The sequence below is a fragment of the Leptodactylus fuscus genome, chromosome 1 (assembly GCF_031893055.1).
Source record: "Leptodactylus fuscus isolate aLepFus1 chromosome 1, aLepFus1.hap2, whole genome shotgun sequence".
NCBI classification, from domain to species: Eukaryota; Metazoa; Chordata; class Amphibia; order Anura; family Leptodactylidae; genus Leptodactylus; species Leptodactylus fuscus.
Window position 1 is genome coordinate 151703408 of NC_134265.1, and position 69241 is coordinate 151772648.

The 69241-nt window shown below is 41.8% G+C and overlaps 1 protein-coding gene across 1 annotated transcript; it reads left to right on the forward strand.

Annotated features, from left to right (window-relative positions):
* Window positions 1–13847: 13847 nt before the first annotated feature.
* On the forward strand, window positions 13848–50714 carry LOC142209310 (aldehyde dehydrogenase 1A1-like). Its single transcript, XM_075278270.1, has 13 exons — window positions 13848–14084; window positions 20751–20855; window positions 22313–22453; window positions 22547–22676; window positions 22761–22822; window positions 25412–25540; window positions 26953–27066; window positions 28414–28516; window positions 29721–29905; window positions 36542–36706; window positions 37279–37436; window positions 48766–48840; window positions 50276–50714. Exons 1-13 carry the CDS (start codon window positions 13848–13850, stop codon window positions 50346–50348), a joined length of 1677 nt encoding a protein of 558 aa, XP_075134371.1. The 3' UTR covers window positions 50349–50714.
* Window positions 50715–69241: the final 18527 nt, after the last annotated feature.

Genomic DNA, 69241 nt, shown 5'->3' on the forward strand with positions numbered 1-69241 from the left:
CTCCCTCCTGCTACTCTAATAGTAATTATCTTAATGATTTATAGCTTCACAAGATATTTTTAATCCATAACCATCTGTTTATAAAATACAATATTTATTTAAATATTGAGGATTGGATTAGTGAGAGTATACAGTCTTATCAGTATCCCCTTGTAAAATGTAGGCCTCATTCACATGACCGTACTTTTGATCTGCAATTATAGATCCACAATTGTGGATCAAAGTATAGACAAGTGCACATCTTTGTGCCCATACACTATTGTTCTCAACTGTCGTAGACGGACACCAGGCAGAAGGTGCTCCCTCTATAATGATGAATAAGGGCAATGGACAGGAATAGCGGTTGTGTGAACATACCCTTGTACATATAACAAATAGAGATGAGCGAACAGTGTTCTATCGAACACATGTTCGATCGGATATCAGGGTGTTCGCCATGTTCGAATCGAATCGAACACCGCGTGGTAAAGTGCGCCAAAATTCGATTCCCCTCCCACCTTCCCTGGCGCCTTTTTTGCACCAATAACAGCGCAGGGGAGGTGGGACAGGAACTACGACACTGGGGGCATTGAAAAAAAATTGGAAAAAGTCATTGGCTGCCGAAATCAGGTGACCTCCATTTTAGACGAATAGTGGATTTCAAATCCGGGTCATATGAGAATGTGAACTTTGTGACTATGAGACAGGGATAGCTGTACAGGCAGGGATAGCTAGGGATAACCTTTATTTAGGGGGGAATGTTATTAAAAATAACTTTTTGGGGCTCTATCGGGTGTGTAATTGTGATTTTTGTGAGATAAACTTTTTCCCATAGGGATGCATTGGCCAGCGCTGATTGGCCGAATTCCGTACTCTGGCCAATCAGTGCTGGCCAATGCATTCTATTAGCTTGATGAAGCAGAGTGTGCACAAGGGTTCAAGCGCACCCTCGGCTCTGATGTAGGAGAGCCGAGGGTGCACTTGAACCCTTGTGCACCCTCGGCTCTGCTACATCAGAGCCGAGGGTGCGCTTGAACCCTTGTGCACACTCTGCTTCATCAAGCTAATAGAATGCATTGGCCAGCGCTGATTGGCCAATGCATTCTATTAGCCCGATGAAGTAGAGCTGAATGTGTGTGCTAAGCACACACATTCAGCTCTACTTCATCGGGCTAATAGAATGCATTGGCCAGCGCTGATTGGCCAGAGTACGGAATTCGGCCAATCAGCGCTGGCTCTGCTGGAGGAGGCGGAGTCTAAGATCGCGCCACACCAGTCTCCATTCAGGTCCGACCTTAGACTCCGCCTCCTCCAGCAGAGCCAGCGCTGATTGGCCGAATTCCGTACTCTGGCCAATCAGCACTGGCTAATGCATTGTATTGGCGTGATGAAGCAGTGCTAAATGTGTGTGCTTAGCACACACATTCAGCTCTACTTCATCGGGCTAATAGAATGCATTGGCCAGCGCTGATTGGCCAGAGTACGGAATTCGGCCAATCAGCGCTGGCTCTGCTGGAGGAGGCGGAGTCTAAGATCGCTCCACACCAGTCTCCATTCAGGTCCGACCTTAGACTCCGCCTCCTCCAGAAGAGCCAGCGCTGATTGGCCGAATTCCGTACTCTGGCCAATCAGCACTGGCTAATGCATTGTATTGGCGTGATGAAGCAGTGCTGAATGTGTGTGCTTAGCACACACATTCAGCTCTACTTCATCGGGCTAATAGAATGCATTGGCCAGCGCTGATTGGCCAGAGTACGGAATTCGGCCAATCAGCGCTGGCTCTGCTGGAGGAGGCGGAGTCTAAGATCGCTCCACACCAGTCTCCATTCAGGTCCGACCTTAGACTCCGCCTCCTCCAGCAGAGCCAGCGCTGATTGGCCGAATTCCGTACTCTGGCCAATCAGCACTGGCTAATGCATTGTATTGGCGTGATGAAGCAGTGCTGAATGTGTGTGCTTAGCACACACATTCAGCTCTACTTCATCGGGCTAATAGAATGCATTGGCCAGCGCTGATTGGCCAGAGTACGGAATTCGGCCAATCAGCGCTGGCTCTGCTGGAGGAGGCGGAGTCTAAGATCGCTCCACACCAGTCTCCATTCAGGTCCGACCTTAGACTCCGCCTCCTCCAGCAGAGCCAGCGCTGATTGGCCGAATTCCGTACTCTGGCCAATCAGCACTGGCTAATGCATTGTATTGGCGTGATGAAGCAGTGCTGAATGTGTGTGCTTAGCACACACATTCAGCTCTACTTCATCGGGCTAATAGAATGCATTGGCCAGCGCTGATTGGCCAGAGTACGGAATTCGGCCAATCAGCGCTGGCTCTGCTGGAGGAGGCGGAGTCTAAGATCGCTCCACACCAGTCTCCATTCAGGTCCGACCTTAGACTCCGCCTCCTCCAGCAGAGCCAGCGCTGATTGGCCGAATTCCGTACTCTGGCCAATCAGCACTGGCTAATGCATTGTATTGGCGTGATGAAGCAGTGCTGAATGTGTGTGCTTAACACACACATTCAGCTCTACTTCATCGGGCTAATAGAATGCATTGGCCAATCAGCGCTGGCCAATGCATTCTATTAGCGTGAACTGAGTTTGCACAGGGGTTCTAGTGCACCCTCGGCTCTGCTACATCAGATTGCTACATCTGATGTAGCAGTGCCGAGTGTGCATCAGATGTGTAGTTGAGCAAAACTGACTCAGCACTGCTAAGTCTCTGCATTTGCATAGGAATGCATTGGCCAGCCTTCGGCCAATCAGCGCTGGCTCTGCCGGAGGAGGCGGAGTCTAAGGTCGGACCTGAATGGAGACTGGTGTGGAGCGATCTTAGACTCCGCCTCCTCCAGCAGAGCCAGCGCTGATTGGTCGAGTTCCATACTCTGGCCAATCAGCACTGGCCAATGCATTTCTATGGGGAAAAGTTAGCTTGCGAAAATCGCAAACTGACAGGGATTTCCATGAAATAAAGTGACTTTTATGCCCCCAGACATGCTTCCCCTGCTGTCCCAGTGTCATTCCAGGGTGTTGGTATCATTTCCTGGGGTGTCATAGTGGACTTGGTGACCCTCCAGACACGAATTTGGGTTTCCCCCTTAACGAGTTTATGTTCCCCATAGACTATAATGGGGTTCGAAACCCATTCGAACACTCGAACAGTGAGCGGCTGTTCGAATCGAATTTCGAACCTCGAACATTTTAGTGTTCGCTCATCTCTAATAACAAATAGTCACCATATAACCAGAAACTAGAAAAATAGTAAAATGCCACATCTGTAAACGATATGTATACCATACATTATTGGATGAGGTTGGAAGATTACACATATCACCAAAGGCTTCCTTAATGACAATGTCCATCCTATTTTTATTCCAGCAATATTTCAGGTAAGAAGCTGTGAGGGAATTATTTTTAAATGCTTGCCTTTAACCCCTGCCTTGTAACATTGCTCCAGCTGATATTGTAGTGACCTTAACTAAAGACAGTCAGCTCTGAGCACACTCACTTGTTCTCTTATCACCACTGTGATCAGCCCAATGTATTGATGATCACAGTGAAGCAAAAGGTTATTTTAAAATAATTAAAATGCTATTTTTTGTCCCTAACACATAGGGACCTCCCCGCTCCACAGTACAGCACGATTGGCGCCGCGAGGCAGAAGGACGTCTCTGGCTAATGGTCAGAAACGCCCTTCTGACCATAGAAGAGCTACAGTATCGGACCGTAAGCTCTTCACACCGGGCACAGATCGGGAAAGCCGACAGTGAGCTGAACTCAGGGCACTGTCAGCTTTCCGGCAGTATATAACACTGCATGTGCCCAGATATGGTGAAAGGTCCTCTTTAATGCACTGCATGTGAATAAAGCCTGAACTTGTGTGCAATCCAGTGTCTGTGTCCCTGTTTCCTGCACTGCTACAAGTATCTACCTGAGCGATTCCCCACAAAGGCTATTCTTCTCCTACCTTTAGATGTCTTCTCTGCACCGCCATTCAATAGAAATTCCGGATTTCTTCTGCATGTAAGTGAGTTCTCTCGCAGCACTGAGGGGCGGTCCTCAGCACTCAAATATCACTGGGGGCGTCCTCAATGCTGCGAAAGAAATCTCCAGCGATGCCTTTATCTTCGCCTGGAACATCCTCTCCCTGCGTCTTCTTCCGACGCTGGCTTCAAACTTCTAACCATTCTGGAAGTCCTATAGAAATAAATGGAGTAGTAGCTGGGTAGAAGCACTACCACTCTATTAACATGGGGCAGTTGTGAACACACGTTCTTGTGATCACTGGAGGTCTGGCCATTAGATGTCATGGTCAGCCACCATGTAGATAGAGGCTAAATGTCAGGATTAGGAAATTCTTTCTAAATAGACCATTTCCCCTCGGGTGTTATCAAAACTTGACCACCCTTTCTCCACTGCTGCCTTTCTATGCTGTGTCTATAGACATCACCATCCTTTCTGTGCTTGAATTGGTAATTGGATGTTTCCATTTTCCTTCTCAAAGGGTTGTGCCCTTACACACTCATGTCAGAGAATGGTAAAACTCATTTGTCAATTAGGCATGAACTAAATGAGCCCTTATTTTGCTTAGGCGCAGTTCACATCTGCATTCGGTAATTTGTTTGGGGAGTCCACATGGATGCCCCCCGAACTGACTACTGAAAACATGACTAGGCTCTCTTACAGAATATAAAACTGTTTAGGATAGCTAGTAGCAATTGAGTATATCACACCTCTGATGAATTACTCTATTAGGGAGTGAAGGAACGCGTCAGGTGCATTATAGGTGTATCACTAGCAAAGCCTGGGCAGCTAATACTTACCTTGGAAATATTCAGGTCTGTAATGATTGGCGCCCAGTATAGTGAATGCCGTGAGTTAGCTGGGAACGAGAGCTGCTCAGGCATGTTTTCTACTGTCTGTATAATATAACCATTCGGGTCTTAGATCCATTCAGGGAGCTTTTGGAAAAATTAGCCCCTGCAATATCTCCCGACCGACAGTCTTTTGAGGGGCTGATTAGTGTTCCATTGGATAGGAGAAACTGGGGAGTGGGAGAACCCTGTTGGTTTCCTCTATGGACATGTAAATTATCATAAACTGATTAACTCATTAGGAACTACTATGTTGGGGCCCGATTTAAATTGTGGATGTCCTTCTACTTTTTATTATGACATTTTTTGGGAATGTCTGATGCTTTGTTTTCAGTTTATTTACAGTTTTTTTGGAAAGCCAAATGGCATAAATACAGTGGTTTGGCTATTTTGATATTTTCCCCCCACTACTGCATTCAACGTATGGGAAAAATACTATTATACATTTTTTCAGTTGAGCATTTTTGGATGTACAGATACCTAGTTTTTTATGTTTGGTTTTGTTTATTCTTATTTGAGATCTAGGCAATTGAGATCTAGGTGGTGAGTTAAAAAAAATGTTTAACCCCCACTAGGAGGCGTGAACCTGTGATCATTAGATTAATTGTCCCATAGACTGAATTACAACAACTAATTATCTAGCTATAGGCAAACCTCAATAGCTGCAATCTCATGACAGGCCTGGAGTCTTCATAAGGCTAACATCTGCCCTAGGAACAGGATGGCTCCTGCAAGTCTGGCATGTGGGAGGTGTACTGCAACAGAATTAGTGGGTGGGGAGGTTCCAGGGGGGATCAAGGGGGCATAACAGAAAATGTGCTGTTATCATGAGCATTAGTCCCGGGGCACCGCTATATTAAACAAGTTATTACAGCTATTGGAATAAAACCACATTGATTTTTGTTCACTGTGTAACTGGAGTGCTGCGTTTTGTAGCTACTGCGGTGTTAAACAGCTATGGCACTGACTCTGCTTTAAAGCGAGCGCCATATTTAAAGACCTGACATCCACCATAATATTACGGCAGAGGAAAGAAGGGGATAACAATACACAATAGCACAAGAGGAAAAGAAGAAAAGAAGAAAAAAACAGCACTTACACTTTAAGACAAGAATAGACATGCCAACTGTCAGCTACAATTTACACCATATGCCGCAACTACCACTCCTCCCATGTTCTTATTTCACAACTTCATAAAATAAAGACTTATTACCTTGCTACCTTGCCTTCCATGCTATTTCTATACTGCTCCTACTATTAATCTAATATCTGATGAAGGTCTATACAGACCAAAATATCTTTATATCTGGATTAAATAAAGTTTGTAGTGTATTCCATGTTAAATCTACTTTATATTGTTTATGGAGTGAATTGTTCTCCGAGCACCTCAATGCACATTACTGAATGCCGTATCCTGACTACTTATCAGTCGTGTTCATCCATTAGGTGCATTCTTGTTAGCATTTACCTTTAGTTGGACCTATCAGTAACGGTGTCTTATTTGCTGATATTCACAAGGGAAGCCAGAGGAATGTCTCTAAAATGACTTTAAAAATTGACAAGTAACGCTAGGTTCACAGTAGGGATCCCACAAACGTAAACCTAATCTACTTAAAACAGCAGTTACCGTGGAACCCATAAACAATAATGGGGTTCACCGGGTTTCCGCCCGAAAAAGGCAGAAAAAAGCGGAGTGAAAAGTCTTCACTATGGCATAGACACACAGTGCAAAAATTTTTATAGGCCCATAAAAATGCTTATATCCATATTTTGATATGCATTTGTGGATCTGGAATTGTGGATCAAAATGAAGGAAGGCCTTAAGATCAATTTTATTGCCAACTTCATTCCCAGCTTTTTTACTCAACATCAGTGTCTGACCTGATAAAATATCTTTTGCCTGAATGGGTAGAAATATCCATACATACAATCCAAAATCTTATGGAAAGTCTTCTCCATGGTTTTGTAATTGTAAGCTTATATGGTTGTGATATACAAGTACTCAGATACATCTGGCCATACAGTACAATAGATACAAATATCTGTCTATCTATAAAGCTTATATTTATCTATGCCATAACAAGAATGCAAGTGTCAGACTAAACATAAAAACTGTCAAATTGTACTTGTTATCCTTGATATGTATTTGTACAAAAATATTATAAACATTTTACAAAATCATATAAATCTTTATAAAAAAAAATACTATTTCTACTATAAAAAAAAACAAACAAAAAATTGATTAATTAGTTTAAAAGTTGTAGCTGTAAAGCAGCATGTCCTGCACGGTATTATACATTGCGGAACGGTATCTAGTCATTCAGACCTATAGATCTTGTTGCATTGGCAGTCTCCAGAAGTTGTTTGTGATACTCACAAGGTATGAAAAGGTATTGGAATATGTATGCAGTCTGCCCACAGCATGGACTCAGCATCCTGTAATTGTAGTGTGGGCTGCAGATTGTGTTTTTGTAAATGACTACAACCTGTACACTCATAATTCTGCCTCATCTTCTACATTGTTTTCCAGAATAGACATAGTTTGTGCAAGAAAAAAAATAATACTTTCTATTGACTTGCTTTGTGGAAATGTTGTGTAATTCTGAGATTTAGATGTTAGTCATAGGTTGAGAGATACGGCTATTTAGTGCAATTATATTAATTACTATCTATAATGCGTGTTTCTGCAGAGTATGGCCTATTGAGCCATTTATGTGTTGGTGTTTTCATAAACATATTTTATAGTTTAATTATGTGGCGGGATTACAAAGCTTGTTCTGCTGTCAGATCTTAACAGGGGCAGCTTCTTACGGATTGTTTTTCTTCCATAAGCTCCCTACTATGAAGGTGCTGTGATATGCATTTAAGAAAACAACCACATTAGGTTTCAACTATGGCCAGTGCCACATGATAAGCAATCGCATAGCTGCCGTAGACTCACTAGAGGCTAACCCACTACCATCTACAGTATCTCACAAAAGTGAGTCCACCCCTCACATTTTATGTAATTATTTCATTATATATTTTCATGGGACGACATTGAAGCCATGACACTTTGCTAAATTTTGAAGTAGTCAGTGTAGAAATAGATTGAAGAAACAGTGTAAATTTGTTGTGCCTTGAAAAACTCACGAAAATTAACGTTTAAACCCCTGGCAACAAAAATGAGTACACCCCTAAATGAAAATGGACAAATTGTGCCCCAAGTGTCAATATTTTGTGTAGCCACCATTATTTTCCAGCACTGCCTTAACCCTCTTGGGCATGGAGTTCACTAGAGCATCACAGGTTGACACTGAAATCCACTTCCACTTCACTAAGAGCTGGTGGATGTAAAAGGCCTTGACTCCTCCATCTTCTATTTGAGAATACCTCACAGATGCTCAATAGTGTTTAAATCTGGAGACTTGCTTGGCCAGTCCAGTACCTTTACCCTCAGTTTCTTTAGCAAGGCAGTGATCGTCTTGGAGGTATGTTTGGGGTCATTAAAATGTTGGAATAAAGCCCTGCGGCTCAGTCTCTGAAGGGGGGGGGCATACTCTGCTTTAGTATGTCCCAGTACATGTTGGCATTCAAAGTTCCCTCAATGAACTGTAGCTCCCCACAGCCAGCAACACCCCTCACTCATGCAGCTCCAAACCTTGACACTCCCACCACCATGCTTGAGGCAGGAAACAGTTGTCTTTGCACTCCTCACCTGGTTGTCACCATACACAATTGATGTCATCTGAACCAAATAACTTTATCACATGGTTCCAGTAATCCGTGTCCATAGTCCACTTGTTTTCACCAAACTGTTTGGAGGTTTTCTTTGACATCATTTTTAGAAGAGGCTTCCTTCTGCGACGAAAGCCATGCAGACTAATTTAATGTGGTCCTTGTATATGGTCTGAGCACTGGCAGACTGACCCTCCACCCCTATAACCTCTGCAGCAATTTTGGCAGCAGTTATACGTCTATTTTGCAAAGACAATCTCTCGATATGATGCTGAGCATGGGCACTCAACTTCTTTGGTCAACCATGACTAGGCCTGTTCAGAGTGGAACCTGTGTTGTTAAACCGCTGTAAGGTCTTGGCCACGTTGCTGCAGCTCAGTTTTCGGGGGTTGGTAATCTTCTTATAACCTAACTATCTTTAAGTAGAGCAACAGTTCTTTTTTTCAGATCCTAAGAGTTCTTTGCCATGAGGTGAAATGTTAAACTTCTAGTGGCCAGTATGAGAGAGAGCATGAAAGGAATAACACCAAATTTAAGATATCTGCTCCCCATTCATACCTGAGACCTCTTAACCCTAATAAGTCACATGACACCAAAGAGGGAAAATGGCTAATTGGGCACACTTGTCCATTTTCACTTAGGGGTGTAATTACTTTTGTTGCCAGATGTTTAGACATTAATGGTTATGTGTTCAGTGATTTTAATGACAAATTTACACTGTTATATAAGCTGTAAAAAGTGTTATATGCTCAGTGTTGTCCTATGAAAATATATAATGAAAGAATTACAAAAATGTGATGGTCTACTCACTTTTATAAGACACTTTATAATAGGAGTATAGTGGACTAAGGGTTGAAGAAGGGGATGTTGGTGAGGGGTTGTGTAGCACCCCCCCCCCCCCCCTCTCCAGTTCTGCGCTCTGTGGGTTGCCTTTTCAACCTGGCAAAGTATTTGGGAGTGGGATGGACGACCTCATGGAGGGTCTGGTGGAGGAAAAAGGAGGATCCTTGCCTCAAGCCTCCAGGAATAGAAGACCTCCCCCAATTAGTCGAGGGGCCTCTCCCAGAGCCCAACCTCATAAACGAGCCAGATTCCGCTCTAGAGCTGCAGGCCGGGTGCACACTAGGGAGGAGCCGAAAAAGAAGCCAACCTTTTGAAGGTGCGCCGCTCTCTGTGGCCGAACACCCTGTGGGAGGCTGTCTTACCCACTTTGCCACCGTGTGGCGTCAACATAGAAGACCCTTGGGTCTTGCGGGTGGTGAATCAGGGCTATGCCCTGGAGTTCAATCATTACCCCCGCGACCGGTTTATTTCAACCCGCATCTTACCTCCTGCCCAGCAGAACAATTTAGAGGCAGTCATCCTGGAGTATATGTCAAAAGGGGCCCTGGAAAGGGTACCCTCTCAAGAAAGAAGCCACTGTGTCTATTCCCCAGTCTTCCTCGTCCCCAAATCATCCGGGGACTGGAGGATGATAATAGACTTAAGGTTTCTCAACCGGTTCCTAAAAAGAAGACCCTTTCGAATGGAAACCATAGACTCCGTGACAGCCTTCCTTCAACAGGACGAGGTAATGGTAACCCTGAATCTCAAGGATGCTTACCTACACGTACCTATATTTCCTCCACGCAAAAGATATCTAAGAATAGCCATCCAGATATCTGGCCACAGAAAGCACTTTCAGTTCACCGCCCTCCCTTTCGACATCTCATCAGCCCCATACGTTTTTACCAAAACGGTCGCCCCTGTCGCCGCCCTCTGATACTAGAAGGCCTGTTTGTGGTTCCTTATTTGGACAACTGGCTCATAAAAGCGCAGGCTACTTCAGTGCTTCAACATCATCTTCAGATCGCCGTATCATTCCTGCAGAAATTAGGATGGGTGGTCAACTGGGAGAAGTCCGAAGTAGTGCCAGTCACTCAAAGAAAATTCCTCGTGTTTATTCTGGATTCCCAGAACATGCAGATCTTTCTTTCCAGCCCAAGGAAACTGAAGATAGAGGCGGCCGCCCGGTTCCTCCTCAAAAGTCAGCGTATTACATCCGGACCACCATGACGGTTCTAGACCTGAGGGGCGGTCCCTTGGGCTTTATGGCATTTGCCTCCCCTCCAGAGGGAAGTGGTGAGCGCCTGGAACAGGTCTCCATGGGGACTGCAGAAGAAGATCTGCCTCTCTCCCAGTACCCATCTTTAACTCAGATGGTGGATACACCTGAAAGACAGAAAGACCACGGTTCCACCAGAGTGGATCCTGCTGACCACAGATGCATCCCACTGGGGATGGGGAGCCCACCTTAACGACAAGACTATACATGGATACTGGACACATCCGGAAGAGGGATCTTCCAACCTGAAGGAACTTCAGGCAGTGTACCTTGCCTTGTGTCAATTCGCACCCCTCCTCAAGGGGAAGGCGGTCAAAGTCCGGTCGGACAACATGACGACAGTGATATACATAAACAAGCAACCAGATCTCCGGCCCTTCTAAGAACCATGAATCTAATCTTCGCATGGGCAGAGAAGAACCTGTCCCATCTATCCGCTGTTCACATCAAGGGCTCCCTGAACATAGTGGATCAGTTGAGTCGGGGAATTACTGTATCCAGAGAAGGGTCACTTCTTCCAGGAGTGTTCCAGCAGATCGTCCAAAGATGGGGTCTCCCAGAGGTCGATCTCATGGCGACCCGACTCAACGCCAAGGTGGAAACCTTCTGTTCCCTCTATCAGAAGGACAATCCCATGGCAGTGGATGCCCAGTCCATCCCTTGGAGGTTCAGACTGATTTACATCTTCCCTCCAATTCCCATAATACCCAAGGTATTGATGAAGATAAGACAGGACTAAGTCTCGGGTATCGCCATAATCCCGTTCTGGCCGAAAAATACTTGGTTTGCCCAGCCCATAAGGATGAGTCAAGGCGTTTACTGGAGGCTTCCCCCCTCCCAGACCTGGTAACTCAAGGAGAGCTGACCTGCCAGGATCTGAGGAGATTCAACTTGACAGCCTGGAGGTTGACCAGTCCCTATTAAGGAATAGCGGACTCTCAAGAGCCATCCTGAAGACGTTGTCATGTGCCCGTGTGGAATCAACTAATAAAAATTACCGAAGGATCGGTAACATATTCAATTCCTGATGCCGGGAACACGAGGTGGACTCCTTGGATCTCCCAGTGGAGGTGATCCTGGACTTCCTTCAGGACGGCCTAGACAGGGGGCTCTCGGTCGCTACCCTATTGGTACACGTAGCCGCCCTGTCCGCCTATTTGGGGAGGCGATTATCTCAATACTCTCTAGTAAGCACCTTTTTGAAGGGTGCCAGGAGGTTGAGACCAGCAGTAACTGCTCCTGTCCACAAGTGGGACCTCAGCACGGTCCTGTCGGCACTATGTGAAAAACCATTTGAGCCTCTAGAGAACACAGAACTAAAGTTCCTCACCTATAAAGTGGCTTTCCTCCTGGACATAACATCGGCCAAGAGGGTGGGTGAGTTGCAGGCGTTCTCTTCCGAAGAGCCTTATACCATCTTCTTCGAGGATAGAGTCCAACTGAGGTACCTCCCTGGATTCAGGCCCAAGGTACCCTCCGTCTCCAACAGTTGCCAGTTGGTTACATTACCAGTTTTTCATCCATCCCCCTCCACGGCGGAAGAGGTTAAGTTTCACTCGTTGGACCTATCGAGATGCCTGAGAATTTACATAGAGCGCACCTGCTCTTTTAGAAGAGCAGAAAACCTGCTCATAAATTTCTGCGGAAGGCTAAAAGGCCTGGAGACTTCTAAACCCACTATATCTAGGTGGGTGAAGGAGGCCATTAGGGTTTCATTTTTTTCCCAAGGTCTGCCTCCACCTGCCTTCCTAAGAGCGTACTCCATGAGGTCAGTGGCAACCTCGTGGGCTGAGATATGCGCTTTGCCGTTAAAACAGATTTGCACTGCTGCTGCATGGAGCTCAGACTCCACCTTTGTGAGACACTACAGGCTATCTAGCCATGCGGCAGAGGTCTCTGCTTTCGGCCTTACGGTATTAAGCTCGGTTGAGCGGCAAAACCCACCCTAAAGGGGATTACTTTCTATCTCCCCATATTGTGCCGCTGGTGGGATGACAGGGAAAGGTTGGTTATGTAGATAACCTGTTTTCCCTTAGTCCCAACAGCGGCACAAGTTTCCCTCCCTAAGTGTAATTGGAGGAGAGCAAAGGGGAAAAAAAAGAGAAAAAATATATATAACAATGTTATCGTGTGTATATATATATACTTATGTATAAAGCTATCTGGCTATATTACTTTGTATTAACACACATGGGGAGGGGCCAGCCAGGTGTTCAACTTGGCTAATTAAAATTCCGCCTGTCCTACCAGAACACAGGAGCAGAAAATATTCCATATTGTGCCAATGTTGGGACTAAGGGAAAACAGGTTATCTACACAACCAACCATTTGTGAAGAGGTGACAGGTGATTGACCTGGACCTGTAAACTGAAGACCGGACATGCAGTCACTGGAAACAGGACAGGTAGAGGTGATGTAAGGTTGTTTAAGTTTATAGCCTCTTCAGTATCAAGATTAAATATTTTCAAAAAAAGTCACTTAATGTAAGTAGAATAAAAAAATTGAGAAAAGTAGGTAGATAGATTTGATAAAGGAATAACATTTTAGGGAAAGGTAATTGATGGCAGGTTGTGGAAGAAATGCACTTTAATAAATAGACAATAAAAGAAAAGGGACTAGATAGATAGATGATAGATAGATAGATAGATAGATAGATAGATAGATAGATAGATAGATAGATAATAGATAGATATGTATATTAGAGAGATAGATACTGTAGATAGATAGAGATACTGTAGATAGATAGATGATAGATAGATAGATAATAGATAGATAGATAGATAGATAGATAGATAGATAGATAGATAGATAGATAGATAGGTATATTAGAGAGATAGATACTGTAGATAGATAGATGATAGATAGATAGATAGATAGATAGATAGATAGATAGATAGATAGATAGATTAGAGAGATAGATACTGTAGATAGATAGATGATAGATAGATAGATAGATAGATAGATAGATAGATAGATAGATAGATTAGAGAGATAGATACTGTAGATAGATAGATGATAGATAGATAGATAGATAGATAGATAGATAGATAGATAGATAGATAGATAGATAGATATTAGGGACATAGACATTAGGGCGACAGATAGGAAAGACATCACTGTCATCTAAAGTGAAAGCACATAGGGGTGGTGCTACGTGTAGCCGTCTTCTCTCTTGACTATAAATGGGTTTGTCCAATCCAAGCTTTGTATGCAAATACTTGTGTGACCAATCTGAACTAAAAGGCGAAAAAGAAAGCCAAGTCCCCAGTCAGGATAAAAGCCTCAGCCTGACTAATACTGTACTTTATTTCACCTGTGTTGCAGTAGATAAACTTAACATGTCATCTGAAAAGAAGGAAAAACCTGCCCAGTTTAATATCCCTACTCCTCTCAGCAACTTGGAAATCAAGTACACCAAGGTAAGAATCAAGAAACTAAATCTTGTATTTATTGCTCTTTTATGCTCTCACTTTGGTTTTAAGAACACTTTAGGATTATAGGAAACAAATATTTTCCCAGCATCTAGCAGTATAAGGCTACACAGAGTAAATGCAGCAATGAAGAGGTTAATAGCTGTAGTGCTGGGACAGTTATGTAAGTAACCTTCTAAAACATAAGCAAACTAGGAGTAACACTTTGCAAAACAGTCAGACACTTAACCTTTAGGTTCACGCTGGGACACATTCACTTGTATGCAGGGGGAGAAGTACATATGACTGGACACAAATGCAGACATAGCAGAGCTAAGTTTGTCATTTAACATAACTGGTGCAATAAGTTACCTGTGGTTTCGCACATAAAATAGCGCGTCAAATGATAAATATTGCGTTGTATATAGTAAGAGAAGTCAACAGAGAAAATAAGAAACTATGTTTTATTGCTTTTTAAATCTATCAATGCAGCATGTGTTTATAGAATAAATTAATGCATTGGGGAGTGTTCACACACACACACACACACACACACACACACACACACACACACACACACACACACACACACACGTTTTAAGATGCAATTTTTAAAGCCAAAACCAGTTGTGGATCATAAAATGGGTGAGTTTATAGAGAACATGAGCTACTTCACCTGCTTTGTTCCACTCCTGTTTTTGGCTTCAAAAACTGCACCTGAAAACCTACACATGTAAACACACCCTAATGCAGTTATGTATTCTGCAGAATTCAGTGCAGACTGACCTTGTGTACCTTTGACTGTCAGATAGTTCTGGAATGCAGGTCTAGGAACGTCCGACCTGTTTCATGCAGAATGTAATACAGAGAGATGATAGAACTTACAAGAGGGCTCAGTACACAAGAATGAAGCTGGCCATGTATATTTGTGGTATGCAGCTGCTTATTCATGCTGTTTGTCCTAAAGCACTGACAGCTTGCACAAGAATGCCATTACGCTTAAAGGAAAACTCTACAAATGTTCTTTTAGTGAAGACCATGCTTATTCAAAAAGTGTAGCGCGCGCAGAGTATTTACCATACGCTTATACTGTAATATTTGTATTGTTTGCACTTGTCGACATTTAAGGACTCTTTTAACACTTTTGAAAAAAAAGCACCAATTGTAAAAGCAAATCTAGAGCAGACTTAAGACTTTACAGAAAAAAAAATACACTTCTGTTATTATTAGGGTCAGTGAACACAGAGTTTTTTGGCGCTGATTTTGACGCTGAATCCGTCTTAAAATCAGCCTCCAAAAAAGCCTCTCAATACAACTTGCTTCCGTAGATATAATTGACGCTGCAATTTCCAAAACCATGCCGGTTTTGGAAATTGCAGCGTGTCCGCACTGCAGTTTTAAACGTAAAGTGGGCACGGGATTCGCATGAATCCCATCCACTTTGCAGTTACTGTAAAATGACGCTTATAGTTCATCCCTTCTCCTCAATCCAGACTTGGCTTTTCCTCAAAAGAAATCATGAAAATCTGCAACAAAAAAGCAGCAAAAGAGTGTAAGGCTGGGCCCCCACGTTGCAAAAACACTATATTTTACAGTATCTGCAAAGTGGATTCTGGCTCATCTCATTCACACATTGCAGAAAAAAATCTGCAGTGGAAAAGCTGTGTCGATGAAAATCGCAGCATGTCAGTTATACTGCAGAAATGCTGACGTTTTCCATATAGGTATAGTAGGGTCAGAAAGTCCACAGAAGAAAAGTGTATGAAAAACGGTTTGTTTGTTTTTTTTTTCCAGAACTTTGCTATGTGGGACCTTAGCCTTAAAGAGATTTTCCCATGAACAGAACCATATTTAAATTGTAGACATGTAAAGGGTAGACATTTTTGGAAATATAAATAATAAAAATTTAAGGCCTCATGTGATTTTCTACAGTCACTGAAAAGTGGTTGGGATTCTAGCGGATCCCATCCACACATTGTGGAAAAATATGCACAGCGGCCACACTGCAACTTTTACAGAGAGTTTGCAGTGGTTTCCTCTGTGGACTTTCTGCCTGAGCCATATCTATAGGGAAACTGCCAGCATTTTTGTAGGTATAATTGACATGCTGCAATTTCCCCAAAAAAACTGTTTTTGAAATCACACTGTGTTCACTGCGTGTATTTTACTGCACTGTGGGGTTGAGATTCACTAGAATCCCATCCACTACCACAGTGACTGTATGCCACGGTGGGTCCTGGCCTAACGCTGAGGTTCTACATTGCAGAAATGCAGCTGTTGGCAAATCAAAGAATGGCTACATAAGGAATGGGAAATATATAGGAAGTTCTTATACTTCTACCCTCTGCTCAGTCTACACCTGGCTTTGGCTCAAAACACTGCAGCAAAATCTGCAACTAAAAAACACTGCATTTCCACAACGTGGGGCCTCAGCCTAATACATATTGTTAAGATTATCTCCTAATTGGAGGTCATGTTTTCATGTCATAGAAGAATAATATTGAAGTATCCACCTGGAGAATTCCTTGGGATTTTTCATTCATAAAGATAATGCCTCTTTTGGGATTGTGTTTGATGTGAACCTCTGAACTGTGCAGTAGCAGAATCATTTTCAAGGATTCAATTTATTGCACTGGTGAACTGTGCAGGACAAAGGTGTTCATTTACAGAGCCTAGGTGTGGCAGCTTTAGACAGGTTATATCAAGTGTCCTCCTCAGCTCAAGAGTATATTATGGGAAGGGTCTTTGCTGTTCAACTAGAGGTTTAGATTTAATAGTAAACATAAATCTAGAAAAGATAAGATAGACATCGATTGTTCAATTGCTTGAACTGCCACTAGAAAAGCCAGCTCGACCAGGATACCTGGGAATGTACTAATAACCTACCATGCAAACTGAATTGTGACTTTTAGGGGGCATTTACACGGAAGAAGTTGGCACTGATTCTGACGCGGACGCCGCATCAGAATCAGCGCTGAAAAAAAAACCCTCCCATTGGCTTCAATGAGTTCTGTTTTCCGCGTTGAAGGCTTTTTTTCAGCGCTAATTCTGATGCGGAGTCTGCGCCAGAATCAGCACCAACTTCCTCTGTGTAAATGCCCCCTCTTCAGAACCATAACCTGAGCATTAGTAAAGCATCGCTAACTGAGTATTGATGAGTTTATCCTTTTTGCACATTTCTGTTGAAGTCTCCATCACAAGTTCCATCATATTTCATGAGGACAATAGCGCAACAGATGTGCTATACTTCCTTTCAGTTTGCACAAAAAGGCAAGAAACAGAAATGCAGTGACAACGTTGCTTTCTTTGTTCCAATGCTGAAAGTGCATTGCATGTCGCATTTATCAAAGAAAGGGACTTTCTGCCCCTATTATACCCATACGGAAAATGCCGCGGTTTCCGCAGGTACAATTGAAATGCTGCAATTTTCAAAAGCTCTCTATTCGCTGCTGTGGGTGTGCCGTGACTGCGATATGAGGCTATGGGGCTGCCAGTCAAGTCAATGGAGCTCTGGCTCTAGGATGATACCAGGGGACTTTCAGTCCTTCAGTCATCTGATCAATGATCAAACCCTTACAATTTAAGATGGTGTGTTTAATGGGGCAACCCCTTTAACACTGTGTGACAGGAGCCTGAAATAATGAGAATGAAAAAACATGTAATCTTCATAGGGTCATAAAGAATAGAAAGGAAAAAAACCAAAATAATGTAATACTAGCTGAATTATATATATTGGGAAATAGGTACATCAGGAAAGAAATCTTTTTTTTTTACTGGATTATTGCTTTAATCTGACGTGTACAGCAAATCATTGCTCCACAGGATTATACTATAGATTGCTCCTTCTGGCTTTCACAATATAATGGGTAAAGTATTATACTGTACAGAACTGCTACTGGCTTGCACAATATAATGGGCAAAGAGCCCAGTTAAGCAATTCTGCATTATTCTCCTCCAGAAAAACAGGTATAGAGGCAGCCAAAGATCGCCAAGGTCTACAGGAAAGCAGTAGATCTTAGTACAAGGTGGATCTGCCTGCCAGAGCTAAAATGGGTGCTAGCAGTTCTCACTTGCCAGCTCTTATCATACAACATTTAAAGGGTCTGAAAAAAATGAAACCATTTTGCAAACAACAATATATGGCAAAACTGTCTTTGCTTTTTACTCATCACTATTTTAGGCTATAGATGCTTAATATAGAAAGTTAGAAACATAGAGTTAAACTCAGGGGCAGTCATACCAAATGCACAGCCTACACCACTATTTAGACCCGGTTCACATCTGCGTTCAGGTTTCCATTCGAGGAATCCACTTGGGGACCCCCCAAACGGAAACCTATACGCATTTAAAAGCGGTTACCTGGGAAACCCCACGACCCCATAGATTATAATGAGGTTCATGAGGTGTCCTCTTACTTTCGGCACAAAACATGCAGTGAGAAAAGTCCTGCAAGCAGCACTATTCTCTCCGCATGATTTGTGTGGAAACTGAGTGAAAACTACATGAACCCCATAGACCACAATGTCCAGTGTGGTTTTCTAGGTAACCGCTTTTTACTGCATATAGGTTCTGTTCATTTTCTGGACTGTTTTGTAGCATATCACGCCTCGTAATTACTGGTGAACTACATCTGTTGAAAGTCATAAGGGGACCATGTTCTGGATATATTAGCTACTACACAGCAGGGGGCCCACAAAATGTATTATTCCTTATATAAAACAGTAAGGGCCCCTTCACACGGAGGATACTCTGGCTGTGTAAACGTTCCGAATCAGCAGCATTTAAAGCAGGTCCCATTGCTTTCTATGGGAGCCGGCATATGAGTGCTCCCCATAGAAATGAATGGGAAAAAGCAGCCCATTCATTTCTATGGGGAGCGCACGTATGCCGGCTCCCATAGAAAGCAATGGGACCTGTTTTAAACTCTGCTGATTCGGAACGTTTACACGTTCCGAATCAGCCAGGGTATCCTCCGTGTGAAGGGGCCCTAAGGCTAAGGCTTCACGTTGCAGAAATTCTGCATTTTTTGGATGCAGATTCTGCTGCTTTTTTGTGCCAAAGTGAGTGGTGGATTTAATAGAAGGGAAACATCTAAGATCCAACTTTTGTATTTTCCATACCATATATATATATATATATATATATATATATATATATATATATATATATATTACCAGCAGATCGGACAACTTATCCAGAATGTCACTTTTGCAAATTTGGAACATACCTATACACTAGGCTGATTTTGTTAGTTTCAGTGTTTTGTAGAGGGATAAGGCCGGGTTCACACAAAAAAATTTTGAACTGGATTTTGATGTGGTGGCCGCCTCAGAATCCAGTTCAAAAAACGACTAGCCGCGACTCTATGCCAATGCGGTGCATACAGTGCACCGGCATCCATTTGCGGCATTCTGCTCCGGATTAGGCCCAAATTAATGAACCTAGTCGGGAGGAAGTGTCGCAAGGCGGACTGAATCAGCCACGGAATCCACCTTAAGAAAGGGCATGTCGCTTCTTTTTTCCTTGTGTGGGAACAAACTTCTCGCGGAAAAAGGAAATGACCAGCTCCTATTGAATTCAATGGAAGGCGGTTTTTTGAGTCGGATTCCTACGCAGATTCCGCATCAAAATCTGGCCCAAAGAACCCCGTGTGACCCGGCCTTAAACTGTATTTGGACACAAGACCCAAATTGATCCAGTTTGTGGTATATACTTTAATATGTAATCTAGTAATAAGTATATAAGTAATATTGCACATCAGCATAGCATGGCTGATGGATAAGTCTAGACAATACTGTAATTTACATAGTGGCACTAGGAACAGAGATGCCTGTGTCTAGGACAAGGCGACGGTCCTTCATCTGTCTGGTCAAGGCAGGTCACTTTAGAGGTCTAGCCGCTGAGTGTGGAATGAAATGAGCACAGTGTGTGCTTGATATCCAGTCGGACCTACTGTACAACTCACTTCACTGTGTCATACGCATTATTTCTGAATTCACTGAAAATAATAAAAAGAAATGTAACCAAGTCTGTGACCCGGCATTTCTCCCTAATCTCAGCCGCGCTTCCTGTGGTTTTTCAAGTAATTTCCTTTGAAATGAATAAGTAACTTGCCATGCATGGAAGAGTCAATATGTGACTATATACAGATGATCACAGCATGGAGGCTGCATAATGAGGCAAAGTAAACCCTGCCTACTCACATCTGAGGGTAAGATGTGACTTCTGGCAACACTCCTTCAGTATCACAGCCAAGCAGTGGTTTTTTTTTTCGATAATCTGTCACTTAAAAAATTTCACAAACATGGTCTGAGTATTTCACACCCCGTCTGAGTCCATTTTCTCAGACAGAATTACATAAAATGATCATCGAAATGTTCCAGGCAAATATGTCCAGATTAATTATGTCTACATTTCACAATTAAATTCATTCACATGTTGTGTTGTATCTGCATATACTGTATGGAACATGTAATAATGTAATAATGACATGTACATATAGACTGACACGCACCATTAGAAATCCAGCCAATGAAGAAAAGTATATATTGTGCTTTAAACCATCAGGTTTACATTGGCATGTACATAATTATAGAGCTACATATGTTCTCTTGTGACTGTCCGTACAGATATTACAGACTTACAATGCTAATATGGGATTGCTTTTCCACACAGATCTTTATTAACAATGAATGGCATCATTCAGTCAGTGGTAAGAAATTCCCTGTCTACAACCCAGCCACGGGGGAAAAGATATGTGAGGTAGAAGAAGGAGATAAGGTAAGGAACATAAGAATTATTCAGTTTTTCTATACTTGCTCTTCCTTAGTATACCATTATACTGTAAGGGGGCCTTCACACTACCGTCGGTGTTCAACAGCTAGTGTCCGCTGCTAATGTCCGTGAAAAATCTTGTGCGGACATTAGCATCGGATACTAACTGTATCCGTGACATTTTGCATTGATTTAAATGGACATCGGGTGCGTTCTTTTACAGTCCGTGTCTGTCCCTAACTTTCCGTTCCCAAAGATGTCCGACTTTCAAGCGGACAGAAAAAACCTACATGTCGGGTTTTGCTGTCCGCTTGAAAAGTCGGACAGCTTTCATGTTATATAATAATGTCTATGAAAACTATGTAATAAGCAAATATCATCTTCCATTTGCTACGTCTACAGGGGCTACAAGGCTTTTGGTCATGACTGTATGGTCACTTTAAATAAGAACATTGCTGGCTTAATGTCTGTGCATATGCGCTTTCTAGGAAGGGTAGCCTTCACACAGGGTACAGCTGGTATAGTTATATAATGTAGGGAAATTAGCTTGATAAGCGGTCTGACTGTTAACAAAGTAGCTGACCACTTCCAGTACTAGCCACCAGAATTGCCACTATATCCCAGACTATAATAAGTTAATAAGTAATACTGGCTATAACTTGGGATCAGTACAAGTCTATTCACCTTTGAACTTCATTTTAAAGACCATATCTATGTACAAACTGTAGACTTATGTTCAAAGGTGAACATTCACTTGGATTATATTTATCAGATACAATAAGGTGGACCTTGAGGTGCACATGCAACTCGGCTATTTTATTTTATTCTTTTGTCTACACAGCCCACTTGTTCGTAAATATAACAAGGCACCTTTATCACTTTATAAGTGATTTTATGGGCACTAGGGGGGGAGGAAGGGTGTTGAAGCCAGCCAAATAATTCCCTTGCAGCTGCTGTAGGGGAAACATAGTATTACGTGGCAGCCATTCAGAAGACAGGCCATCCATTAGATACTTGCACAGTTTGAGTTCAGCAGACCACAACTGACTATCACAGGACAGTTCTGATTTATTGAGAATTCCAGACACAGATCTTTTCTCTGTGATATCCATAGACTTTAGTAGAGCATATGGCTGTTGGTTGTCTCTATGAGACAATTCCTTTAAAACAAAGCAGATTCTCTACAGATACAAAAAAATCTCAAAAATACAAAGTGCACCTTAGTCGATACAGAATGAAAGATGACTATGGTGCAATCATACCAGGTACCTGGACAATATTCAGTTCACAAGATACAGCCAACATATGATCTGTATTTTTGGACTAAATACACCCTTGTGAAGCAGCTCTTATTTCTTGGACCCTTATGACATACTGTATGCAGTCATATATACTCTTTTCTTTTATGTTTGATCAGGCAATTATTATTTCCATTTGTTAACCTAATGTTCCTTTGCTCCTAGGAAGACGTAGATATAGCTGTGAAAGCAGCAAGAGAAGCATTCCAGTTGGGGTCACCATGGCGCAGGATGAATGCTTCTGAGAGGGGTAAACTGTTAAATAAGCTAGCAGACCTCATAGAACGGGACATCATGATTCTAAGTGTAAGTGTTTATTTTATAAAATGGCAATATTCATTTTATACATATATATATATATATATTTGTAATAAAATGAACTGATTGGACCTTTTTCAGACTCTGGAATCTATTGACGCAGGAAAGACTTTTACGTCATCTTACTTTGCAGACTTGCCTGGAGCTATTAAATCCTTGCGTTACTGTGCAGGTTGGGCAGACAAAAACCAAGGCCGTACAATACCTATGGGTATGTTGTTTTAAAGATACTTAATGTCATCCAGAAAAGAAAAAATCATTTTCAGTACTAAGCTATACCTTCTTTCACTTATAGATGGAGATTTCTTTACTTTCACAAGACATGAACCCGTTGGAGTATGTGGTCAAATAATCCCTGTAAGTATTCAATATAAGTAACAGAATTCAATTGAATGTCAAAGAAACGCCATATACAAAAGGTTATGTATCTATTTAAAAATTCTAGCTTTTATATGTCAGGTACAGATGCAATTTTAGATTTTTATTTGTTTTGGTTTGATGGAAGATAAATCGAGCCTGATCCTACAGTCATGTGTTAAGCCTCATTCACATCTACGTCTGTGATCCTTTCAGGGGATTCCGCATGGGGACTTCCCCGAATGGACTACCAAACACATTGGCAAACGGTGTGCAGTGAAAGCACATGGACCCCATAGACTATAATGGGGTCTGTGTGGTCTCCGCGTGGTGTCTGCATGAGTGTCTACAGGAAAGTAGATTGTTAACTACTTTTCTGTCCGCATGTTCCGTGCGGAGACCGTGCGGAAAGCACACGGACCCCATTATAGTATATGGGGTCCATGTGCTTTCACTGCACACCGCTTGCCAATGCGTTCCGGAGTCCATTCGGGGGGGGGGTTCCCCATGCGGAATCCCTTGAACGGATTACCGACACAGATGTGAACGAGGCCTTACTCCTATCTCCTTGCCCCTCTACTTGCTAAACTTCCAAACAGATACCAAAAGGGGGACTAATACACAAAACTTAGTCATACACACTTATTCTGAACCCAATGCATTCAAGCAGTGAAAAAAGTATAAAAAGTGTTGTAAGTTGGCACAGTGGACTGAGGAAAGGGATAAACATAGGAGGCAAACACTATTAGTCACCTTGTCCAAAGTGGGCGCAATACTATTCCCTGCTAGTCATAAGTTAGTATCTCCAAATCTCCTCTTTACACACCCCTGTTTACAATGGATGGTGGAGGAACTGGCAGTTTCAGCATGCACAAGGCTTTTTGCGCAGAGAATCACTATTTGAGGGACCAATAAGCAGCAGAGGGTGAGGAACCATACCAAAATACTGGAGAGCCACATTACTAAATAAGAGGAATTGTATGGGTCACTAAATTACTGAATAATAAATCAGCACTGACTGAGCAGAAAATCCAATCCAACAGGATTACCAACATTCAAAAAAAGTCTATATCTGCGTCACCTATAAATATTTCATCAGACTATAACAAAAAAATAAGAATAAAGATTAGTGTCTATAGCGAGCATTAATATGTGTATAAGTCACTAGTAGAATTACCTGGCTTCACACAAGTCTTCTTAGTTTGTTTGGGTGTGTGGCTAAAAACTTGGTTTCCTTCTGATATTAGGCCAAAATTTTATAAAATGGCTGGGTTGTTATGGAAACATGGTGTAACACTATGTGTATGTCAGTGAAGCTGAGAATGAAGGACGCACTTGCTTTTATTGGCTAATACAAGTCATCTGATGTGATATGTTTCATATATTGTAAGATATTGAAAGTAGGACCCTCCTATTGTGTTAATTGATTCCTTATGACGATTATTGTTATTATTTGGAGTAAAACCCTTGATGTGGTAGCCAGTGGTGCCATATTTACTTTTGTGAATATGTTCCTGGGTTGTTATGGAAAGATAATGCCATATTTGCTTTTGTGATTATACTGCTAGGTTGTTATGGTGTAAAACAAAAATGGCTGGGTTTTTAAACTTTTTAAACTTGCTCTAAAACTTTGTGTATGCCAGTGAGGAAACTGTGTGCATGCCAGTAAGGCTAAGAATGAAGGATCTGTAGACTTCTATTAGTTAATACGGGTCATCTGATGTTATGTGGAAGAGAGTGTCGCTATATTTGCTTTTGTGAATATGATGAAAATGGTAGGTCCTAGAGAGCTGAAAGGAAGCCTAAAGCCTTGGGAAGCACCTGATTTATCTATGTTCAAAATTCTCGCTGTACATAAGGTCATTTAGTAGTAGTGCATGAAGAACAGTCAACAGATATTAATTATGTATGTATATATCATAGATCATAGGAAGAATATGCAAATCTGTCTTCCATGATATAATTAGGAAGTCAGCTGCTGCCTCTGTGTTGCAAACCAATAGAGGGCGCTCACTGGAATGTGCAAGCCTGTCTTCCCTGATGTAATTAGGAAGACAGGATTTCAGTGAAATAACCCAATAAAGGTTTGCTCCCTTTCGCATCATGCTCGACCTTCCAAGAGGCCTTTGTTTTGCAATGATGCTGGGATTATTACCAGGTATAGTCTCTCAATTGAGGACGGCCGTTTCGATGTACTTGCATCTGGTCAGCCCGATGTAGAGAAGACTATAACCTGGTAGAGGTGAGAGGCTTAGACAGGGTTAAGCCTCTCACCTCTACCAGGTTATAGTATTGCACATTCCAGTGAGCGCCCTCTATTGGTTTGCAACACTGAGGCAGCAGCTGACTTCCTAATTACATCATGGAAGACAGATTTGCATATTCTTCCCATGGTCCCTTGCGAAGTGGAGTGCTAAAAGCTTAATAAGTCTCCACACACCTATATGGTGGTCTCTCCCCAAGCTATATCATAGATAGCATTTAACTCTGGTTAGGTTTAGTAAACTAGTATTTGTTAATCTTGAAATTTTGTAAAAATATTTCAAACATTTTATTTGTCATAGTAATGATGTTTTTTTTTTTTCATAGTGGAATTTTCCACTTGTAATGTTTGCTTGGAAAATTGCACCTGCACTCTGCTGTGGCAATACAGTTGTCATCAAGCCAGCCGAACAAACACCGCTGACTGCTCTGTACATGGGATCCTTAATAAAAGAGGTATGTGTTACTTGGACTAAAGCAAATAGAATGGCTGATTAAGTGTGTGCTTTAGTTTTGCAAACAGTAGCAAAACTAACCTTGTATAATGTACTGTATGTAATTGTCTATACCTGCGTCTAATGAGTGAACATAGACTACTGCATATCAAGCTCCTATCTGCATCTGAATAAAGTTATAGGGAACCTGCCAGGTGATTATTACACCATAACGTGACCCCGTCAAATACAGGGTCAAATAAATACCTTTCCATCTCCCTCACAGCCCCTCATTTCCTTGTGTCACCAGGGAGATGCCAGTCAGGCCCAGAGGGTATGATTAGCAAGCGGACAGTATGACTAGGCCGAAGCTACTCCCTGCCCTCCATAACTACTTACATTCATTTCCATATGATTACAGAAAGATTTCCAGAAAGATTACAGAGAGGCAGCAATGGAATGGGAATTACTTCATCCTGCACATTATGGGGTCTGTTTGTGGTAAAAAAAAATACCTGACAGGTTCCCTTTAAGCATCAAGGCTTCTATACCCCAAGAAACTGAAGATATACTACAAATAGTTAAATGACTGTTCTTCAGAAACCACCGCAAACACTGCAGTTGTATTATTAAAGGGAGTCTGTCAGCAGAAAATTGGTTATAAACCTAATGACAGTTTCCAAATATGCCTCTGTCATTCAGTTTTGAAGCCATGTTTTCATGTAAATTATCTTTTTATGCAGAGAGGGGGAGAAAAGTGCTTTGCACAAACCCAAAACACTTTTCTCACCATCTCCATATGAATAAAATTGCAATTTACATAAAAATGGGTCTCCAAAGATAACAGAGCCATATCTGCAAATTGTAGAAACAACACTACAAGATACTCGATGGATGGCTGCTCTAGCCAAAAACCAACAGAATCTGATCTCATGTACCTTGTATGGCTTAGGGAGCCTTCACACGGAGTTTACGCTCTGCTCATTCTGAATGTAAACTCGTTCAGAGTGAATGGTGTAAAAAACAGATCCCATTGACTTCAATGGGTGCCGGCATACGTGCGCTACGCATTGAAATCAATGGGAGGCTTTTTTACTTATTGCTTTCAATGTGATACGCGCGTATGCCGGCACCCATTGAAGTCAATGGGATCTGTTTTTTACGCTGCTCACTCTGAATGAGTTTACGTTCATAATGAGGGGAGCGTAAACTCCGTGTGAAGGCTCCCTTACTTTTCTATACTAGCCAAATCCAAGCTCCTGTAAAACTACAAACTGCAAGTTAAAGATGATATTTTTTTTCTGCAATGCCATTTGAATGCAAATTCTATTTTATGTTACTACATGTTATTACTTTTATCACATTTTGTAATTATAGATACACACTTGGTGAATATGACTTTATTATTTCTCTCCCCTTCTTTTTGATTTGCAGGCAGGCATTCCCCCCGGAGTAGTGAATATTATCCCTGGATTTGGTCCCACAGCTGGAGCAGCCATATCACATCACATGGACATTGATAAAGTTGCATTCACTGGCTCAACTGAGGTATTACCTTCTTTTCACTTATCTCACTGGCAAAGCATCTGGTTCACAACCAATGTGAACTAGATTTAATGCTATACAGGTCTGAACAGAATATTGGTATATTCATCAAATCTATGGTAAAAATACAATTCTTTATTTAAACATTAATCATAAAACATATAAACAAAAATAGATAAAATGTTGAAAGGTGACATGACAAGAAAGGTGTATTAAAACCAGTTACATAGTATACCATCCCACAACACAAAACAATAATAACTTTATAAAAGTTGTTCTAGGCACATACATTCCATATTAGTGCTAGGATGATATAGACGTATGCCATTTATTAGCATATAAAGACCACAGAAGCCTACCCAATGTACGTTTCTTTCACTCGCGTCTAATATACATGAAGACAATAATCAAGACGTAGGGAAAAGAAACAATATACAGTATATGTAGAATATAGTATATTATAAAATATGAGCTATGGTAAAGGGTGATCAGCAAAAAAAAAATTGTAGAATAGTATTATAGGATCAATTTACCTATTTATTTTGCTTGCTTGTATTAGCACCAATATATTCCACAGCTCTTTACTGACATTGTTAGTCAATTTCCAGATAGGTCTCACAATCTAAAATCTGCATGGCTTTGAAGTGTGGGAAGAACCCACACAAACAGAACATACAAACTCTGTGCAAATGTTGTCGTTGGTCAGATTAGAACCTAGGACTCCAGCACTGCATAGCAACATTGTTAACCACTAAACCACCTAGAGAACTTAAACATGGCAAGCATGTATAGCTATTTTGAAAAATTCCCATGACCTTTTTAGATGCAGTAGGCTACATGCATACAACTGAGTGTGTACGTACAACAAGGGAGGAGACAGATTAGTGAAATGGCATCCAAGTGGCTTCCATCCTCCATTGACATAAATTGGGGTTCTGTTCAGCTCCGTTGTAATGTCACAGAGCAGGATAGGACCTGCTCTATAACCATCAGAACGGAGTGGAGCATCAAACCTCCTATTGGAGATCCTCGACCTGCAAACTCAGTGATGTGCATGAGGCCTTAAACTGCAAGAATCAAGGTGGTGGTGTAAGACACCAAAATATCTACAGACCTCTATCTATCTACTGACCTCAAAATCCTTGATACCCTTACTTTGGGCTGAGACATCTTCACCTTCCACTTCACAGTGGCTATGTAAGGTTGCAGCAGTTGATGTAATCTGTTAAGTGTCAAGCTACTTATTCTACATCTATACGTCAATAGCTATTGTATATCTGCTTACGTTGTAAAGAGTTAGAAAAGATTTCTGTACGTATTATTTATCATATCTGTTTTATATGTATTTAGGTTGGAAAGCTAATAAAAGAAGCTGCTGGAAAGAGTAACCTTAAGAGAGTTACACTGGAGCTCGGAGGAAAAAGCCCAGTTATTATTTTTGCTGATGCCGACTGTTAGTATTACTATGTTATTATTACTGTTCATAGTTTAAGATTATTAATATCACTAATCTTATGTTAAACATTTAGAATGCTGTTGTCATGAGTAAATATTGATATTTATAGGGGCTCAGGCACATGACAGAACCAAGCACATGTAAACTGTACTGTATTAACGTTACGTGGAGACAATAGTACAAAGCCATATAGTCACTATGCACAATCTGAGTACAGTTCCAGGTGGCTCATTGTGTACTTAGATATTTTCTCCTAGTATTTTCCTTGTAGAGGAGGATACAACCATACATTTGATTTGTATTGCTCCAGACAGAATAAAACTCTAATTTCATATGGAGGCATACTGTAGTTCAGTAAAAAAGCTCATGCATCTCTATGTAAGACCCACAAAATATAACGGTATTACAGCTATGTGCCTGAATCCTAAAGGATTTAACTAGAAGAACACTGACTATTGCAAATAGTTCAAGTGTGCTTTTGCATCCTTCCCCGTGGCCATGGTCAGTGTGCTATCCATGTATTTCACGGATAGCACACTGACCCATTCTTTTCTATGAGCCTGTACACACGACTAAATTTCACAGCCCCGTGTACGGGCCAACAGTCCAGACCGCATTATTTAGAACAGGTCCTATTGCTGTCCTATTTTGCAGCCCATGCGTCAGTGGCTCCTATTCTCGTGAATCCTATGAGTAGTGCAGGACACAATGTAAAGCCTCACTGTGCCTCTATACAATCAGAGATGTACTATACAGTATGTCCATAGTAGACTATGCTGACTTTTTTATGGATCTATATAATAGCCATATGCATAAAGCCTTAGACCTGATTACCACTGTCATAACCACTGCTATCATGCAGTGTGCATTGACCCTTTATTCTATGTTATTATTCCCACTGGATTTATTCCCTATACATGATTACAGCCACTTCCTAAAAAAAAAATAATTTTAGGTTTATTTTTTTATTGTTGATGGTTGCCTTTAATGACACATCAATCATATTTGTCTAGCCATGTCCTAAAGGGTCCAGTGTAAAATAATTTTTCTCCATATCACTGTGGTCTCAGCTGCTGGACTCATATTGATGTGACTTATTATGCGTGACTCTTATGATAGCTTTTTTACTAACATTGTTGAAACTATCACAGCTGGTTCATCTATTTCCCAAATAATTTGTATTATATACACTTTCTCCCAGTGGACAATGCAATAGAGCAGGCCCACCAAGGGCTGTTCTATCACCAAGGACAGTGTTGTATAGCTGGATCTCGAATATTTGTGGAAGAACCAATTTATGACGAATTTGTGCGCAGAAGTGTTGAGAAAGCAAAACAACGAGTCCTAGGGGATCCCCTATCACCTGTAACACAGCAAGGTCCACAGGTAAATTTAGGGTTTTTTGGTTTTTTTTAACTTTCTCATTATCGTCACGAACATTGAATTTAACCAACTGGGAGTGGTGGGCTCACAATCAATAATTGTGGAGACATTGTTGGAGATTTATCAAGCTATCTAAGGCTTGGTTCACATCTGCTCTCGGGGATTCTGTTCTCTTCCCCGCATAAAAAATGCGGAGAGAAAAGTGCTGCCAGCACTTGAACAGCAATGAAACATCACCTGGAGTGGAAATAGTTACTTCACGACCAAGATTTGGGGATCACTCAGGGTGACTGGAGTTTAATAGTGACCAATTAACTGTTTCATTACATGAAAAGTAAAAGCTGAATTTTTTGCAAAGAACATTATTTCATGGTATAGATATATACTTGACTGAATGGTTATGCAAAGAGAACCATGCTGTATTTCACGCTTCGGACTAGTATGTTATGCAGAAGAGGGTCATTAAAGTTCTAACTTAGGGAGAAAGCAGTTTCTCAGGATAATCCATAGGATAGGAAAAAATGACCTGCACTCACCAGAGTTGTCCATAGAGGTGCTCCTTATTAAAATCCATACACACTAAGCGTTCCAAGGAAATGTACCCATTTCTCAAGTGTAAATAATGAAGAATAAAAGTATAACCATACAAACAGCTTTTTATATACAATGACATAGCAAGGTTTTCTCCCCATAGGAGGGGCCCTCAGAAAACTACAACCACACATTATGAAAACAGTAGAGCTAAAAAAGTAGAGATGTAAACATGAGATCACAGGCACACAAAAATATTTAGACCAAGCTAAGTGTTAGATTAAAAGCTTACATAACAAGTACCCTCCGTTCTTCCATCATTAGGGTCGATTAGCGTCTGCAGGTTTCCAGTTAGCAAGCTCCCCGGATTTACTGTGCACTAGGAATTCGGCCAACCCCTCTATAGTGCCAATGCATTTGCCCCATTAAAGGGCCACCGTGCCTGTGCACTAAACCAAGATGTGGTGAAGGATAAGCTACAGCTGTAACGCATGTGTGTCCAGAAGGTACGGAACGTGCATGCTAGAGATGCCGTCTGGCAACTGTGAAGAAAAGGATGGTTGTGTTGCACTGGTTAAATTTTCTATATTCCATATTTAAATATAGAGAAAGTGGCTATAGATAAAGTGCCTCAATTAGGGAAGACATGCAAGAATATAAATATAGAATTAATATATAAAACAAATAAATGTTGACAAATAATTCTATCATATTATAAAAAACTTTTTGTATGGTTATACTTTTATCCTCCATTGTTTACATTGGCAAAAGGAGTACATTTCCCCGAAACTCGTAGGGTGTATGGATTGAAATAAATAAAGAGCACCTCTTTGGACAACTCTGGTGAGCCCAGGTGATTTTTTCCTATCCTCTGGATTATCCAGAGAAAGTGCTGTCAAGATCTCGGCTGGATTACATTGCTGGACGGATACGATCCTGCTGCAACCACCTATTACTCTGCACACATTCTGTGAAAAATGCTGCGGTAAAAATATGATGCATTTTTTAATGCAGCGTTTCTTTAGCTGTGCTTCGCTACATGGGGCCTTAGCTTTAAGGAATTTATCTGAACTTGCTGGAAACTTATTTTTTTAAAAAAATTTACCGTATGTATCATTACTTGCCATTATAGTAGATGACAGGATTTCTATAAAAACAGAACATTTTGCACATTTTTGTTATATATTCCACACCAGTAAGTCTTGAATCATTCATTCTGTGCATCATCATACTAAAGGGTATTATAACTATACATTCAAGTAAGAGCTGATATATTGCTGTTATGCAAATTTGCCAAGTTCCCAGGCTTTCTATGCTCAGGGATCAAATGTGTAAGAAAATAACTAGTTTGGTTCTTGGCAAGTCTCCAAGGTGTTGCTTTCAGCCCCTGCCCTAAACACAATTAAATATACTGCGCTGCTTGAACTGCTACCAATTGAATGCTGTTGTGTACATCTTTTCACAAAAAAAAGAGATAAGAAGCCTATGTCTTCCAGAAAGAGATTATATAGTAAAACTGAGCCTATTGTTTATGGAGATTTAACAAGCAGCAGTGAGAGAGTAATATAAATGCCCTTTTTGGGCCAGTTTCCAGTAGGAATTTTAAAGACTTAAGTCTCCTTTGAATTTTTAACACTGATATGGGGCCCCTTCAGTTCTCACAAATGCATTAAGCCTATTTTCATATGCAAAAAAACAATACCTCCTTAAGGGTTTGGTGTGTATATTAAAATATTCATGTATAGGATTGTTATACAATTCATATTCATGAATCATACAGACTGCAGAGCATTTTAAAGGTGATAGTTGCTCAAAAACAACATATAGTTTGGAACATTTGTGATATATCCACAGGATATGTGATAAATGCCCCATAGCCATGGGCCTCACCTATGGGACCCACATATGACTTAAAACCTGGGATCTCTGTCCCTGCAGGGTGTGGAGAGTATGTTAGGCAATCATAGTATTCTCCATTTCCTTCTGTGGGCTTTCAAGAGTAGCTGAGCAGGAGGGGAAGTCACTGCACCCATGAGACGGGGTTGAGGACCCCTGTTCTTGAGACAGATACGGGTACCATTTTGATTTATTCAATAGAAGTATAAGATTACACAATTATATATTATTCTAGCTATTATTATTCTAGTCTATCTAGCTATAGACATCCTATATTTTATATTCTTATTTGAGAATGTTGCATTACTTTCCATTAAACAGCAGTTAACCACCAAGAAGTGCAGTATGTTAAAAACAGTCATGTATGCCTCAAATATATAAAGACAGATTTACTAATGAAAATATCTGCCATAATTTGCACCAAAAATATTAATGGACATGTCTTAGATAAGACATGTACATTAATATTTTTGGTGCAAATTATGCACATCATTGTTTCAATGGATCAGAACAATAGACTGCAAATCTGACAGAATGCAGGATATGGATGGTGTACCTTCATCATTCAACCTAATGTTAAAATGTAGAAGCTTTCTTCCATTTTCAATAACCATATTTTACAAACAGAAAACATTCTGCTTGTGTTTCAAATAAAACCATACTAAATGGAAGAAAGCTTCCATATTTGTTTTTACATTAGAGTGAATTATAAAATATTCATAAGAAGGTGCACCACCTGTTTCCTATGAGCTGTCAAATTTTCCATCTATTGTTCTAATTCCATGACAGATTAAATTATGCTAGTGTGAACATAGCCTTAGGCCCCACATTACCAAGTTGCAACTTCTTTTGTTGCAGATTTTGGCTACAAAAAGGCTACAAAAAGAACAGGAAATATACAGTATAGTAAGCTCATATACCTCTCCCTTCTACTTCTACTCAATCTATTCCTGACTTGGGCTAACAAAAAACGCAGCAAAATCTGCAAAAAAAAAAGCTGTGTTTCTATGATGTGGGACTTCAGCCTAACACTGCATTTATTTTATTTAGACACTTTTGTGCCTCCTCCTTCAAAAAGGGAGGGTTTAAGATGATACATCATGCATCAAAATTTTGGCATAAAGCAAACCAAAAAATAGATGGAGTAATGTTGGCCCAGACAGTGTGCTACAATCAATTATTATCAGCATCATCACATTGATAAATCTGGTGTATCTAAAACCTGTTTATTCTCACACTGCAGAGAAAAAATGTACTGAAGAGGCATCAAGGTTTTTCTTCCCCTATTAAATCAAAAGGGAAAATGTTCATTATTCCACAGATGTGTTTTTGAAAATACAGCTTTTCCACAGCTCTTTTTTTCTGCGATGTGAAATGAGATTAACCAGAATCTTTACTTGACTTTATTGGTACTGTAAAACGTTTTCTTCTGCTGTGCTTCACAGCCATCATTATCGCTGTGTTTTCGTAATGTGGGGCTTATCATATCAACAATATTAGTAAATCTAAATGGCACTCGTTGACAACATCAAAAGACTGCATACAGTGGCATAACTAGTAAAGACTGGGCCCCATAGCAAACCTTTCACTTGGGCCCTCTCACCCCACATGCCATAGCGCCCACCTTTCCTGGTGCCCCCTTTACTAGCCCCCACATCGTAAGTTCCCTATGTTCTGGCACCTCTACACATTATAATATCCTATAGTGGCCTCAATACAATATAATGTCCCACAGTGGACCCTTCACACAGTATAATGTCCCTTAGTGACCTCAATAAAGTATAATGTCCCACAGTGGCCTCCTCCACACAGTATAATGTGCCATAGTGGCCTCCACACAATATAATGTCCCATAGTGGCCCTTTCACCAGGTATAATGTCCCATAATGGCCTCCATACAGTATAATGTCCAACGGTGGCCCCTTCGCAAAGTATAAAGTCCCATAGTGGCCTTCATACAGTATAATGTCTCACAGTAGCCCCTCAACACAGTACACTATCCCATAGTGGTCCCTCCACAGATTATAATGTTTCATAATAGTCCCTACGATATTCAGTACAAATATTGCAAAAATTTCAGGTTCGCTAAACTGAAATTTTTTGGTGTTCACCACAACAAACTATTATTATACTCTAGGGTCTCTTCAGTCTGCAGAGTGTAATGAGCGGAGTCCCAGGGGAGGTGATTAAACATAACAAAAAGTGTTTCTTCACCTCCTCTGGGCCTCCCCTCATTATACACTGAAGTCTAAAGAGACCCCAGAGTATAATAATAGCATTTTTGTTTCGGACATGATCCTTCTTAACGAAACCACAAAGATGAATCTTTCGAGGTTCCCCCAACAAAAACTCAACCCCCCCCAAAAAAAAGTAAAGTTACCTTACTTACTGATTCCCGTACCTGCCCATAGTCACCTCCACTTCCCCTCCATGACATCCTGACTCTATTCAGCAATGTGATGTGGTACTTACTGTTCTCCCTGGAGAGCAGAAGGGTAACCAGAGACAGCCGTAGATAGGAGCAGGGATCGAACAGGAAATAGAGGTTGTTACTTACTGGTGTAATCTAACAGTCAATGACCATTAAACAAATGCAGCAGGGGTCCCACTGGGCCCCCAAAGATCACCATAGCAGCCACTACGCAGTTCTGCCACTGACCACACTTCACATTCTTTTTATTTTTTAATTTTCAAGAAAACTATGTTACAACTAAATATAAAATCAAACGAAGAAAATGCTCTACAAACAGCAGTCAAAAACAGGTGTCAGAACATCAAATGGACAAGTAAAGGCAACATATTTAGTACAAACTATAAAAAGGGGTTTTACAAGGATTCCATGTGAGTGAAAGAGCTGCTAGGCACACACACAATTTATTTAGGTGAATGAGACCTATGCAGCCTCCAAGCTTCCAGATGGGCAACATTGATCCATTATAAGGATCACATGTTTACGTGAACCTTTTTGGCTTATCAGCTATACAGTACAGACAAATTTGCCATCAAATTGGAGCATAACTTACTGATATAATGGTATCAGATTTACTATACATTTTGTGGTCCCATGCATCCAATTTTAATAGAGTTTACTCCTTTCTGTAGGTTACATTCAAAACTATTTCTGCGTTCCCACCTGAGGTTCAGTCTAGCGGCTCTGTGCCTTTGAACATGGGTTATCTTTAGTAGTTTGAATGTGTAATTCTACATTTTACGGCAGTATGCTTTTTGCATGGAGAAGAAGTGAATAAAACCATATCATGCTTGAAATATTTTACTCCTACGTCCTTGTTGAGAACGAAACCCTATACAGCTGATATTTTCTTCCTAACTTTCTGCTGTGAGCAGACAGTGTTGTGTTACATCGCCATTAATGACATTGTGCAGATACAGTTAGACAACACGCATCCAGATAAAGCCTGTAAAGTAGTGACTAGAGGTAAAATGTATGATAGAAGAAAGGCACAAGGCCTACTATTTTCTTCAAGGGAGTAATTTCACTTGTATTGCAGTCAAGCATAAAGCTTTTCTAGCCACTCTCATTGTCTTGAGTCTAGATTATGCATTATGTACTGTGGTTCAAGTTACAGGATAAACAAGTAACAAAAAAAATGGAAAAATGGAAAAGAAACCTGAGATTGTAGTGAAAAAGAACTATATGCTGTGTCACGTCTCGTATTTCTGATGTTAGTACAATTCATTGGCAATTACATTACTTAAAGGGTTATTCTCATCTCAGAAGATCACTGGTAAGGTGGGAATAACTAGCTGCAAGTCTTAATCTCCAGGGTAGGAGTTACCGAAACAGCTGAGTAAAGCCAGGTTCACATGGGGGTATTTTGGACTGGATTTTGACGCAGAGGCCGCCGCAGGATCCGGTTCAAAAAATGGGTATCCGTGACTGGATGCCGGTGCAGTGCATACAGTGCATCGGCATCCAGTCGCAGCATTCCGCTCTGGATTAGACCCAAATGAATGGGCCTATTCAGGAGGGAGGTGTTGCGTCTCAAGAAAGGGCACGTCGCTTTATTTTTTTAATTCAATGGGAGGCAGGCTGCTATTCCCATCTTTGTAGTGATTTTTTGAGATGAGCATAAATCCTTTAAAATTATTAAAAACTCTGAAATACTTTTGTATGTAACATTGTAATTACAGATTTGTTCAAATGAAATTTAAATTAAAAAAACATACATTTTTTCTAATTCTCTTCTTCAGATTGACAAGGAACAATATGACCGAATTCTTGATTTAATTGAAAGTGGAAAGAAGGAAGGGGCAAAACTGCAATGTGGGGGTGGCCCATGGGGCAATAAAGGGTTCTTCATCCAGCCTACTGTCTTCTCAGATGTTAAGGATGACATGCGTATTGCCAAAGAAGAGGTACGTTCAGTAAATTAGTTGAATTTTCTCATCCTTTCCATGTTAACTTTTTGCATTTTTTCATTTCGTGTATCACAATTATGAGACCTCTACCTTGATAGACTTTCTTTTAAGCTTAGAAGGAAGATGGATTTTAAAGGATACCTCCACTTATAAACAACTATTCAGAAATGAACAGTGCACATAACATAATAACAATACTTACCCACAAACCTTATTGGGAAATTTGGATACCATTCAGTGCCCTATTCTATGAATATGAGCAGAGAACCTAAAATATATTTTCTCTACTGTGGGGTTCTGCTGCTGGGACTCCATAGTTCTAAACAACATTTACTTTTGGAAGCTGATAGACTTTCTCACTTTATTAAATTTAATAGGAAAATGGTCAAATATTCTTTTATGGCTACTTTTATTTATGCAAATATCTTTCTGGGTACAGAACAAAAGAAAGAGAAAGAGATAAACACTCCCAATTTAAATGATTTGTTTCTTAGGTTGCTTTCTTGATATCCTCAAGATGATTCTTGGTTCTTGTTGATATGTAAATCTGTTGTGCATGTTGTCCATAGATATTTGGTCCTGTACAGCAAATTATGAAGTTCAGCAATATTGATGATGTGATAAAGAGAGCAAACAACACCACGTATGGATTGGCCGCCGGAGTTTTCACTAAAGACCTTGACAAAGCAATGACTATTTCTACTGCTCTTCAGGCAGGAACTGTCTGGTAAGCAAACCATTTTCTATGTTAGTGTATGTTCATATTTCCATTATTATAGTCTGTCACTCTCGTCTGTCATAGGATTAGAACAACGAACGTTAACGGTAATAGAGTAACAGTCACAAATCGAGCCCCTCCATCTGCGTACGATCCCATTGACTATAATGTAAAATAAGAAGGACACTATTTTTATTTGTTTACAGAAGAAAAAGTTCCGCATGCAGGACATTTTCTTACATCAGAAATGTAAAAATAAATATGACGTAAGAAAGCTTCCGTCATGTTTCATACATGGAGATGAATGTAGATGGACACCAGACAGAGGGGGCTCTGTGTGCTTCAGTTATTTAATGTTCGTTGCTCTCAACTTATGATGAGCGAAACGGACATTGAATATCGGTAGTTGTAGAGATCGAAGTGGAATATCAATGACTTTGTAAAGCAGTAAGATGCTAAGTGTGCATCCTATATACCTAGAAGAGCAGCAGTGGAAGTGTACAGGCAAATTCCAAATCAAGGAGAATCTTGGTAGATAGATCTTTTCAGCATGATGCTAAACAATAGATGTAGGATTAAGGCCACCTTCATACGACCATGTTCAGTGAAAGGGTCAGTAAAAATGGCATAGATGACACACAGATCTCTATCTATGTCATTTACACTGACTCATATATTGAACAAATGGAACGAGCTACAAATACGGGCAAACATAGGGTTAATGATGAATGAACCTCTCAAGATTCTTCTTGTGTGGGGTTTGGGTAGTTTTGATATTAAAACATAGTGTAGGTCTCCTAGGAACCTATCTCTCAAACTTCTAGCTCTCTAAGTCAAACACATCCAAGTTACATCAAAGAGAAAGTAATATGTATGTTTATTGGAAAAATGAATGGTAAGAGGTGGATATAAAATACGGATTTAACCATATACTGCACTGTCACTGACTTTTACACATTTAACATTTAAAACGCTTCAAAAAATTACTCTTTTTGGGGAGAAAAGGCCCTTGCCCGTGTTTTTTTTAGACAAACGTGGTGGTTTTATTGCAAAAAACAATGATTTTCTAGAAAGGTTAGCCTGTTTTGATGGCTTGTATGTAAAGCAAGAGCTTATTGTTATTCGGGAGACAAATTTCTGGCTGTGAGCCATGTTGAAAAGTGATGAAGTTATCCTTTTATGGGAGCAGATGTAAAATCAAAATGGATTTATCTTTTTTTATAACAATACTGTGGCGCTAACACTATGGAATAGAGGAATGTGATGGTGGACCAGGTCACAGACATGACTTCCTGAGTGGTGGTAGGCACTAGGCAGCTGTGATAATAACTAGAGATGAGCGAGTAGTACTCGATCGAGTAGGTATTTGATCGAATATTACGGTATTCAAAATACTCGTACTCGATTGAGTACCACTCGCTATTTGAATGGAAAAGTTCATTGCAGAACCAGCATTGATTGGCCGAATGCTATACAGTCGGCCAATCAACGCTGTTTCTTCTCCTACCTTTAGAAGTCTTCTCCGTGCAGCGTCCCCGCGGCGTCTGCCGGCTCTGAAATCACTCTGCCAGGCATCGGGCCTGGGCAGAGCTGACTGCGCATGCCCGCACTACATTTTCTTGTAGTGCGGGTATGTGTAGTCGGCTCTGCCCAGGCCCGATGCCTGGCAGAGTGATTTCAGAGCCGGAAGATGCCGCGGGGACGCTGCACGGAGAAGACTTCTCGGAGGATCCAGCCCGACCCTCACTCGTGGACTTGGTAAGTGTAATATGATCGAATGTTGCCTACCCCTGAAACGAACATTTTCCCCCCATAGACTATAATAGGGTTCGATATTCGATTCGAGTAGTCGAATATTGAGGGGCTACTCGAAACGATATATCGAATATCGAACATTTTACTGTTCGCTCATCTAATAATAACATATATGGCAGTGCAGCAGGGCATAATATAATGGAGCAGGCTGCAGGACATGATTTTCTGAATGGTGGCAGTGGTAGTAGCTGTAGCAACATCTGTGCTAGGGCATAATAAGATGGACCAGCCCACAGGACTTATCTGACAGTGGCAGTGGTGGTAGCTGTTTAGGAGTAACAGCCAGCATCAGCAGCAGTACAGTAAATGGAAGATGATGATAAAGGGAGATAGAGACACCACTATTGGGAGCCATTTGAAAATCCTCACGGACTGAGGATTTATTTTGTTAACAGTCATTTTTTCCACGCTACCTGTGGACATTTTTTGTCCTTTTACGCGTTACAACGCCACCAGCAGCACTGAACACCCTCTTAACCATAACACTTGAGGCCATACAAGATAAAACTCGCATGGCAAACTGGGCCAGCTCCTTCCACTGCTCTAACGTATTGGCCCAGAATTCTATGTGGTCAGAGTTATCTGCTAGACTATAGTTAGACGCTGCCTAGTATAGACTAGGTATGACTATACCTGCAAGTGTCACCGCTGCATGGCAGCTGCCTGTTGTGGCTCCAGTTGGCTCTGAAAAATTTCTGATTTATCATCTTACAGATACTGTACTGAGCCTGCTGCTTTTACTGCTCCTGACACTTGTAACACTGGCAGAGGAGGTGGAGCGATGTCTGAGTGAGATGGGCTAGGAGCGGGCAAAGGCCACCTGGGGATGGGTACGACAGGCAGTTGCAGTGGTGTCCATAAATGCAGCAGTAACCTGGGTATATGGCCTATTCTGATAATATTCTAATTTTTCACTTCCAGCCAGCACTCATCCCTCTGCTTGATGCTAATAATATGTCCCTGTGTAAGCAGCGGAGCATACAGCCTACCATGCTTGCCATTGTATGGATAGACAAATGTTTACTTTGGAATGAGCTTATACATGTTTTAAGAAGGGTGGATAATATTAATCCTCCAGAAAACAATAGATTTCCTATCATGGACACATTTCCTGCAGGAAATTCCTTCAATACGCAGAATATCTTTAAGGTTAAGGCCCCCACATTTTGCAGAAATGCAGCAGAAAAAATGGTGCATTTTATAGTAGCAGCAAAGTGAAGGAGATTTTGGTTAACCCCATCCACACATTGTGGGAAAAAAGAACTGCAGAAAAGCTACTTTTTGAAAAACACAGCAGGTTAATTTAAGTTGCAGAATCGCAAATACTTTCCCCATAGATTTAATAGGGGAAGGAAAAAAAATTGAGAAAAATGCAGCAAAAATTCAGTGAAAATTGCTGCGGAAAAAAATGTGATGAGTTTTCACTGCATTTTTTATTACATTTTTGTTTTTAGCTTATCATTTCAACTGCTATGCCAAGACTTTTCACTTATGGTAAAAATGTCATGGTGTGTAAATGGTTTACCTTAGCTTTGCGGATTGCTTATGCAGTAAAGCAAAGCACTACCTACATTTTAGTTCTAGCTATTACATACTGGTGATTTGTGTAAGAGTTTTTATCTGTAGTTTTATTTGGCAGTAACAAGTAGGAACCTTAAGTGAACCTGAATTGTTTGTATAAAGGTTCATTTGCAGATCACAGATCACATTTTCTCACACAGGTCATGAGAGTTAATCTGAAGATGATAAAAGATCCAACCTTTCATGTTAAAACACTGATATCTTTTATTTCATCTTTGACCTTCATTCGTCTTCAGTGATAGCCGCAGATCATGATAAATACTGTGTGTTGTACAGTAGATTAAAGGAACAATACCAGAGTAGAGAGACTGTATAATAAAAATTAAATAGGATCTCAGATGGACACTGCACTTCAGCTCTTCTGGTGGTGTGCTGGTTGACATGCTGATTTCCATGGGGGTTATCAAGGACTATGATACTGAGCTGCACCAACTCTTTTTAGGAAGTGACATCACATCCATGAGCATGAGACCAATGGACGTGATGTTACTTCCTGAAAAGAGAAAGTATAATGCAGTATTATAGCCCTGGATAAGCCCTTTTAAGCGGACTATGCACATTTCAGACATCCTGCAAGGTTCTTTTTTTATTACTGAAATGAACATATAAAATATAATAGTGCTTCTTTTCTTTGTTTTAAACTTACCCTGTATGGTCCCAAAACGTATAAGCAGCAAGTGATGAACTGAAACGCTGGGTTGGATTCTACTTGAGGAGTATGGGAAATAAACACCTTCTTAATATTCTATTTCTACATCTCTTAGCATTCATTCTCTCTGTCACATACTGTATAGTGAAATATAATAAATGTTTTTCATGCAGCATGATGGAGAACTGCGTGTGTTTCTGATCATGCAAATTTATACAACACGCATGACATTATATTGACATATCTTGTGTCATGTGTTATTTGTATTGCTGGTATGTTAAATACAATGGTAAATTTGCTTTTGGAATGGCCACATCATAAAGCACCTTATTCTAGCTAAGACAAATAGACTATAATTAAGTCAAATGAGTTTATAAAGTTGATGCCTTTAGTCTTATTTGGCTTCCTGGATTGTTTGCTTGATAGTGATGTTAGAAGGTCACATATTTTCCCATAGTCATAAGCGTTGAATGACGCTGCCAACAGATAGCTCTGAGGTTAAACATTGATACTGTAGGTCTTTCTGTAATCTTCCAGCAATTATACTCTTCTAATATACAACCATCCATACCCCAGCCCCCAATGTCATTCATTATTCTCCTTCTGTTCCCGTTATGGAGAATTCCTGACTGTCCTCTGGGTGAAAAATGTTTGTTAATCCAGCATTTTATTACCTGTCACTGTGATCTGAAGCAAACCTGAAGCAACCTGAAGATCTGAAGCAAACTCTTGACCTCCAAAAATGTTTTTGACAATATTATATTGTCTATCATTTAAAGAGAATACCAATGGACACCATTTCGATTTTTTTCTACACAAGTTAAACATTTAGTGCTGATTCCTTTATGTTTCTACTGTATATTGTAACCAGATCATGTGTTTTTCTGATTCAGAGCTACAAGTTCTGTTTAGACTTGTGGTACAATTTTGCCACCACTAGAGGGTGCTTAGGTGCTTATTGCATACTGCATGCTCACATTCATATTCATTACAGATGAAACATTGCTCTGCTATATTTAGTATAAGGAAAATATTAACTACTGAAGACTATCAAGTTTTTAGTTTTTTTTATATCTGCTATATTTATTGAACAATGAAAACCACCAGCACCGAGCAGATTCTCATTGACTGTCTACTTGTAATAATATCATTTACATGAAATATGGTGACATTTGTGACAGAAGCTCTGTACTGAAATACAAAAGCAGGTGTGAATAAAGCCTTATATATTGAACTTATTAAAAATAGCACCATATGCCCTAAACAACCTAATCTCCCCTAGAGTCAGCTGTAAGCAGCCAGAGCATTACATGTACAGGAAACTGTGTTAAGGCTACTTTTACATGACAAATCCATTTTGAGGGCTATAAAAACAGACATGATACATCCTGGTGTATTTCAGTTTTTGATCCAAGTTCAATCCATGTGGCATCTTTTTTTTGATCTGCAAAAAAACAAAACAAAACAGATGTTGCTATCGGATGTACGGAGAAAACACGTACAATACTGGAATGACATCCATGTGCATTTGTTGTGTTTTTTTTTGTTTTTTTTCTCATGGCCCCAAAGATTTGAAGAGTTATGTCAAACAGAGAAAAAAAGAAAAAAAAAACAGTCCGTGGAACGTTTTTATTCTCACTGACAGTCAGCTCATGAAAAAAAAACAAACCTGAAGTGTGAATGATTGTACAGACTACAATGGGTTCATGTCCTGACTGCTTTTTTCACAGTCAGATAGGAAAAATTGTTTGTGTGAAAGAAGTCTTAGACATGTTGAACTCCAGTCACTATCAAGAGTTAGGAGAAAATAATTCAGCACAAACTTTTGAACCTAAACTTTACATAATGTTAAAACGTAGAGATTGGTACCATACCTATAAGCTATTGCACTGGTAAGGCAATAAGTGGGCACTCTTTTTAGACTATAAATATATTTTTGTGGAAAATTAATTAGGTGAACTATCCTACCAGAATACTAGGGAATGGGACATGTGGCACATGGAGGATTCTATAGGAAATTTTCTTTATTCCTTTGAAGTGGTGTAACTAAAGTCTTGAGGGCCCCGCTGCAATCTTTTGTGCGGGGCCCCCTACCTCATCCCTACAGTGAATTCTTGATAGTGATGGTTACTGGTGCTAAGGAATTTAATCAGCCTTAGTGTGGTTAGGAGAATCTGTAGGTCTCCTTGGCTTATGGGACAGATGGAAGTTGCAACCTCAATACTGTTGCCAGTACTTATGTGACCCCTAAGGCTCCAGGGTCCCAGTGTGACTTTACCCTCTGCACCCCCTCAAGTTATGCCCCTGTTCCTTTGTCAGATACCTCAATAAAAATGATAGCATCCACAGATACTTGTGTTTGTTCTACCGTTGCACCTTCCATTCACTTTCCTTCCTACAAACCCATAAAGAATGAGTTTTTCACTTCTGTTTTCTGTACAGGAAAACAGCCTTATGAGCTAATATTGAGATCTTCTGGTCCTTGCTGTGAGATTTGCTGGTAAATCACAATCCATCATTGATAGAATCATTCGATCGCTGCAAGTATGAGTAAGGGCCCCTTCACACGGAGGATACTCTGGCTGATTCGGAACGTGTAAACGTTCCGAATCAGCAGCGTTTAAAGCAGGTCCCATTGCTTTCTATGGGAGCCGGCATGCGCGCGCTCCCCATAGAAATGAATGGGAAAAAGCAGCCCATTCATTTCTATGGGGACACGTATGCCGGCTCCCATAGAAAGCAATGGGACCTGCTTTAAACGCTGCTGATTCGGAACATTTACACGTTCCGAATCAGCCAGAGTATCCTCCGTGTGAAGAGGCCCTAATAGTAGAATATTAAACCAGTTAAGGGATAGTCAGGTTCCTAGATTCATATGAATCTATGGTTTAGTACTTTGCGAATAAATATTTTCCCAAACATCTTCTCAAACACACATTTATTCTGAAATTGTAATTTAGAAATTGAATTAGAACATAAAATCTTATTCCCATCAGTGGTTTTATCTGCAGTTGATGGAAATGTTATTCCTATCAACAAGTAGACCTTTCATGCTTCGTATAGGAAGGATCATGTACCAGTCTACCTTTTCCTGTTTATAAATATACCCTTTGATGTCCGTTCCAAATCTTTATCAAATACAGGATATCAATTCAGAAAGGAAATGTTATTAAAATACCTGTTATGATAAATGAGTTTCATGTCAAAGTAGAAGAGAGGAATATGCTTTACAACATGGACAATGAGATAATGTTTTCACCTTGTGACAATTCATGTCTTTCATATGAAGCAGCGAGGCAGAACTTCAGAGAGGAGAATGAGTAAGGGAGGTTTTGAAAGTTGCCAATATCAAATGTCTGAATCACTGCTAGCATATTCCTAGAACTCTTCATAGACTAACTCAACTGGCGTATACTGTATCATAGGAATATGGTATGAGTGATTGAAATTAACCACTTTGCGAAGAATGGTTCATTAATAGAGATGAGCGAACAGTGTTCTATCGAACACATGTTCGATCGGATATCAGGGTGTTCGCCATGTTCGAATCGAATCGAACACCACGTGGTAAAGTGCGCCAAAATTCGATTCCCCTCCCACCTTCCCTGGCGCCTTTTTTGCACCAATAACAGCGCAGGGGAGGTGGGACAGGAACTACGACACTGGGGGCATTGAAAAAAATTGGAAAAAGTCATTGGCTGCCGAAATCAGGTGACCTCCATTTTAGACGAATAGTGGATTTCAAATCCGGGTCATATGAGAATGTGAACTTTGTGACTATGAGACAGGGATAGCTGTACAGGCAGGGATAGCTAGGGATAACCTTTATTTAGGGGGGAATGTTATTAAAAATAACTTTTTGGGGCTCTATCGGGTGTGTAATTGTGATTTTTGTGAGATAAACTTTTTCCCATAGGGATGCATTGGCCAGCGCTGATTGGCCGAATTCCGTACTCTGGCCAATCAGTGCTGGCCAATGCATTCTATTAGCTTGATGAAGCAGAGTGTGCACAAGGGTTCAAGCGCACCCTCGGCTCTGATGTAGCAGAGCCGAGGCTGCACAAGGGTTCAAGCGCACCCTCGGCTCTGATGTAGGAGAGCCGAGGGTGCACTTGAACCCTTGTGCACCCTCAGCTCTGCTACATCAGAGCCGAGGGTGCGCTTGAACCCTTGTGCACACTCTGCTTCATCAAGCTAATAGAATGCATTGGCCAGCGCTGATTGGCCAATGTATTCTATTAGCCTGATGAAGTAGAGCTGAATGTGTGTGCTAAGCACACACATTCAGCTCTACTTCATCGGGCTAATAGAATGCATTGGCCAGCGCTGATTGGCCAGAGTACGGAACTCGACCAATCAGCGCTGGCTCTGCTGGAGGAGGCGGAGTCTAAGATCGCTCCACACCAGTCTCCATTCAGGTCCGACCTTAGACTCTGCCTCCTCCGGCAGAGCCAGCGCTGATTGGCCGAAGGCTGGCCAATGCATTCCTATGCGAATGCAGAGACTTAGCAGTGCTGAGTCAGTTTTGCTCAACTACACATCTGATGCACACTCGGCACTGCTACATCAGATGTAGCAATCTGATGTAGCAGAGCCGAGGGTGCACTAGAACCCCTGTGCAAACTCAGTTCACGCTAATAGAATGCATTGGCCAGCGCTGATTGGCCAATGCATTCTATTAGCCCGATGAAGTAGAGCTGAATGTGTGTGCTAAGCACACACATTCAGCACTGCTTCATCACGCCAATACAATGCATTAGCCAGTGCTGATTGGCCAGAGTACGGAATTCGGCCAATCAGCGCTGGCTCTGCTGGAGGAGGCGGAGTCTAAGGTCGGACCTGAATGGAGACTGGTGTGGAGCGATCTTAGACTCCGCCTCCTCCAGCAGAGCCAGCGCTGATTGGTCGAGTTCCGTACTCTGGCCAATCAGCGCTGGCCAATGCATTCTATTAGCCCGATGAAGTAGAGCTGAATGTGTGTGCTTAGCACACACATTCAGCTCTACTTCATCAGGCTAATAGAATACATTGGCCAATCAGCGCTGGCCAATGCATTCTATTAGCTTGATGAAGCAGAGTGTGCACAAGGGTTCAAGCGCACCCTCGGCTCTGATGTAGCAGAGCCGAGGCTGCACAAGGGTTCAAGTGCACCCTCGGCTCTCCTACATCAGAGCCGAGGGTGCGCTTGAACCCTTGTGCAGCCTCGGCTCTGCTACATCAGAGCCGAGGGTGCGCTTGAACCCTTGTGCACACTCTGCTTCATCAAGCTAATAGAATGCATTGGCCAGCACTGATTGGCCAGAGTACGGAATTCGGCCAATCAGCGCTGGCCAATGCATTCTATTAGCCCGATGAAGTAGAGCTGAATGTGTGTGCTAAGCACACACATTCAGCACTGCTTCATCACGCCAATACAATGCATTAGCCAGTGCTGATTGGCCAGAGTACGGAATTCGGCCAATCAGCGCTGGCTCTGCTGGAGGAGGCGGAGTCTAAGATCGCTCCACACCAGTCTCCATTCAGGTCCGACCTTAGACTCCGCCTCCTCCAGCAGAGCCAGCGCTGATTGGCCGAATTCCGTACTCTGGCCAATCAGCACTGGCTAATGCATTGTATTGGCTTGATGAAGCAGTGCTGAATGTGTGTGCTTAGCACACACATTCAGCTCTACTTCATCGGGCTAATAGAATGCATTGGCCAGCGCTGATTGGCCGAATTCCGTACTCTGGCCAATCAGCACTGGCTAATGCATTGTATTGGCTTGATGAAGCAGTGCTGAATGTGTGTGCTTAGCACACACATTCAGCTCTACTTCATCGGGCTAATAGAATGCATTGGCCAATCAGCGCTGGCCAATGCATTCTATTAGCGTGAACTGAGTTTGCACAGGGGTTCTAGTGCACCCTCGGCTCTGCTACATCAGATTGCTACATCTGATGTAGCAGTGCCGAGTGTGCATCAGATGTGTAGTTGAGCAAAACTGACTCAGCACTGCTAAGTCTGCATTCGCATAGGAATGCATTGGCCAGCCTTCGGCCAATCAGCGCTGGCTCTGCCGGAGGAGGCGGAGTCTAAGGTCGGACCTGAATGGAGACTGGTGTGGAGCGACCTTAGACTCCGCCTCCTCCAGCAGAGCCAGCGCTGATTGGTCGAGTTCCGTACTCTGGCCAATCAGCACTGGCCAATGCATTTCTATGGGGAAAAGTTAGCTTGCGAAAATCGCAAACTGACAGGGATTTCCATGAAATAAAGTGACTTTTATGCCCCCAGACATGCTTCCCCTGCTGTCCCAGTGTCATTCCAGGGTGTTGGTATCATTTCCTGGGGTGTCATAGTGGACTTGGTGACCCTCCAGACACGAATTTGGGTTTCCCCCTTAACGAGTTTATGTTCCCCATAGACTATAATGGGGTTCGAAACCCATTCGAACACTCGAACAGTGAGCGGCTGTTCGAATCGAATTTCGAACCTCGAACATTTTAGTGTTCGCTCATCTCTATTCATTAATATTGCTAGGCAATAAAATTAACCGCCCATAGAACAAACTTTGCCAATCTATATTAATGACTGGTCCTTACTTATTTTGGATATATATAGGATCATAGACATCCTATTCATTTCCCCAAGACATGCATTATATGATATAAATCCGTCTCTCACGCTGCAGCTATTTACTCCAAGATAAGATTTAAATGATTTTAAGCATCCATTTTATAAAGACAATTTCTATGGAGATGACTTAAAAATGGTCCTCCAGAAATCAGCTCATGCCACCAAAGGAAATTTATACTATACTGATTTTTCTGATGTGATGCCAGAAGAAAATCAAAGTATTCAAGGTGCCCAGTAATATCAAATGTGTACTCTATTTCACTATACACCAGTTGTCTTTAAGATGGCTCAAGTGCAATATATGGTTTCCAACCATCTTTTTTGTGGCTTGCCAAAGTAGCTTTGGGTTGAGTAGGGTTACCTACTGAACAGCATATCTGCAAAGGGTTACAAACTGATGCTTTTTTGTTTTTCAACATTTAGTATGTATCACCTCTCTTTCTAAGTTAAATAGAGAGTGTCTATACAGAATTTAGAGCATTTCTAGTGCATTGCTGTTTTAGCCATTTCATGTATTCCCGGAGAACACTCTACTTAAGAGCAGGCCCACCAAGCTGTAATGAATACAGTCGGTGAGTGCCTAGGCACTGTGCACTGATGTGGTCAAGCAAACTGGAATTTTCTAGAAGATGAAATATACTAGATGAAAATGACCTTATGTATATGCATTTTATTTTACAGGATAAATTGCTACAGTGCCATGTCCCCTCAGTGCCCATTTGGAGGTTTTAAGATGTCAGGAAATGGACGTGAAATGTAAGTTATCAAGTATACGGCTTATAAATATAGTGTGCAAATGAACTGCGGTACCTAGAGTAACAGTCTAAATAATAACAATAATAATAGTAGTAATAATAATGCTAAGGTTTTTTGTGAGATTTATAGCATTTGATAATAGTCACCAAGTGTGATGTTCCTGATGCCATGAGCCACTTGGCTTTATATAGATTAAGCTATACGTATCTACCACCACACTGTGGAATGATGCACAATATGGTGTGCAGCTTGCCTCGTCTGCCCTCATGGAACATCTGCCTACTGGAGCTCTTCCCTGGCGTAGGAAGGATAACACTGACACAAGGGAATTCACTACTGGGTAGCAGATGTTTACACCACCAGCTGAACAATAGTGAAGAGTAGTTCTCTAGTGCAGGAGATGTAACAACTACATCCTGCAAACCTGTTTCACCGATATGTAGAGTGTGCTGGGTGCCTCTGATTCCAGGAATAATCAGTTGTCTCAGGGTCCCCAATGCGCCTTCTTGTCCTCAAACTAACAAGACCCTGCACGCAGATCTGCGAGCAATGAGTCACCTCCCCAACAAGCTGCCCGATCTCATTTATACTCCTAGAACAGGAACAGGATCTCAAATAGTATTCCACTTCCCATCATAGGTAGCCTGAGCAGCCCCTAATATCAATAGGTTGCAACTCTTAGGGCTCGTTCACACGGTGTAACGTGCCGCGAGATTTGGCACGTGTACGCCGCGTGACCCTTTGCGTGCCGTACACGCTCCCATTGAGTTCAATGGGAGCGGGGATCGTATGCGCCACGCTAGTTTGCGGCCGTGCATTTATTCACGGCCGCAAACTAGCGCGGCGCATACGATCCCCGCTCCCATTGAAATGAATGGGAGCGTGTACGGCACGCAAAGGGTCACGCGGCGTACACGTGCCACATCACGCGGCACGTTACACCGTGTGAATGCACCCTTAGGTGCAAACTGTTACATCTATTAAATCATCGTGCAATCTGATTTCCAGAAACTTCCCAAAGCAATGGCTGTGCAATCACCTGAACAAAGTAACTAATACATTGCACAGTCAATATGCAAACATAACATAATAGGCAATAAAACCTAAGCAAAACAGTATATAGTGAGCCAAGTTGCACCAGTCTGAGCTGAGGGCCCACCTCTGTCAAACTGCATGTGCAGTGTGAACAGTAACTGAATACTTCCTCCTGCCAATCTACATCAGCTCTTTCAGTGCTATACCAGTGAATGGAGCATTGGTCATGTAAGTGCACTGGTTCTCCATCCACATGGAGGAGGTATGAGGGAATTTTAGTCCCCCATTCTCCTGATTAATAGGGAACCTTGTGGTTGGACCTCCAGCAATCTGACGACTATCCACGTCTGTCTTCACTTATTGTGATATATTGTGATATGTAAAAATTATGTCTTCACAGGGGTGAATATGGCCTACATGCTTACACTGAAGTGAAAACAGTCACCATGAAGATCCCACAGAAGAATTCTTAAAAATGTGAAGTACCTTTCCCCAATATCAAAAAGTTTCCTGTCAAGTCTGTGAAGTAACATTATACAGATCTTTCTGGTGCTTATAAAAAAGAAAAAAAAGCTAATGACCATGTCTGTACGATGATCAATAGTTGTACTTATGTTCCATGTAGGTTACTGTTACCGGGAAATGAATCTGTTGTTCTATATTACTGTATGAATCAACATGGCATAACAATAAACTGGTAATTGTAGGTTTTGTAAATGTATTTCCTTCTCCAGCAGATATTAGTAGAAGATAGTTCTGTTTTCCAAGAAAATATAATAATTTGCCGTATGTAACCGACATTGCAACTGGAGTCTGAACACCAATAAAAAAAAAATGTCTTTATGGATTAATTGTAATGGTTTTATTTACTTACTGTATTTTGAGTTTTCTTATTTTTGTATGATGAACATATGCCCCATGTGCTGGGTGGCAAGGAGTGCCAGGCATGTAATTTTCCCTAGCTATGCTCTATACCCTCTACATGGCATTTCTCTACCATGTCAAATAGGTTGTGTATTTCTGCTGCGCACTCAAGGAAGAATCCCACATGTATTAATTGGTGCATACCTTGTAAAAAGTTGGGCATACCTTTTTGCAGTCCAGGTGTTAAAAAAAGAAGCTAATGTAGAGCTGTTCTATAATTTACACCAATTTCTACAGGATGCCCACATCCCCATCCAGATGAGCCTCGCCTAGTTTATGCATCACTTATAAAAAGTGACAAGAAAAGCGCAAAATTTGCAACTTTGTACGTCAGTTTTATGGTACGAAGCCCATGTTTGATAATCCAGAATTTCTTATTAATTGAGGAGGGGGAAAGTCTCTATATAGGACCAGACCAGAATTGGAAAAGTCTAATAAATATAACTGTGTGAATCTGGGTGTCAATAACTGTAATGTTTAATTTCACCCGCAGTGGCACAGAAGAATTAGGGTGGGTTCACTCCTGTGCCCAGTTTCCATTTTGCAGGTTTCTGTCTTCTGCACAAATAACTGGACAGGAGACGGAAACCGGCAGTCAGTTTTCAAATCCATTCATTTGAATGGGTTTGCAAAGTGACCGCCCGTGAGCATCTTCTGGTCTCTGCAGCGAAACAGTTTTTTTTTTTTTTTAACCAGACACAAAGTCGGACATGCAGGACTTTGTGTCCAGTTAAAAAAAAAAAAAAAAAAAAAAAAAAAAAAACACGTTTTGCAGCGGAAACCAGAAGATGCTCATGGGCAGACACTCACTGCTGGCTGGCCATCTCTTGTCCAGTATCTCAGGCAGAAGATGGAAACCCACAAAGCGGAGACCGGGCACAGATGTGAACCTGCCCTTACACACTTATTGCTGGGCCCTCATGACTACAGTTGATCTCTACAAGCCCCAGTATCAGGATACCCTGTGAACCTATGAACTGCAGAAAGCAGACAACCCATAAAGTTAGTTCTAGGATATCATTGTTGTATTTGACTTACTGCAGGTACATATCCTTGTCGAAAATTTGAAGTCAGCTCACCTTCTTGTTCCTAGATCCAACACTGGGTGTATATATTCTTACGTGTATTGAAGAACTTCACCTGGAAGCTTGAGTTGGATGCACGGAGATTTTGTTGCCCTTCAGCCCAGGGTGTAGTTCAACTAGTAGAAGTAAATATCCAGCACACATCTCCTTGTTTTGAATAAAACTTAGCTTTTATTTATCCATATTCAAAAATTGGAAAGCATTCAATTTTGGATATAAAAAAAAACGCTCAGTGTGGCCAGCATGGAGGGAAAGCGGGCAGCGTCCGGCTGACGCGTTTCGGAGCCTCTAGGTCAGCTCCTTACTCATAGCCTGACCCTGTGTGAATGAATGTCTCCATAAATAATGGAGACCTACACATGCACACCTGCGCTAATTAAAACAAATACCTAACCGCTAGGAGAAAAGGAAGTAAATAACATAAAAAATGCATATGCATATATAAAGTTCTCGATTGCAAGTGCCTATTTATATGATGGGATATTCTGCAAACAATAATGAATATAAATATAAATATAGACATATATATATAGTCCTGGAGAAACCAGCAAAGTCTGGTCAAATACTGCCCTCAACAAAGATGGACAATATGGTTTCTAGATCCCTCCCATATCACCTGACACAATGAACCTATCAGGTGCTTGATACAACTATATGGGAAAAAGAACCGAAGGACAAAAGACACAAAAGAAGACACAAACAACCTATATGACCCAACATAACCTGACAGAGGAGAAACCATACATAACAGTAACGCACATACAATCCCACTAAGCCATGTGTGAATACACACCAGAGAAACCGGATCCAAACACATGACATTCCATCTGAAAGGTAAGTAACGTGTAGGTATTTCACATACTTCTGTAATATTCACGTGCTTTCCCCACCGCAATATTATCAATACCACAGAAGATGAAAGGACATGATGTACAGTATTAGATTCAATAAGAGACAAAAAGACACATAATCAGGGCCCTACCTGTTATTAATACTTATAAATAGAGATGAGCGAACACTAAAATGTTCGAGGTTCGAAATTCGATTCGAACAGCCGCTCACTGTTCGAGTGTTCGAATGGGTTTCGAACCCCATTATAGTCTATGGGGAACATAAACTCGTTAAGGGGGAAACCCAAATTCGTGTCTGGAGGGTCACCAAGTCCACTATGACACCCCAGGAAATGATACCAACACCCTGGAATGACACTGGGACAGCAGGGGAAGCATGTCTGGGGGCATAAAAGTCACTTTATTTCATGGAAATCCCTGTCAGTTTGCGATTTTCGCAAGCTAACTTTTCCCCATAGAAATGCATTGGCCAGTGCTGATTGGCCAGAGTACGGAACTCGACCAATCAGCGCTGGCTCTGCTGGAGGAGGCGGAGTCTAAGATAGCTCCACACCAGTCTCCATTCAGGTCCGACCTTAGACTCCGCCTCCTCCGGCAGAGCCAGCGCTGATTGGCCGAAGGCTGGCCAATGCATTCCTATGCGAATGCAGACTTAGCAGTGCTGAGTCAGTTTTGCTCAACTACACATCTGATGCACACTCGGCACTGCTACATCAGATGTAGCAATCTGATGTAGCAGAGCCGAGGGTGCACTAGAACCCCTGTGCAAACTCAGTTCACGCTAATAGAATGCATTGGCCAGCGCTGATTGGCCAATGCATTCTATTAGCCCGATGAAGTAGAGCTGAATGTGTGTGCTAAGCACACACATTCAGCACTGCTTCATCAAGCCAATACAATGCATTAGCCAGTGCTGATTGGCCAGAGTACGGAATTCGGCCAATCAGCGCTGGCCAATGCATTCTATTAGCCCGATGAAGTAGAGCTGAATGTGTGTGCTAAGCACACACATTCAGCACTGCTTCATCAAGCCAATACAATGCATTAGCCAGTGCTGATTGGCCAGAGTACGGAATTCGGCCAATCAGCGCTGGCTCTGCTGGAGGAGGCGGAGTCTAAGGTCGGACCTGAATGGAGACTGGTGTGGAGCGATCTTAGACTCCGCCTCCTCCAGCAGAGCCAGCGCTGATTGGCCGAATTCCGTACTCTGGCCAATCAGCACTGGCTAATGCATTGTATTGGCGTGATGAAGCAGTGCTGAATGTGTGTGCTTAGCACACACATTCAGCTCTACTTCATCGGGCTAATAGAATGCATTGGCCAGCGCTGATTGGCCGAATTCCGTACTCTGGCCAATCAGTGCTGGCCAATGCATTCTATTAGCTTGATGAAGCAGAGTGTGCACAAGGGTTCAAGCGCACACTCGGCTCTGATGTAGCAGAGCCGAGGCTGCACAAGGGTTCAAGCGCACCCTCGGCTCTGATGTAGGAGAGCCGAGGGTGCACTTGAACCCTTGTGCAGCCTCGGCTCTGCTACATCAGAGCCGAGGGTGCGCTTGAACCCTTGTGCACACTCTGCTTCATCAAGCTAATAGAATGCATTGGCCAGCGCTGATTGGCCAATGTATTCTATTAGCCTGATGAAGTAGAGCTGAATGTGTGTGCTAAGCACACACATTCAGCTCTACTTCATCGGGCTAATAGAATGCATTGGCCAGCGCTGATTGGCCAGAGTACGGAACTCGACCAATCAGCACTGGCTCTGCTGGAGGAGGCGGAGTCTAAGATCGCTCCACACCAGTCTCCATTCAGGTCCGACCTTAGACTCCGCCTCCTCCAGCAGAGCCAGCGCTGATTGGCCGAATTCCGTACTCTGGCCAATCAGCACTGGCTAATGCATTGTATTGGCGTGATGAAGCAGTGCTGAATGTGTGTGCTTAGCACACACATTCAGCTCTACTTCATCGGGCTAATAGAATGCATTGGCCAATCAGCGCTGGCCAATGCATTCTATTAGCGTGAACTGAGTTTGCACAGGGGTTCTAGTGCACCCTCGGCTCTGCTACATCAGATTGCTACATCTGATGTAGCAGTGCCGAGTGTGCATCAGATGTGTAGTTGAGCAAAACTGACTCAGCACTGCTAAGTCTCTGCATTCGCATAGGAATGCATTGGCCAGCCTTCGGCCAATCAGCGCTGGCTCTGCCGGAGGAGGCGGAGTCTAAGGTCGGACCTGAATGGAGACTGGTGTGGAGCGATCTTAGACTCCGCCTCCTCCAGCAGAGCCAGCGCTGATTGGTCGAGTTCCGTACTCTGGCCAATCAGCGCTGGCCAATGCATTCTATTAGCCCGATGAAGTAGAGCTGAATGTGTGTGCTTAGCACACACATTCAGCTCTACTTCATCAGGCTAATAGAATACATTGGCCAATCAGCGCTGGCCAATGCATTCTATTAGCTTGATGAAGCAGAGTGTGCACAAGGGTTCAAGCGCACCCTCGGCTCTGATGTAGCAGAGCTGAGGGTGCACAAGGGTTCAAGTGCACCCTCGGCTCTCCTACATCAGAGCCGAGGGTGCGCTTGAACCCTTGTGCAGCCTCGGCTCTGCTACATCAGAGCCGAGGGTGCGCTTGAACCCTTGTGCACACTCTGCTTCATCAAGCTAATAGAATGCATTGGCCAGCACTGATTGGCCAGAGTACGGAATTCGGCCAATCAGCGCTGGCCAATGCATCCCTATGGGAAAAAGTTTATCTCACAAAAATCACAATTACACACCCGATAGAGCCCCAAAAAGTTATTTTTAATAACATTCCCCCCTAAATAAAGGTTATCCCTAGCTATCCCTGCCTGTACAGCTATCCCTGTCTCATAGTCACAAAGTTCACATTCTCATATGACCCGGATTTGAAATCCACTATTCGTCTAAAATGGAGGTCACCTGATTTCGGCAGCCAATGACTTTTTCCAATTTTTTTCAATGCCCCCAGTGTCGTAGTTCCTGTCCCACCTCCCCTGCGCTGTTATTGGTGCAAAAAAGGCGCCAGGGAAGGTGGGAGGGGAATCGAATTTTGGCGCACTTTACCACGTGGTGTTCGATTCGATTCGAACATGGCGAACACCCTGATATCCGATCGAACATGTGTTCGATAGAACACTGTTCGCTCATTTCTACTTATAAATGTAAGATAAGTCACTTCTGTGATTCATACCTGTAGGTATCCTTGTTCCCAGTTTGAGAATCCAAAAGGCTTCTCTTTCTCGTACCAAAAGATCCCAATTGCCACCTCTTTTGGGCTTTATAACCTTCTCTATCGCTTTAAATGTAAATGATTCTACATCTCCTTTATGGGTGTCTCTAAAGTGTCTTGTTACCCCTGTGATTTTGGTTGAATTCTCATTCAGAATGGAATGTACATGTTCTGATATTCTCAATTTAAGCGATCTTATTGTGCTACCAATATAATGCAAGTTGCAAGTGGTACAAGATATCATATATACCACATGATCTGTGGTACAATTCATGTACCTATCAATTTTATAATTTTTAGTTCCCGCAGAGTTAGTGAAATTAGAATCTTTATGTACATATTTACAGACCTGGCATCTGTTGGTGCCGCATCTGTAAAAACCTTTTATATGCAGCCAAGTTTCAGAAATGGGATTTTTGTTACTCAGAACCAGGCTTGGAGAAAGATAATTGCCCAAAGTTTTACCTTTTTTGGGTATGAAATTAACCCAGTTTCGCTCGGTTGTGGAAAGGGACTTAACAAAATTGCAGGAGACTCCTACTGTGTATAGAGATAATTTGAGCAAAAAAGAGAGAACAGCACTTGATCGTTTAGAGAAAAATGACAGATTAACCATTCGTATGGCGGATAAGGGAGGAAAAATAGTTGTCCTTAATAAGGATGACTATCTAAAATCTATCCTCAATATTTTGGAGGACACATCCACATTAGAGATGAGCGAACAGTGTTCTATCGAACTCATGTTCGATCGGATATTAGGCTGTTCGGCATGTTCGAATCGAATCGAACACCGCGTGGTAAAGTGCGCCATTACTCGATTCCCCTCCCACCTTCCCTGGCGCCTTTTTTGCTCCAATAACAGCGCAGGGTAGGTGGGACAGGAACTACGACACCGGTGACGTTGAAAAAAGTAGGCAAAACCCATTGGCTGCCGAATACATGTGACCTCTAATTTAAAAGAACAGCGCCGCCCAGGTTCGCGTCATTCTGAGCTTGCAATTCACCGAGGACGGAGGTTTCCGTCCAGCTAGCTAGGGCTTAGATTCTGGGTAGGCAGGGACAGGCTAGGATAGGAAGGAGAAGACAACCACAACAGCTCTTATAAGAGCTAAATTCCAGGGAGAAGCTTGTCAGTGTAACGTGGCACTGACGGGCTCAATCGCCGCAACCCAGCTTTCCCAGGATCCTGAATGGAATACACTGTCAGTGTATTCCCGTATACCCGATATATACCCCGATACCCGTTCCAACGGTGTGCCCCCCCAACTTCACCCCAGAAATACCCTGCAAGTCCCCTAGCAATAGAATTGGGGCTATATACACCCACAATTTTTACTACTGGTATACAGTGCCATTGTCTGACTGGGAATTCAAAGAATATATTGGGAATACAAATACCCTCATTTCTTGCTACTGCCATATAGTGCCAGTGTCTGACTGGGAATTCAAAGAATATATTGGGGTTACGTGCACCCACAATTTTTACTACTGGTATACAGTGCCATTGTCTGACTGGGAATTCAAAGAATATATTGGGAATACAAATACCCTCATTTCTTGCTACTGCCATATAGTGCCAGTTTCTGACTGGTAATTCAAAGAATATATTGGGGTTACGTGCACCCACAATTTTTACTACTGGTATACAGTGCCATTGTCTGACTGGGAATTCAAAGAATATATTGGGAATACAAATACCCTCATTTCTTGCTACTGCCATATAGTGCCAGTGTCTGACTGGGAATTCAAAGAATATATTGGGGTTACGTGCACCCACAATTTTTACTACTGGTATACAGTGCCATTGTCTGACTGGGAATTCAAAGAATATATTGGGGTTATAAATACCCTCATTTCTTGCTACTGCCATATAGTGCCAGTTTCTGACTGGTAATTCAAAGAATATATTGGGGTTACGTGCACCCACAATTTTTACTACTGGTATACAGTGCCATTGTCTGACTGGGAATTCAAAGAGTATATTGGGAATACAAATACCCTCATTTCTTGCTACTGCCATATAGTGCCAGTTTCTGACTGGTAATTCAAAGAATATATTGGGGTTACGTGCACCCACAATTTTTACTACTGGTATACAGTGCCATTGTCTGACTGGGAATTCAAAGAGTATATTGGGAATACAAATACCCTCATTTCTTGCTACTGCCATATAGTGCCAGTTTCTGACTGGGAATTCAAAGAATATATTGGGGTTACGTGCACCCACAATTTTTACTACTGGTATACAGTGCCATTGTCTGACTGGGAATTCAAAGAATATATTGGGGTTATAAATACCCTCATTTCTTGCTACTGCCATATAGTGCCAGTTTCTGACTGGTAATTCAAAGAATATATTGGGGTTACGTGCACCCACAATTTTTACTACTGGTATACAGTGCCATTGTCTGACTGGGAATTCAAAGAGTATATTGGGAATACAAATACCCTCATTTCTTGCTACTGCCATATAGTGCCAGTTTCTGACTGGGAATTCAAAGAATATATTGGGGTTACGTGCACCCACAATTTTTACTACTGGTATACAGTGCCATTGTCTGACTGGGAATTCAAAGAATATATTGGGGTTATAAATACCCTCATTTCTTGCTACTGCCATATAGTGCCAGTTTCTGACTGGGAATTCAAAGAATATATTGGGGTTACGTGCACCCACAATTTTTACTACTGGTATACAGTGCCATTGTCTGACTGGGAATTCAAAGAGTATATTGGGAATACAAATACCCTCATTTCTTGCTACTGCCATATAGTGCCAGTTTCTGACTGGGAATTCAAAGAATATATTGGGGTTACGTGCACCCACAATTTTTACTACTGGTATACAGTGCCATTGTCTGACTGGGAATTCAAAGAATATATTGGGGTTATAAATACCCTCATTTCTTGCTACTGCCATATAGTGCCAGTTTCTGACTGGTAATTCAAAGAATATATTGGGGTTACGTGCACCCACAATTTTTACTACTGGTATACAGTGCCATTGTCTGACTGGGAATTCAAAGAGTATATTGGGAATACAAATACCCTCATTTCTTGCTACTGCCATATAGTGCCAGTTTCTGACTGGGAATTCAAAGAATATATTGGGGTTACGTGCACCCACAATTTTTACTACTGGTATACAGTGCCATTGTCTGACTGGGAATTCAAAGAATATATTGGGGTTATAAATACCCTCATTTCTTGCTACTGCCATATAGTGCCAGTTTCTGACTGGTAATTCAAAGAATATATTGGGGTTACGTGCACCCACAATTTTTACTACTGGTATACAGTGCCATTGTCTGACTGGGAATTCAAAGAGTATATTGGGAATACAAATACCCTCATTTCTTGCTACTGCCATATAGTGCCAGTTTCTGACTGGGAATTCAAAGAATATATTGGGGTTACGTGCACCCACAATTTTTACTACTGGTATACAGTGCCATTGTCTGACTGGGAATTCAAAGAATATATTGGGGTTATAAATACCCTCATTTCTTGCTACTGCCATATAGTGCCAGTTTCTGACTGGTAATTCAAAGAATATATTGGGGTTACGTGCACCCACAATTTTTACTACTGGTATACAGTGCCATTGTCTGACTGGGAATTCAAAGAGTATATTGGGAATACAAATACCCTCATTTCTTGCTACTGCCATATAGTGCCAGTTTCTGACTGGGAATTCAAAGAATATATTGGGGTTACGTGCACCCACAATTTTTACTACTGGTATACAGTGCCATTGTCTGACTGGGAATTCAAAGAATATATTGGGGTTATAAATACCCTCATTTCTTGCTACTGCCATATAGTGCCAGTTTCTGACTGGTAATTCAAAGAATATATTGGGGTTACGTGCACCCACAATTTTTACTACTGGTATACAGTGCCATTGTCTGACTGGGAATTCAAAGAGTATATTGGGAATACAAATACCCTCATTTCTTGCTACTGCCATATAGTGCCAGTTTCTGACTGGGAATTCAAAGAATATATTGGGGTTACGTGCACCCACAATTTTTACTACTGGTATACAGTGCCATTGTCTGACTGGGAATTCAAAGAATATATTGGGGTTATAAATACCCTCATTTCTTGCTACTGCCATATAGTGCCAGTTTCTGACTGGTAATTCAAAGAATATATTGGGGTTACGTGCACCCACAATTTTTACTACTGGTATACAGTGCCATTGTCTGACTGGGAATTCAAAGAGTATATTGGGAATACAAATACCCTCATTTCTTGCTACTGCCATATAGTGCCAGTTTCTGACTGGGAATTCAAAGAATATATTGGGGTTACGTGCACCCACAATTTTTACTACTGGTATACAGTGCCATTGTCTGACTGGGAATTCAAAGAATATATTGGGGTTATAAATACCCTCATTTCTTGCTACTGCCATATAGTGCCAGTTTCTGACTGGTAATTCAAAGAATATATTGGGGTTACGTGCACCCACAATTTTTACTACTGGTATACAGTGCCATTGTCTGACTGGGAATTCAAAGAGTATATTGGGAATACAAATACCCTCATTTCTTGCTACTGCCATATAGTGCCAGTTTCTGACTGGGAATTCAAAGAATATATTGGGGTTACGTGCACCCACAATTTTTACTACTGGTATACAGTGCCATTGTCTGACTGGGAATTTAAAGAGTATATTGGGAATACAAATACCCTCATTTCTTGCTACTGCCATATAGTGCCAGTGTCTGACTGGGAATTCAAAGAATATATTGGGGTTACGTGCACCCACAATTTTTACTACTGGTATACAGTGCCATTGTCTGACTGGGAATTTAAAGAGTATATTGGGAATACAAATACCCTCATTTCTTGCTACTGCCATATAGTGCCAGTTTCTGACTGGGAATTCAAAGAATATATTGGGGTTACGTGCACCCACAATTTTTACTACTGGTATACAGTGCCATTGTCTGACTGGGAATTCAAAGAGTATATTGGGAATACAAATACCCTCATTTCTTGCTACTGCCATATAGTGCCAGTTTCTGACTGGGAATTCAAAGAATATATTGGGGTTACGTGCACCCACAATTTTTACTACTGGTATACAGTGCCATTGTCTGACTGGGAATTCAAAGAATATATTGGGGTTATAAATACCCTCATTTCTTGCTACTGCCATATAGTGCCAGTTTCTGACTGGTAATTCAAAGAATATATTGGGGTTACGTGCACCCACAATTTTTACTACTGGTATACAGTGCCATTGTCTGACTGGGAATTCAAAGAGTATATTGGGAATACAAATACCCTCATTTCTTGCTACTGCCATATAGTGCCAGTTTCTGACTGGGAATTCAAAGAATATATTGGGGTTACGTGCACCCACAATTTTTACTACTGGTATACAGTGCCATTGTCTGACTGGGAATTCAAAGAATATATTGGGGTTATAAATACCCTCATTTCTTGCTACTGCCATATAGTGCCAGTTTCTGACTGGGAATTCAAAGAATATATTGGGGTTACGTGCACCCACAATTTTTACTACTGGTATACAGTGCCATTGTCTGACTGGGAATTCAAAGAGTATATTGGGAATACAAATACCCTCATTTCTTGCTACTGCCATATAGTGCCAGTTTCTGACTGGGAATTCAAAGAATATATTGGGGTTACGTGCACCCACAATTTTTACTACTGGTATACAGTGCCATTGTCTGACTGGGAATTCAAAGAATATATTGGGGTTATAAATACCCTCATTTCTTGCTACTGCCATATAGTGCCAGTTTCTGACTGGTAATTCAAAGAATATATTGGGGTTACGTGCACCCACAATTTTTACTACTGGTATACAGTGCCATTGTCTGACTGGGAATTCAAAGAGTATATTGGGAATACAAATACCCTCATTTCTTGCTACTGCCATATAGTGCCAGTTTCTGACTGGGAATTCAAAGAATATATTGGGGTTACGTGCACCCACAATTTTTACTACTGGTATACAGTGCCATTGTCTGACTGGGAATTCAAAGAATATATTGGGGTTATAAATACCCTCATTTCTTGCTACTGCCATATAGTGCCAGTTTCTGACTGGTAATTCAAAGAATATATTGGGGTTACGTGCACCCACAATTTTTACTACTGGTATACAGTGCCATTGTCTGACTGGGAATTCAAAGAGTATATTGGGAATACAAATACCCTCATTTCTTGCTACTGCCATATAGTGCCAGTTTCTGACTGGGAATTCAAAGAATATATTGGGGTTACGTGCACCCACAATTTTTACTACTGGTATACAGTGCCATTGTCTGACTGGGAATTCAAAGAATATATTGGGGTTATAAATACCCTCATTTCTTGCTACTGCCATATAGTGCCAGTTTCTGACTGGTAATTCAAAGAATATATTGGGGTTACGTGCACCCACAATTTTTACTACTGGTATACAGTGCCATTGTCTGACTGGGAATTCAAAGAGTATATTGGGAATACAAATACCCTCATTTCTTGCTACTGCCATATAGTGCCAGTTTCTGACTGGGAATTCAAAGAATATATTGGGGTTACGTGCACCCACAATTTTTACTACTGGTATACAGTGCCATTGTCTGACTGGGAATTCAAAGAATATATTGGGGTTATAAATACCCTCATTTCTTGCTACTGCCATATAGTGCCAGTTTCTGACTGGTAATTCAAAGAATATATTGGGGTTACGTGCACCCACAATTTTTACTACTGGTATACAGTGCCATTGTCTGACTGGGAATTCAAAGAGTATATTGGGAATACAAATACCCTCATTTCTTGCTACTGCCATATAGTGCCAGTTTCTGACTGGGAATTCAAAGAATATATTGGGGTTACGTGCACCCACAATTTTTACTACTGGTATACAGTGCCATTGTCTGACTGGGAATTCAAAGAATATATTGGGGTTATAAATACCCTCATTTCTTGCTACTGCCATATAGTGCCAGTTTCTGACTGGTAATTCAAAGAATATATTGGGGTTACGTGCACCCACAATTTTTACTACTGGTATACAGTGCCATTGTCTGACTGGGAATTCAAAGAGTATATTGGGAATACAAATACCCTCATTTCTTGCTACTGCCATATAGTGCCAGTTTCTGACTGGGAATTCAAAGAATATATTGGGGTTACGTGCACCCACAATTTTTACTACTGGTATACAGTGCCATTGTCTGACTGGGAATTCAAAGAATATATTGGGGTTATAAATACCCTCATTTCTTGCTACTGCCATATAGTGCCAGTTTCTGACTGGTAATTCAAAGAATATATTGGGGTTACGTGCACCCACAATTTTTACTACTGGTATACAGTGCCATTGTCTGACTGGGAATTCAAAGAGTATATTGGGAATACAAATACCCTCATTTCTTGCTACTGCCATATAGTGCCAGTTTCTGACTGGGAATTCAAAGAATATATTGGGGTTACATGCACCCACAATTTTTACTACTGGTATACAGTGCCATTGTCTGACTGGGAATTCAAAGAATATATTGGGGTTATAAATACCCTCATTTCTTGCTACTGCCATATAGTGCCAGTTTCTGACTGGTAATTCAAAGAATATATTGGGGTTACGTGCACCCACAATTTTTACTACTGGTATACAGTGCCATTGTCTGACTGGGAATTCAAAGAGTATATTGGGAATACAAATACCCTCATTTCTTGCTACTGCCATATAGTGCCAGTTTCTGACTGGGAATTCAAAGAATATATTGGGGTTACGTGCACCCACAATTTTTACTACTGGTATACAGTGCCATTGTCTGACTGGGAATTCAAAGAATATATTGGGGTTATAAATACCCTCATTTCTTGCTACTGCCATATAGTGCCAGTTTCTGACTGGTAATTCAAAGAATATATTGGGGTTACGTGCACCCACAATTTTTACTACTGGTATACAGTGCCATTGTCTGACTGGGAATTCAAAGAGTATATTGGGAATACAAATACCCTCATTTCTTGCTACTGCCATATAGTGCCAGTTTCTGACTGGGAATTCAAAGAATATATTGGGGTTACGTGCACCCACAATTTTTACTACTGGTATACAGTGCCATTGTCTGACTGGGAATTCAAAGAATATATTGGGGTTATAAATACCCTCATTTCTTGCTACTGCCATATAGTGCCAGTTTCTGACTGGTAATTCAAAGAATATATTGGGGTTACGTGCACCCACAATTTTTACTACTGGTATACAGTGCCATTGTCTGACTGGGAATTCAAAGAGTATATTGGGAATACAAATACCCTCATTTCTTGCTACTGCCATATAGTGCCAGTTTCTGACTGGGAATTCAAAGAATATATTGGGGTTACGTGCACCCACAATTTTTTACTACTGGTATACAGTGCCATTGTCTGACTGGGAATTCAAAGAATATATTGGGGTTATAAATACCCTCATTTCTTGCTACTGCCATATAGTGCCAGTTTCTGACTGGTAATTCAAAGAATATATTGGGGTTACGTGCACCCACAATTTTTACTACTGGTATACAGTGCCATTGTCTGACTGGGAATTCAAAGAGTATATTGGGAATACAAATACCCTCATTTCTTGCTACTGCCATATAGTGCCAGTTTCTGACTGGGAATTCAAAGAATATATTGGGGTTACGTGCACCCACAATTTTTACTACTGGTATACAGTGCCATTGTCTGACTGGGAATTCAAAGAATATATTGGGGTTATAAATACCCTCATTTCTTGCTACTGCCATATAGTGCCAGTTTCTGACTGGTAATTCAAAGAATATATTGGGGTTACGTGCACCCACAATTTTTACTACTGGTATACAGTGCCATTGTCTGACTGGGAATTCAAAGAGTATATTGGGAATACAAATACCCTCATTTCTTGCTACTGCCATATAGTGCCAGTTTCTGACTGGGAATTCAAAGAATATATTGGGGTTACGTGCACCCACAATTTTTACTACTGGTATACAGTGCCATTGTCTGACTGGGAATTCAAAGAATATATTGGGGTTATAAATACCCTCATTTCTTGCTACTGCCATATAGTGCCAGTTTCTGACTGGTAATTCAAAGAATATATTGGGGTTACGTGCACCCACAATTTTACTACTGGTATACAGTGCCATTGTCTGACTGGGAATTCAAAGAGTATATTGGGAATACAAATACCCTCATTTCTTGCTACTGCCATATAGTGCCAGTTTCTGACTGGGAATTCAAAGAATATATTGGGGTTACGTGCACCCACAATTTTTACTACTGGTATACAGTGCCATTGTCTGACTGGGAATTCAAAGAATATATTGGGGTTATAAATACCCTCATTTCTTGCTACTGCCATATAGTGCCAGTTTCTGACTGGTAATTCAAAGAATATATTGGGGTTACGTGCACCCACAATTTTTACTACTGGTATACAGTGCCATTGTCTGACTGGGAATTCAAAGAGTATATTGGGAATACAAATACCCTCATTTCTTGCTACTGCCATATAGTGCCAGTTTCTGACTGGGAATTCAAAGAATATATTGGGGTTACGTGCACCCACAATTTTTACTACTGGTATACAGTGCCATTGTCTGACTGGGAATTCAAAGAATATATTGGGGTTATAAATACCCTCATTTCTTGCTACTGCCATATAGTGCCAGTTTCTGACTGGTAATTCAAAGAATATATTGGGGTTACGTGCACCCACAATTTTTACTACTGGTATACAGTGCCATTGTCTGACTGGGAATTCAAAGAGTATATTGGGAATACAAATACCCTCATTTCTTGCTACTGCCATATAGTGCCAGTTTCTGACTGGGAATTCAAAGAATATATTGGGGTTACGTGCACCCACAATTTTTACTACTGGTATACAGTGCCATTGTCTGACTGGGAATTCAAAGAATATATTGGGGTTATAAATACCCTCATTTCTTGCTACTGCCATATAGTGCCAGTTTCTGACTGGTAATTCAAAGAATATATTGGGGTTACGTGCACCCACAATTTTTACTACTGGTATACAGTGCCATTGTCTGACTGGGAATTCAAAGAGTATATTGGGAATACAAATACCCTCATTTCTTGCTACTGCCATATAGTGCCAGTTTCTGACTGGGAATTCAAAGAATATATTGGGGTTACGTGCACCCACAATTTTTACTACTGGTATACAGTGCCATTGTCTGACTGGGAATTCAAAGAATATATTGGGGTTATAAATACCCTCATTTCTTGCTACTGCCATATAGTGCCAGTTTCTGACTGGGAATTCAAAGAATATATTGGGGTTACGTGCACCCACAATTTTTACTACTGGTATACAGTGCCATTGTCTGACTGGGAATTCAAAGAGTATATTGGGAATACAAATACCCTCATTTCTTGCTACTGCCATATAGTGCCAGTTTCTGACTGGTAATTCAAAGAATATATTGGGGTTACGTGCACCCACAATTTTTACTACTGGTATACAGTGCCATTGTCTGACTGGGAATTCAAAGAGTATATTGGGAATACAAATACCCTCATTTCTTGCTACTGCCATATAGTGCCAGTGTCTGACTGGGAATTCAAAGAATATATTGGGGTTACGTGCACCCACAATTTTTACTACTGGTATACAGTGCCATTGTCTGACTGGGAATTCAAAGAATATATTGGGGTTACAAATACCCTCATTTCTTGCTACTGCCATATAGTGCCAGTTTCTGACTGGGAATTCAAAGAATATATTGGGGTTACGTGCACCCACAATTTTTACTACTGGTATACAGTGCCATTGTCTGACTGGGAATTCAAAGAGTATATTGGGAATACAAATACCCTCATTTCTTGCTACTGCCATATAGTGCCAGTTTCTGACTGGGAATTCAAAGAATATATTGGGGTTACGTGCACCCACAATTTTTACTACTGGTATACAGTGCCATTGTCTGACTGGGAATTCAAAGAATATATTGGGGTTATAAATACCCTCATTTCTTGCTACTGCCATATAGTGCCAGTTTCTGACTGGTAATTCAAAGAATATATTGGGGTTACGTGCACCCACAATTTTTACTACTGGTATACAGTGCCATTGTCTGACTGGGAATTCAAAGAGTATATTGGGAATACAAATACCCTCATTTCTTGCTACTGCCATATAGTGCCAGTGTCTGACTGGGAATTCAAAGAATATATTGGGGTTACGTGCACCCACAATTTTTACTACTGGTATACAGTGCCAATTTCTAACTAGGAATTCAAAATGCGCAAGGCTCCCGGAAAGGGACGTGGACGAGGCCGTGGGCGAGGTCGGGGGAATGGTTCTGGGGAGCAAGGTAGCAGTGAAGCCACAGGGCGTCCCGTGCCTACTCCTGTGGGGCAGCAAGCATTGCGCCACTCCACAGTGCCAGGGTTGCTTGCCACATTAACTAAACTGCAGGGTACAAACCTTAGTAGGCCCGAGAACCAGGAACAGGTCTTGCAATGGCTGTCAGAGAACGCTTACAGCACATTGTCCAGCAGCCAGTCAGACTCTGCCTCCTCTCCTCCTATTACCCAACAGTCTTGTCTTCCTTCCTCCCAAAATTCCGAAGCTTTACAGAACAATAACCCAAACTGTCCCTGCTCCCCAGAGCTGTTCTCCGCTCCTTTCATTGTCCCTCAACCTGCCTCTCCACGTCACGATTCCACGAACCTAACAGAGGAGCATCTGTGTCCAGATGCTCAAACACTAGAGTCTCCTCCATCTCCGTTCGATTTGGTGGTGGATGACCAGCAACCCACCCTCATCGACGATGATGTGACGCAGTTGCCGTCAGGGCATCCAGTTGACCGGCGCATTGTGCGGGAGGAGGAGATGAGACAGGAGTTGGAAGAGGAAGTGGTGGATGATGAGGACACTGACCCGACCTGGACAGGGGGGATGTCAAGCGGGGAAAGTAGTGTGGATGTTGAGGCAGGTGCAGCACCAAAAAGGGTAGCTAGAGGCAGAGGCAGAGGTCAGCAGCTTAGGCGAAGCCAGGCCACACCCGGAATCTCCCAAGATGTTCCAGTTCGTACCCAGCCCCGAAAAACTCCCACCTCGAGGGCATGTTTCTCGAAGGTGTGGAGTTTTTTCAAGGAATGCGCCGAGGACAGATATAGTGTTGTCTGCACAATTTGCCTCTCGAAATTGATTAGGGGCTCTGAGAAGAGCAACCTGTCCACCACTTCAATGCGCCGTCATTTGGAATCCAAGCACTGGAATCAGTGGCAGGCAGCAACGGCAGGACAAAGGCCGCCTGCCGTTCACGCCACTGCCACTGCCTCTGCCACTGCCTCTGCCTCTGCCACTGCCACTGCTGACTGTGCTGGCGATGCACTCCAGAGGACGAGCCAGGACACCACTTCATCTGCCTCCGCCACTTTGTTGACTTCTACCTCATCCTCCCCTGGTCCTGTCTTATCTCCTTCTCCTGCACCATCAAAGGCACCATCAGGCGTTTCTTTACAACAACCCACCATCTCTCAGACATTGGAGCGGCGGCAGAAATACACTGCTAACCACCCACACGCGCAAGCCTTGAACGCCAACATTGCTAAACTGCTGGCCCAGGAGATGTTGGCGTTCTGGCTTGTTGAAACTCCCGCCTTCCTGGACCTGATGGCAACTGCGGCACCTCGCTATGCCGTCCCTAGCCGTCACTACTTCTCCCGGTGTGCCGTCCCCGCCTTGCACCAGCACGTGTCACTCAACATCAGGCGGGCCCTTAGTTCCGCGCTTTGCACAAAGGTCCACTTGACCACCGACGCGTGGACAAGTGCATGCGGACAGGGACGCTACATTTCACTGACGGCACACTGGGTGAATGTAGTTGAGGCTGGGACTGCTTCCCAAACTGGCCCGGTGTACCTCGTCTCCCCGCCTAACATTCCTGGCAGGGACACGAGAAGAACACCCCCCTCCTCCTCCTCCTCTACCGCCTCCTCCTCCGCCACCGCCTCCTCCTCCGCCACCGCCTCCTCCTCCGCTGTTAGATTGACCCCAGCTACGAGTTGGAAACGTTGCAGCACTGGCGTTGGTAGACGTCAGCAGGCTGTGCTGAAGCTGATCAGCTTGGGGGACAGACAGCACACTGCCTCCGAGGTGAGGGATGCCCTCCTCGATGAGACGGCAATATGGTTTGAGCCGCTGCACCTGGGCCCAGGCATGGTCGTTTGTGATAACGGCCGGAACCTGGTAGCAGCTCTGGAGCTTGCCGGACT

Coding starts and splice junctions, on each gene's coding strand:
- LOC142209310 (XM_075278270.1), top strand. CDS start 13,848: ATGGGTTTGTCCAATCCAAGCTTTGTATGCAAATACTTGTGTGACCAA. Junction 27,067..28,413: donor CATTCACTGGCTCAACTGAG/GTATTACCTTCT, acceptor ATATGTATTTAG/GTTGGAAAGCTAATAAAAGA. Junction 36,707..37,278: donor TGCGTATTGCCAAAGAAGAG/GTACGTTCAGTA, acceptor TGTTGTCCATAG/ATATTTGGTCCTGTACAGCA.